This window comes from Mustelus asterias, chromosome 12, assembly GCF_964213995.1.
Source record: "Mustelus asterias chromosome 12, sMusAst1.hap1.1, whole genome shotgun sequence".
NCBI lineage: Eukaryota > Metazoa > Chordata > Chondrichthyes > Carcharhiniformes > Triakidae > Mustelus > Mustelus asterias.
This window is the reverse complement of record NC_135812.1, coordinates 30,125,045-30,197,133: the sequence shown is the minus strand read 5'-3', so window position 1 is coordinate 30,197,133 and position 72,089 is coordinate 30,125,045.

The window sequence follows — 72,089 nt, the reverse complement described above, 5'->3', positions numbered from 1 at the left end:
CCACTTTAAAAATAAATTCCCTCAGCGAGCAGAGGGGCAACTTGGCTTCGTCTTTACTGGAGTCTTCACGAGGCACAGATTGAGGTGTTCGTCTGCGCTACTGATCCCACTGGAGCAGTCAGCGATGTAGACAGGGTTGTTCTACAAGAATTCCCCTGGACCTGACATGCCTTCAAAGTTCTGGCACACATTTCAGGTGGGTCGTGATTGGAGTTCTACCCCCAAACTGCTACTCTTCCAGGATTTACGGCAAATGTGAAATTTGTGCAATTTCCGAGCCGATATACATTACACATGACAACACCGTAAAGACAGACTTTAATAGTTCATGATATTGATGATATTCTGCAATACATTTTTCATACCCACTACTTATAGCTCTGGAATACCAAAGGTCTGTGTTGCTCAAACTGCTCACTGTTTCCTAGCTTCTGAAGGACACATTGAAGATTAGACAGCAGTCTACCAGACTAATCTCCAAGGTCATTGAAATGCTTCTCCCCACCTCCTCACCTCCAATAATTCTTAGATATTTGGTATTTGGTATTCAATGTTAGCATTCATTTCTAGAGGGATTGAATACAAGAGCAGGGATGCACTGCTGATTCTATATAAGGCTCTGGTCAGACCCCATTTGGAATATTGTGTGCAGTTTTGCACCCCATACCTAAGGAAGGATATGCTGACCTTGGAGGAGGTCCAGAGGAGGTTCACAAGAATGATCCCAGAAATGAAGGGTTTGTCATCTGAGGAGCAGTTGAGGAGTCTGGGTCTATACTCGATGGAGTTTAGAAGGACGAGGGGGGATCTAATTGAAACTTACAGAATACTGAGCGGCCTAGATAGAATGGATGAGGAGAGGATGTTTCCACTAGTGCGAGAGGCTGGAAATTGAGGGTACAACTTTCCTAGGACAGATCTTTGTGTTCACGGATCTCATAGAAACTTACACAATTCTAATGGGGTTAGACAGAGTAGATTCAGAAAAAATGTTCCTAGTGGTGGGGGAGGCCAGAACTAGGGGGGTCATAGTTTGAGGTTAAGGGATAAACCTTTTAGAACAGAGGTGAGGAGAAATTTATTCACCCAGAGGGTGGTGAATGTGTGGAATTCGTTACCACAGAATGTAGTTGAGGTCGAAACATTGTCTGATTTCAAGAAATCAGATATAGCTCTTGGGGCTAAAGGGGTCAAGGGATTTAGGAGGAAGGGGGATCAGTATATTGAATTCGATGATCAGCCATGATCGAAGTGAATGGTGGAGCAGGCTCGAAGGGCTGAATGGCCAACTCCTGCTTTTAGTTTCTATGAGAAGGATAGTAATGATGGAGTTTATGTAGATCCATGATGGAGGACATTTGTCCAAGAGTATGCTCACTTCTATTCATCAACCTCCTAGAATCTGGAGGCTATGTGGGCTTCACATGCACGCCTGCCTCATCTGGCCTGTCCTATGGCCTCTTTCCCTGCAGCTCTAGCTTTCCAAACTCACTGCTCTCATCGCCTTCAATGTCATTGAGGAGATGTGCAGCTCCTCCGTGTCGGTAGATGGCAGCTCCTCTCCATTTTTGCATTGCCAGCTTCTGTAGCAAGTCACAATGATCCATGAGCTCTCTGGGGAATGAACTGCAGTGTCCTGCCAGACCTGGCCACGCATCGGAGTCTCACCTTTCAAATGCCTATGCTGTGCTGCACCAATATTCAGATAGCGACAGGAGCATCATTATACCTCTTTCAGATGCAGCTTGTGGCTGCCACACAAGCATCATCAGCCACATCCTTTGTACCCTTTGTCCATGAGAAGCCAACCCTGGATACCACGTTCTCCCTTGAAGATGTCCGGGATCCACCATCTACTCAGGAATGTGCCAATAACCCGGATGGAGCCTGCCATTTCCCATCTCGGGGCCACTGGCACAGTGAGATTTATAAACCCTCACACAATCCCCCTGCCTCCTGTTGTGAGACATTTGAAGGCCCCAACACTACTTTCTCCTCATCTATAGTTTGCAGATGCCTCCCTTAGTTTAAAAGTTTAAAAAGTTTATTTATTTATTAGTCACAGGTAGGCTTACATTCACACTGTAATGAAGTTACTGTGAAAATCCCCTAGTTGCCACACTCTGGTGCCTGTTCGGGTACATTGAGGAAGAATTTAGTATGGCCAATGCACCTAACCAGCACGTCTTTCAGACTGTAGGAGGAAACCCACGCAAACACGGGGAAAACGTGCAAACTCCATTGACCTCCCTGGACTAAGTGTGCCATGTATCTCCCATTGTCATGCTTGAGCCCCCTCCTGGACCGACACGGGTGATCCCTGTCCTGTGGGCAACATTCTGGGCACAACCGTGAATGGACTGAGTCAATAGAGTCTTGACATGATAAGCAATGTAAAATGAAGTGCTTCTTCAGTTTGCCAACCTCCCATTCTGGCCCCAAGTCTCAGATGTCACTCTTTTGGAAACTCTCTCCCTTCAGGTGCAGAGGACAATTTCTCCCCGCATCTCTCCAATCGTGTGTGAGTCCTACCTTCCTCATTCCTCTCCCCTTCTCCCTATCACCCTCCAGACCTTACCCTGCAGAGCTCCTTTACATGTCTCTGTCCAATTACTCTGTTCTGGAGTGCACGCCTTGCTCTATGGCAGACTCAAACCCAAATTGGGTGCAGAAAATCCCGGCTAAGGACAGTACAATGCTCCTACAGGACCATGAAAATGGGCAGAGTTGTTGGAGAGCATCCAACTTGTTAGTCGCTGGCATTGAAAAGAGGAACTCTTTAAAACATGATTGATGGCAGATTTGAGGCAATGGGAAAGCAATTCTATGTAATTGTGTGCCTTTGCAGCTGAACAACTGATCCTGTTTCTTTCCCTAATGAGCTCTTTGACTTCACAGCGTGTTGCTACATAATTTGCTTTTGCAGTAGCACTCAATCGCTCTGAAGGGCTTCCAAGTGCTGCTCTGATGGGTCTACTTGGGGGTTGAGGTAGCTCTCAGATAAAATTCCCAGTGACCACCCGGTCTGGTTCCCTAGTAGAAACTGGAGAGCTAGTCTGAAGGCTGAGAAACATAGAAAATGTACAACACAGAAGGAGGCCATTCAGTTCTCAATAGGCTGAATGGCCTTCTTCTGTGTTGTACATTTTCTATGTTTCTCAGCCTTCAGACTAGCTCTCCAGTTTCTCAGCCTTCAGACTAGCTGGGAAAGAATTATCCAGCCTTTTCCCCTGTAGTTCTGTAAGTTATAGGATCTCAAATGCATACCCAAGAATCTCTGAAATGTGACAAAGGTTTCTGTCTCGACCACCCTTTCAGTCAGTGAGGTATCGACACTCACCACTGTCTGGGTGACAAAGTGCTCCTCAAATCCTTTTGCTGATTACTCTGTGCCCCTTGATTATTGACCTCTCTGCAAAGGGAAATGTGCCTTTCCTATCCAATCTGTCTAGTCACTCATAATTTTATACAACTCACCTGTAATTTTCACATCCCCCTCTGTTCCAAACAAGCCCAGCCTATCCATCTTCCCTAAGAGCTAGAATTCTGTGTTCCTAGTAACATGCTTGTAAATTGCCTCTCCACCTTCTCTTGTGTGAACACATCCTTTTCTGTAATGTTGTGACCAAAACTGTATGCAGTATTCTAATTACGGCTTAATGAGTATTTTATACATTTCTAACATAGCCTCCCTGCCCTAATGTTCTCAGTCTCAGCTAATAAGGGAAAGTATCTCATATACCTTCTTGAACCACCTCAGCGACATGTCCTGCTACCTTCGGGGATCTGCAGGTGCTCTACACTTCTCAGTATCCTGCAGTCACGTATTTCCTTGCCTTATATGCCCTCCCTGGATGGATTACCTCAGTTCACTGGAGTAAATCCCATTTGCCACTTTTCTGTCCATCTCATCATACCATTGATGTCATTCCACATTCTACAACCTTGCTATCAACATGCGGTCAATTTTCAAAATCATCTACAAACCTCTTAATCACGCTCCCTACAAGATTAAGGTTCCTCCCATTCAGCTTCCATTAACCCTGAAAGCTAATGTCATAATGCGTAAGCTGCTACTGGGTTTAAATTCTCCGGTCTCGCTTGCCCTGCTGCCAGCGGGAGTGGATAATTTGGTGCTCAGCCAAATCTCCGTTCACAGTAGCGAGCCCGGATAATCTCAGCCGCGGGCGAGTTTGGAGAATTCCGGCCAAGGTATAAAGTTTGACAAATTACAGAGATTTGAACTTCCAGAATTTAAAATTCGGCAGTATTCCTAAGTGGTTTTCTTAAGCTTTGAGCGTGCCGATTAGCACCTATACACTTTAGATTTACAGGTGAGGTAAGATCCCGTGGGGAGAAAAGGTGCATTCAGCACCAGGCAAGTCAACAACTTGTTTGGATAACCTGATGGAATGTGGGCCACATGGATGATGAACAACTGTCTGGCAAAATCAGTTCTGCTTTTCCAGTCAAATCACCGGAACAGAACTCCATTTAGTCAATGCCCAGCAGCCTCAAGTTTCTACAAAGCAAAATACTGCAAATGCTGGAATCTGAAACAAAAACAGAAAATGCTGGAAAATCTCAGCAGGTCTGACAGCACCCTGGAGAGAGAATAGAGACAACGTTACGAGTCTGGATGACCCTCTGGCAGAGCTGAGAGCAAAGAGAATCAGCAGAGATTTATACTACGATTATGGTATAAATGGTATGGATCTCTGCTGATTCTCTTTACTCTCAGCTCTGATGAAGAGTCATCCAGACTCAAAACGTTGGCTCTATTCTCTCCCCACAGTTGCTGTCTGACCTGCTGAGATTTTCCAGCATTTTCTGTTTTAGCCTCAAGTTTCAGTTTGATTATGACTTCAGCCATAGAAGTAAAATGATTATTGGCCACATTAACAATTGCCATGGTTACCTGTGCAACTTTTATAAGCAGAATTTTCTACTTGCAGCTGAGTGCCAGATCATTGCATTAACAGGTACTGTACCTGTTTACTCCCAGCAGCAGTTGTAAGAGTGTGTGAAAATGATTAAATGCCTCATTAATATTGATGGATAATACATAGAGCAATTTGCCTCTTTAACTTTGATGTTTGTGAATAATAAACTCAGTCATGGGATATAAATTACACTTCACGGTTCCTTAACATGTATAACTCAGTCAGACTATTTTCAAGAAGGTATTAATGCTGAGGAGGGACAGGAGTCAAATGGACTAGTAATCCAGTGGGTGCAGGTGGATGCTCTCAGGACACGGGTTCAAATCCCACCAGGGCAGCTGGTGGAATTAAAATTAAAATTAATAAACCTGGAACCTGAGAGACTAGCCTCAGTAATGGTGACAATTAAACCATTGTCATAAAAACCCATTTGGTTCACTGATGTCCTAAGGAAACCTGCTGTTCTTACCAGGTTTGGCCTACATGTGACTTTAGACACACAACAAGTCTCTCAACTGCTCTCTAAAATGGCCGAACAAGCTACTCAGTTTAAGGACAATTAGGGATGGACAACAAATGCTGGTCTTGCCTGTGCCACCCATATCTCATGAAAGAATAAGGCCGGGATTCTCCCAAACAAAATCTAAGTTTCCAATGTGCAGGAAAATGGGAGTATTTCCCGTTGTTTTTTTTAGTGTACTTACCAGAATGAACCTCTGACACTCAGCATTGTGGAGTGCCTCAGCAGGATTCACTCAGAGTAGTTGGGGGGTGGGGGAGTGGGGGGGGGGGGGGGGAGGAGGGGTGTGGCCTGTTCCCGTCTGAGAGGCCGGTAGCATAGTGCTGAGCGGGCCACTGCGTATGCGCCAATCTGTCAGAGTGGAGCTCGGCGCATGCACATGCTTGCCAGCTTCCATTTCGCTGGTTTTCCCAATCGCTGGCCAGCTCCACAGCCCCCCCTGACCGCTACACTTCTGACCCCCCCACCTTCTGATTGCTGGCCTCCCTGACCTCCTCGGGGCCCTATACTCCCCCCCCCCCTCCTCGGCTAGCCCTGAACTTCCTCAGACAGTCCCGCCAACACCCCACTCCAATGACCAGCGTTGACCCCCTCCAGCAGCCCTGACCCCCCCACCTCGATGGCCAGCCCCGATCCACCCCCCCCCCCCCCCCCCCCCGCCCCACCATGACCAGCCCCGATCACCTCCTCCCTCTCTCTCCCAGTAATCCCACTTGCAGAGTGGCAGCAGATCCCCCTGGCACCGATCATCCCCACAATACGCCCCACCCCAGTAGTCCCTGCCCCAATAGGCCCACCCCTTTGGCACTGTCCCAATAGGCCCCACCCTCATGGCGCTGCCCAGTGCCCGGAGGGCAGTGCCAAAGTGCCTGGTGGGCAGTGCAAGTTTGCCTCTCAGGCAGTGCCAGGGTGCCAGGCTGGCACTGTCAGGCTGCCACTGCCCAAGGGGCACCTCTGTCACCCATGACCACCTAGGGGGGCCTCAATGGACTCTGTTCCCTCCAACGGGGTCAGGGCACCTGTTCTCCATTAGTGGGGAGCAATCATAACTGCCACTGGAGGGAAAAGATTTCTGAAGGAGGGCGGCAGGGTGGGGGGGGGGGGAGGGTGAGATGCTAGCAGGCCCAGGGAATATCATCCCAGGCCCACTAAATTCTCATTTCAATATGATGATCAGCTCCGCGCCGATTCCTGGCGTGAAGCTGATAACGCTCAGAAAAAGTGCCCGGGAGATTCGCGACTGGCGTAACCCACTCCAGGCCCCCCCACCGGTCTCTTCCAGCCTGCTGCACTGCTCCAGCAGCGCAGTGGGCTGGAAGAATCCCGGCCTAAATGTTTCAAAGTTGTCAACTGGATTTAAACTCGGCAGCTGTTGCTATGACTCCCTAATCTATCCCTCTTACATTTATCAAAAACGTTGAGAAATAATTGGCTTTGGAGTTGTCAATGAGTGTGACCCAATTTCAGGATTCCGCAGCACACATGAAGCAAGGAGTGTCTCTTTTGGTCCAAATCCAAAAATCAAATTTACAATTATTTAGTACAATTGATTGTTCAGTGATCAAATGCGTCAAACCTTCCCCAGCCCTTCAGGGGCTGATGGGTAGTGGTCGCATTCAGGATTGCCAGGGTTTAAATGACTGAAATTATATTGTATGTTGTGGCCATCCTTGAACTTTTAAAAATTCATTCATGTGCCAGCATTTGTTGCCCATCCCTAGTTGCCCGAGGGCAATTGAGAGTCAACCACACCACTGTGGCTCTGGATTCACATGTAAGCCAGACCAGATAAGGACAGCAGATTTCCTTCCCTGAAAGACATTAGTAAACCAGACGGATTTTTCCGACAATCGACAATGGTTTCACCTTTTTATTGTATTCAAATTTCACCATCTGCCAAGGTGGGATTTGAACCCGGGTCCCCAGAACATTAGCTGAATTTCTGGATTAATAGTTTAGTGATAATGCCATTAAGCCATCACCTCCCTGCACAGAAAGGACAGACAGAAGAAATGGAGACATCGTGTACCCAAGTCCCACTTCAAATTGTGCCCCTTTCTCCATTGTGCAATTTTTAGATAACAGCAGCAGGGGGTCATTCAAGATTCCAGCATTGGTTAAGATGCTCAAGTGAATCCAAATGAGGCATTTCAATTTAACACAGACCCTGTTCCAATTTACTGCGCGTGGGACTTTTCAATCTTCAGCAACCAAACAAAGTGAGTGAAGGTAGGGTGTGACATGAATCATAGAATTGGATCAGTAAAAGATATGGGACAGTTTCGCTCACTTGCATCAGTTTTTTAAGGTGTAAGCCTAGTCATCAGCCCTAATCTTCCTTTCAACAAGTGTCACCATCTTCAAGTGTGAACAACTTCCATTACCACATCAACAGAACAAGCACACAAAACAAAACGTGTCGGAAAGCACTATCTGTTGCCATTGTCAACTAGAAAAGGCTGTGCACTGACAGTGTGGACAATGTAAAGTCATGTTGATGCACGTACAAGTGTAAGGACTTCCCAGTGATGCAGCTGTTCAATATGGTAGTTAATGGAGTGTGGTGAACCATTGTTGGTTCCCACCAGGTAGTACTGAGCCAGGGTCTGGTCAGTACTATGAGTCTGTATATATGTTGCTGTTGGGGTTAGGGTTGGGCTGTTCTACATGTTACTGTTGGGGTTAGGGTTGGGCTGTTCTACCTGTAATATAGTTATTATGGTACATCCCAGTCGGGCTCCGCCTCCTGGGAGAGGTATGAAGGTCACTGCTCTGTCTGGGACCCTTCAGTCTGGGATCGTGTACTATATATGGTAGCTCTATTGTAGTAGTCAATAAAAGCCTTTATTTCCTCGAGCATCTCTAGCCTCGTGAGTTATATCGCGCATCAATTTTATTGACTACTAATTGAACTCTCGTCGTTGAAAAAAAAAGAAAACGATACAGAGAGCATGGAGCAAATGCTGAAACCCGAACGTCTTACGCTGGACCCACGTGCGGCAGGCACCTCCAACACCTTCGACCACTGGTTGAAATGTTTTCAGGACTACCTCGAAGCCTCCGCAGCGGTCACCACAGACGACGACAGACTCCGGGTCCTCCACGAAAGGGTAAGCGACGCTGTATATTTAGCGATCCGTGCGGCCACCAACTACAAAGGGGCCCTCGAGCTTCTTAAGAAGCGCTACATTAAACCGCCAAACGAGATGCATGCTCGATATCTATTAGCCACTCGACGACGGCAGCCCGGCGAAATGACGGAACAGTACGCGTGTGAGCTCCTACAGCAAGCCAGCGACTGTAACTGCAAAGCAGTGTCGGCAGGCCAGAACATGAACGACCTCGCTCGAGATGCATTTGTGGCGGGAATCGGATCGTCTTATATCCGACTTCGGCTGTTGGAGCAAGGTAATCTCGATCTCACTAAGTCTATAGAGCTAGCGGATACGCTAGAAACGGCCTCCAAAAGCCTGGCGATGTATCCCGACGACCACGTGGAGACAGCGTGGCTGGGGCAGTCACAGACCCCACTTCATCCGGCGGGACCGAAAAGCTGCGTGATGGCGTGCCCACCCTCAGGCCTGACGACGGCAGCAGCTCCGGGCGGCCCGCGGTGTTACTTCTGTGGGGGAGTGAAGCACACTCGGCAGCGATGTCCCGCTAAAGCGGTGTTGTGCTCCGCCTGCGGCAAGAAGGGGTATTATTCGAAGGTATGTCGATCCAAACTTACATCCAGGAACAGCAGTGCAGCGTGTGACTCCCCGGAGCCGGTTTCCTCGTCGTCGGCATCGTCAAGGGTTTCTTCCACGTGCGAGGCCAGGACGTCGCCATTCCAGACGACGGAGTCGCAAGAGACGCGCGACCACCAGGGGTCGCTGGTTTTGGCGCCATCGCCCACGTGCGACCTATGGGAGCAGCCATTTTTGTCAGCACCGACCGCGAATGACCAGCAGGGGTCACCATCATCCATCTCAGCTGCCTGCAGTGGCGCTCACGAACCAACGGTGGCGTCGATCATCCTGGACCAGGCAAAGCCTCACAGACTCAACAAGTCCATGATGGACATACAGGTAAACAAACGCACGATTTATTGTCTGTTTGACAGCGGGAGCACGGAGAGCTTTATTCACCCAGACGCCGTGAAGCGGTGTGGCCTCCAGATCCAGCCTGTCAAGCAGACAATTTCGATGGCGTCAAGATCCTGGTCTGTCACCGTGCTAGGGGTTGCGTGGTAAATCTAACGGTGCAGGGCACGGTTTACGAGAGCTTCAAGCTCCAGGTGTTACCGCACCTTTGTGCGCCAATACTCCTCGGACTAAATTTCATGGTCCACTTGAAGAGTGTAACCCTACAGTACGGTGGGCCACTCCCTCCGCTTTCAGTGGGAGAACAGCAGCCTCCAAATTGCCCAACGCGCTCCACCTGTAGCCTCTCGACGCTTAAGATTACCACACCCTCCTTATTCCAGAATCTCGTGCCAGGCTGCAAGCCCATCGCGACAAAGAGTAGGCGTTACAGCGTTGAGGATCGGATCTTCATTCGATCTGAGGTTCAGCGGCTCCTCAAGGAAGGGATCATACAACCTAGCGCTAGTCCTTGGAGAGCGCAGGTCGTGGTGGTCAAGAGTGGGAACAAACCCCGGATGGTCATTGACTATAGTCAGACCATTAACAGATACACGCAGCTGGATGCGTATCCCCTCCTGCGCATTTCTGACATGGTCAACCAGATTGCGCAGTACCGGGTGTTCTCCACCATCGACGTAAAGTCTGCCTACCACCAGCTCCCCATTCGCCCAGAGGACCGACAATGCACGGCTTTTGAGGCGGATGGTCGCTTGTACCATTTTCTAAGGGTTCCTTTTGGTGTCACCAATGGGATCTCGGTCTTCCAGCGTGCTATGGACCGAATGGTGGACCAGAACGGACTGCGGGCTACCTTCCCGTACCTGGATAACGTCACCATCTGCGGCCATGACCAGCAGGACCACGATACCAACCTTCTTAGATTCCTACGCACTGCATCTCGCCTGAATCTGACCTACAACAGGGAGAAGTGTGTATTTCGCACGCGCCGCCTAGCTATCCTCGGATACGTGGTGGAAAACGGGGTCATTGGCCCTGATCCAGACTGTATGCATCCCCTCCTCGAACTTCCCCTGCCCACTAGCGTAAAAGCACTGAGAAGACGCTTAGGCTTCTTCTCTTACTATGCACAGTGGGTTCCCAATTACGCGGACAAACCCCGTCCACTCATCAAGTCTACCTCTTTTCCCCTAGCAACAGAGGCTCGTTTGGCCTTTGAAAAACTAAAAGTCGACATCGCGAAAGCCATGATGCACGCTATCGATGAGTCCATCCCCTTCCAGGTGGAGAGCGATGCATCTGATTTCGCCCTGGCCGCCACACTTAACCAGGCGGGCAGGCCCGTCGCCTTTTTCTCTCGCACCCTCCAAGGCCCCGAAATTCGACATTCAGCGGTGGAAAAGGAGGCCCAGGCCATTGTGGAGGCCGTCCGGCATTGGCGCCATTACTTGGCGGGAAAACGGTTCACCCTGCTCACGGACCAGCGGTCCGTGGCGTTCATGTTCAATAACACGTTACGGGGCAAGATCGAGAATGATAAGATCTTGAGGTGGAGAATCGAACTCTCCACCTATAATTACGACATCATGTATCGTCCAGGGAAACTCAACGAGCCCTCGGATGCCCTGTCGCGTGGAACATGCGCCAGTATGCAGGAGAATCGATTGCAGGCTCTCCACAATGACCTCTGCCATCCAGGGGTCACTTGGCTCTCCCACTTCATAAAAGCCCGGAATCTACCCTACTCGGTGGAGGATGTCAGGTCCATAACTAGAAGCTGCCGGGTATGTGCGGAATGCAAACCGCACTTTTACCGACCTGACAGGGCACAACTCGTTAAGGCCACTCGTCCCTTCGAAAGACTGAGTGTGGATTTTAAGGGCCCCCTTCCCTCGACAGATCGGAATGTGTACTTCCTCAATGTGGTTGATGAGTACTCACGATTCCCTTTTGTCATTCCCTGTTCTGATACGACCGCTGCCACGGTTATCAAGGCATTTCGTGATCTTTTCACCCTGTTCGGTTACCCCTGTTACATCCACAGCGATAGGGGCTCGTCGTTCATGAGCGATGACTTGAGGCAATACCTGCTCTCATACGGGATTGCCTCTAGTAGAACCACGAGCTACAACCCTAGGGGTAACGGACAGGTGGAACGTGAGAATGCTACACTCTGGAAGGCTGTCTTACTGGTGTTGAAGTCTAAAGGTCTTCCAGTCTCCCGTTGGCAAGAAGTGCTCCCTGATGTGCTCCACTCCATACGCTCACTCCTGTGTACGGCAACCAACGCTACTCCCCATGAGAGACTGTTTTCATTCCCTCGGAAGTCTTCCTCTGGGACCTCATTACCGTCTTGGTTGACGTACTCAGGACCTGTCCTCCTGCGGCGACATGTTAGGACCCGCAAGTCCGACCCTTTGGTTGAACAGGTCCATCTCCTCCACGCCAACCCTCAGTATGCCTATGTGGCATACGCTGACGGGCGAGATGACACGGTCTCGATTCGAGACCTGGCGCCAGCAGGGGGCTTGGAAACCCCTGTCGCTCCCATACCTCCTGTTAGAGACCCCCCAACTATTGTTTCCCCTCCTGACACGGCGCGGGCAGCATCGGGACCATCACTTAACCCTTTTACTCCCGTGTACAGCTTGCCTGAGTCCAGGAGATGGTCGCCACTTCAAGGCGTGTCCGAGTTCAGCGGATTGTCACCACCTCGGGGTCAACCGGCCTGTGAGACATTGGAGGAGCCGTTGGACACTGCCTTGGGGAGAACGCCACCGCGAGTGCCTACACCGGTGTCATCGCCGGTGTTGAGGAGGTCACAACGACGGTGCAGTCCCCCTGACCGTCTGAACTTATAGACTGATGACCAATTGTTCTGTGTTTTTTTTGTACCCCGCCGGCCTTTGTCTTCAAAGGAGGGGTGAATGTGGTGAACCATTGTTGGTTCCCATCAGGTAGTACTGAGCCAGGGTCTGGCCAGTACTATGAGTCTGTATATATGTTACTGTTGGGGTTAGCGTTGGGCTGTTCTACATGTTACTGTTGGGGTTAGGGTTGGGCTGTTCTACGTGTAATATAGTTATTATGGTACATCCCAGTCGGGCTCCGCCTCCTGGGAGAGGTATAAAGGTCACTGCTCTGTCTGGGACCCTTCAGTCTGGGATCGTGTATTATATATGGTTGCTCTATTGTCGTAGTCAATAAAAGCCTTTATTTCCTCGAGCATCTCTAGCCTCGTGAGTTATATCGCGCATCATGGAGTAAATTAAGGTAACTTGAACTAAGTATCAGAGGGATAGATTGACAGATTGACATCTCCCCCCTTGCCCATGTCACCTTCTCATGCAATCACAAAAAGTGCAACATCTGCACCTTTATCTACTCCCTGCTCACCATCCAAGTGCCTAAACATTCTTTTCAGGCGAAGCAGCACTGCACATGCACCTCCTTGAATCTGGTCTATAGCAATCGCTGCTCCCAATGCATTCTACTCTACATCGGAGAGACCAAACACAGATTGGGTGGCCAATTTGCAGAACACTTTTGGTCCATCCTCAAACAGGACTCAGGCCTTTCAGTTGCTTGCCATTTCAACACACCATCCTGCTCTCCTGTCCACAAGTCTGTCCTTGGTCTGTTATAATGTTCCAGTGAAGCCCAACGCAAACTGGAGGAACACCTGATCTTCCGATTAGGCACTTTACAGCTTCCGGACTAAACATTGAGTTCAACAACTTCAGAGCATGAACTCTCTCCTCCACTTGCACTCCACTTCCATTTCTTTTATTTTATTTTTCATTTCTTCCATCGTTTCATTTTTCCACTTTTTAAAATCTTGCTTTCCATCTTTTTTCCCCCCACAATCTCCCCTCTCCTCATCCCACTATGGCCCCTGGTTCCTGTTTCAGGTTGCCCTTTCACACTCCACTTATCTTTGTCCTGCCATTTACACATTCTGATCTCTTAATGGCCGCTATCAGCACCCTTCTAAGCCATGATCATCGCCAGTTATATTCCCTTTGTCTTTCTGTTTATGACATCTTTATCAATTCTCCCCTCCTGTAACAGTATAAATCTCATCCTATTTCCTATTGTCTTCAGCTCTGACAAAGGGTCATCCAGACTCGAAACATTAGCTCTGTCCTCTCTCTCCACAGATGCTGTCAGACCTCCTGAATTTGTTTTTGTTTCAAATTCCAGAAACCACAGCAATTTATGCTTTTATGTTAGATTAACTTTTCAATTTTAACTGCACTGAAACACCAGAAAATGATTTTTGGGGTCCTTTGACAATCTATTAGAATAAATTGGCTTTTCAATTGAGAACGTAGCTTATAAATGTATGGATTCTCAGGAAGGGAACAGCTCTGGATCACCAAAGCTGCACCATGGTAAGATTTCTGCCAAATACCTACAGCTTGTACAAAAAGGAAAAATGAGTGTTGTAGCTAATACCAGGTAGAAAGTCTTCAATTATAGTATATTGGTCGTGATTCTGACCCTTTAAAAGGGGCGCTCAGATTTCTGAATCCCAGCTTTGCCAGCCAGTTTAGTTACCGCCCCCCCCCCCCCATCCCACCCCCCACTCCCACCCTCCACCCCCACCGCTGCAGCTGTCTGTGTGATCCTCGCCAGCACTTTGAAATTGGACAGAGTGCTGTTTTGATCAGGTGAGAAAAGGTACCCATGAAGCTGCCAAGTTTCACACAACTTTTTTCACCTGCTGTAGCCCTCTGTGCAATTTCTGGAAAATTCCGCTTATTATCTTTCAACTGGTGGTATCTAAAATGAAGGACACATTTTAGGGTCTGTTGAAGATATCTTTATTGTCCAATTCTGAGTTACACAGTGGTAAACTGCGTACTGTTATTCCGCATTTCTTCATTTTTTTGTTAGGATCCAGGTCAGAAACTCCAAGGTGTTTTGTGAAGTTAGCCTAAACCCTAAGTTTTTACATTTGAATTTGGCATGGGTGAGCAAAAGGTGTTTCACTCCAGGTATGATTCAAGTGACCCACTAGGAAGCTTTTGGCAAACAAAGTTTATTAAAGAACACAGTTAAACTATAATAAGAAAAATTAGCATAACTTTTACCAATTGAAAAAACACCATGATACTGCATATACCTTAACAGCTAACTGTAATGTTCCAAGTCAAACAATACCCACAAACATGCACCCCGTTCTAGGCTTGGCACAGAAAGCAGGTATATTCATGTGATGCTGGAGTTTGCAGGTTTGCAACACCTGCTGTGAATTGGTCCTTTAAAATGTTGGATCACAACTGACAGTTCTCAGCCCTGGAACTTCCATCTTGAGACCCAGAGATACTGCTTGCTTCTAGCTTCTGGCTACACCTCATAGATAGCAGAATTTTCACTCCAGAGAGAGAGAGTGAACACTCCTCTCAGTTTGCAGTCCAAACAGCTTCTAACCAAACTGCAACTAAAAAACCTTGTATTTCCCTGTGGGGAAAAAAAACTGTCCAAAGGCCTGTCAATCATTAATCACCCAACAATTCCAAAAGGGTCATAAAACTCCAGGACACTGCATTAGGCCCAGATTTTTAAAAAATAAACATTGCTTCAAGTATCCTGCTTCAGCAGCAATAAAAGATACCGGTACAGACAGTACAGCATCAAAATAAAAATAACCAGGTCTGCTTGAAAAAAACTGCAGAGAACATGATTAAAATACATCTCTTAAAGGCACAGTATCATCACACTTTCAAGACACAACACAGTTGAATGGAGAGGTCAATTAAAAATTAAGAAATTAGTTTGTTTTGAAGATTACACAAAGATTGATTCTTAATATCTGAATTTAGGTTAATTCTGTCACACTTGCTGTAAAAGTATAGAACAACCCATGACACATATCCCTGCCAATATGCTAACATAACTTAATTACTTTTCAGAATTGCTGACAAAGAAACATGCTGTCAAAATTTTTCAACTTGCATTCATCAGGACAGATTTGCAAATATGCCAATTATAAAGGCAACAACAATTTTTCACTGGATGAGAAGAGAGTGCTGGTAGTTGGCAAGCAGACTCTGCTTGGTAATAGCATTTCCATGGAGAATGCACCAGGGAACAGTTAACTACCAAGCTGTCAGTTTTGACTTGCCTGTTTGAAGTTAAACAAAAGTTTGGCAGTTAACTGTGGCTTGGGGCATTCTCCATGCCAGCTGGAGTTGGTGGTGTGCCCATGCATCCTGCTTCCCTTATTCCTGTGGGTGGTAGAGGTTGCAGCTTTGCAAGAAGCTATCAAGGAGCCTTGTTGAGTTGTGAGAGTGCACCTTGCAGATGGTAAACACGGTAGCAAAAGTGTGCTAGTGGTAGAGAGATTGAATGTTTAAGATGGTGAATGGAATGCTATTCAAGTGGGCTGTTTTGTCCTGGATGATTATTGTTGGAGCTGCACACATCCAGGCAAATTGGAAAGAATTCCATCACATTTCTGATGTGAAAAGGAAAATAAATACTTATGCCTAATTGGATGCAGAGGGAGCATGCACTTCACTTCACTTGCCCTTGCTTTATGTGCATATTACTTCAGGCATTTCAGTAGAGCAAAAAAACATGCGGATAGAAACCGGTGGAACATGTCAACCCTGTGTGTGGGCAACACTGCAAAGGAACCCACTATGGGGAGGTTGTCTTCAGTGGAACCATAAGATGCTGCCAGAGGGAAAGGCCGGAAAATCCCACCCATTTGTGACTAAGAATCCACAGCCCTCTGGTGTGAAGAATTCCAAAGAATTGTAACCCTTTGAGTTAAGACATTTCTCATAATTTCAGTCCTAAATGTCCAACACTTATCCTGTACCCTGACCCTATGTTCTATGCTCTGCTGTTAGGTGAACCAACCTCTCCTTATCTGTCTTGCCAAGCCGCTGCCTCAGAATTTTGAACATTACTTCTCATTCTTCTAAACTCCAGAGAATTTTAACCTCAGCCCATCCTCATGGGACAGCCCTCTCATCAATCTAGTTAACCTTCCTTCCATCCCTCCAATGCAAGTGTAACCTTCCTCATGAAAAGAGACAATAAGCGTACACTTATTCCAAGGGTGGTCTCAACAAAACCCTCTATAATTGCAGCTCATCCTGCAGATCCATTGCAACAAGGCGGACATGCCATTTGCTTTCTTAATTGCTTGCTGGTATCTGCACATTAACTTTCTGTGACTTGCTAACAAGGATACTCCAATCCTTCTGGATCACAACATTTCAATGATTTACCAATCTCTCAATTTTAAAAAACCTTCTGCTTATTTCCATTCTTCCGACCACAGTGGATTATTTCACACTTCCACCTGCCACCTTTTTGCCCTGCAACCCCTTAACTGATCTGTATGCATTTGCAGCCTCTTTACATTCTCCCCATAGTTCATTTTTGCAATTAGCTTTGTACCATCAACAAACTGGTATATCTTACACTCGGTCCATTCATCAAATTTATTGTTATAGATTGTTATGGGACTGATTCTTGTGGCATTCCACTATACAATGCAAGCCTGAAATGATCTGTGTAGTCCTTGTCTATTTTCTCTTTGTTAAACAATTCTGAATCTACAACAATTGTGAGGATGGGTGTTAACTGTTTTAAACATTTGGGGGGAATATTGTGTTGTTCTTTAAAGAAGAGAGAGAGAGTGTGTGGTTTAGTTAAACTAGAGGAAGGTTAATAGAGACAACTTGTCTGGAAGAGTTAAAAGATGAAAAGAATAAAGATATTAAATGCACATATTTATAATCAGAGGTCATGGTGAAGTAGATTTATCAGTAATTAGTATAGTTTTAGAAATTTGGATTAGGAGTTAAAACCATGGATTTGGTTTCTTAGCTGTCAACGTTCAAAAGGGAGCACGGAAACTTTACAAAGAACAAACAAAGAACAAAGAACAATACAGCACAGGAACAGGCCCTTCGGCCCTCCAAGCCCGCGCCGCTCCCCGGTCCAGGATTGAATCCTGAATCCAGGATCCCCGCCCAATTTTCCAGCCTATCTACATACTAATATCCTATCCACCGAGCTGTCCCTCACAGCTACGATGCTTTGTTCATCACAACCTATTAACTCACCCCCACCCCCCCATTCCAGACCATGTGATCTCCAGGGAGAGGCGAAAACCCAGAGTGAAAACCCCAGGGCCAATATGGGGAAAAAATCTGGGAAATTCCTCTCCGACCCCCTGAGGCGATCGAAACGAGTCCAGGAGATCACACTGGCCCTGATCGGAAAATGCTTCCCAACCCTATTCATTTCCACTTCCACGAACACCATCTGAATTCCCTGCCCCCGAGACAGGTTCCCAACTATCCGCAGTCTCGCTCTGTACTGGCACCAGCAAGATGATCATAGAATGAAGCCTTGAAACGAGAAACAAAGAACAATTAGCCCGCGCCGCTCCCTGGTCCAAACTAGACCACTCTTTTGTATCCCTCCATTCCCACTCCGTTCATATAGCTGTCTAGATAAGTCTTAAACATTCCCAGTGTGTCCGCCTCCACCACCTTGCCCGGCAACACATTCCAGGCCCCCACGACCCTCTGTGTAAAATATGTCCTTCTGATATCTGTGTTAAACCTCCCCCCCTTCACCTTGAACCTATGACCCCTCGTGAACGTCACCACCGACCCGGGGAAAAGCTTCCCACCGTTCACCCTATCTATGCCTTTCATTTTACAGTTTACAAAGATCTCATAATTAAACAAGGGAAGGTTATAAAAAGCAGTATTGTTTCTGAATTTTCTTGGAGTTCCACAGCAGAGTGGAAGTGAGTTTGAAGTGTCATGTGATATACCTTTACCTCAGTGACAGCAGTTTTACCTATTACTGGATCTTTCGAGTTAAAGATCTAAAAGGGAGTGCTGCCAAGTAGGTGTTTACATGTGCATTCTGACTGGGGAAAAAGTGTTATTATTGTTGCCAGTGTCAGGTAAACCATTGAAGGTAAGGTTTAATTAATCAAAAATGGACTGAGTGAGGTAAACTATATAATAAAGACCTCAGATAGAAGAAAATGACTTTCCTCTGATTAAACTGGACAATGAGGAAGTACTTAAGAATGTGATATTAGGTTACCTTCCAGAAACTGTCGAAGTGATTTACAAGGGCTGTTGTAATCACTCAAATCAATTTGTGGAAATGAGGCCAGATAAAACAGATCTAGCTTTGCATGATGTTGATAAGAAGGATTCAGTTTCAACACCCATATAGATCAAATTCAGTGAAGTTTGCTCAAGTGCAGAAAGAAATTGGATTTAGGCTTCAGCACAACATCATAGAACCCAGTCACAATAATTGGAGTTCACCCATTGTAATGGTGCCAAAACTGGATGGACCACAGTTATTGATCGCAGCAAAGTGAATGCAATACCGAAGATGGATTAATATGCTATTCCACAATTCAAGGATGGTACCGAGTAAAGTGGGACAGTCAGCACTTATCACAGAATGGACTTGCTTTGAGGATATTGGCAAGCACCCATGTTGGAAAGGGCAAAAGGATTATCAGCTCGGATGTAATGAGAAATAATTCCCTTTGGTATGAAAAATGCACCAGTAATATTTCAGAGACTAACCAAGTGATTGAAGGACTGAGCAATTTGTGCCGCTTATATTGATGACTTAGTCAAAACTTGGGTGGAATATTTATAACGTTTAAAGTCATGTAAGGGTTAATTCTGCAATTGGTGCTTCCATTTGTGGCAATGACAGAAAGCACACCTTGTGAAATCACAGGCACACAATATATCAATTAAAAGGAGCGGACGAATAATTATGGGCTGTGCAAATTATCCATTTATTGCAACATACTCTTTGCTGCCTCTGAGCACCATTTTCCACTGGTGGCAGATCAGGGAATCATCCTTGTAGTTTCTACATAAAGAGGAAGGTCTTTTTTACCATTCACTGGGCTTAAAACAACTCTTGCTACCTTGTCACGGATTAGCATTGATGATTGTACAGTCAAACACAGATAAGCACATAATTGTGCCAAACATAATTCTAATCCAAAGATATCATAATAATGCACCAAGCTACCTCCTACTGCATAGAATTCGAAACATAAAATGTTTCCAAATGATCAGACGCTTGATGTTTAATGCATTATCCAGCCGACCCCTTGCAAATGTCATCCAGACATACGACAGAAGCATCAGTGAAACATGTATTTTTGTTAAGTGGTTTTAGTTCTTTCAGTTTAGACTAAATGGCTGACTAAATGATTAAATGTGATATGGTGTAAAAATCTGTCAACTGGCTATTTTTATCTGCACTTAATAAAAATCCTGAAGGTTGTAATGTGCACTTGTCAGGAACAGCCACACAATGGATTCTTTGGGCACTGATTTCAGCTATTAAAGAACCCGATCCTAAACAGAAAACTACAACATGGTAGGTTGAATCTCCGCACATCTTTGGACTGTGGGAGCAAACCGGAGCATCCGGAGGAAATGCACGCAGACACGGGGAGAATGTGCAAACTCCACACTGAGAGTGACCCAAGCTGGGAATTGAACCCGTGTCGCTGGCGCTGTGAGGTAACAGTGCTAACTACTGTGCCACTGTGCCGCTGTTCCTTCGCAGTCGCTGGGTCAAAATTGTGGAATTCCCTCCCTAACGGCATTGAGGGTCAACCCACAGCACGTGGACTGCAGTTTTGAAAAAAGGCAGCTCACCACCACCTTCTCAAGGGTAACTCGCGATGGGCAATCAATGCTGGCAAGCCAGCGATGCCCGTGCCCCACGATTGAATTTTTAAAAAATGGCCTGAACTATTTGCCATGAAATAACTATCAACTGACTTCCTATAAGGAACATATACTGTAAAATAGATTGGTGTTTTGCCTGTCCCAGCACAAGTCACCCATGCCCCAAATAATTGCCTGTGGATCAGTCTTTCTCATGACCAATGTAAAGATTTTCATCAAATCAACTTTTACTATTAGCCCATTTTAGTTCAATAACCTAGTTTATGTTTTCCAGTTAGATGTGTCAAATTTTCTTTTTAATTCTGATTAACTGTAATTTTCAAGCCTCTGAAAGCTTTGCAGTCTTATTCTATCATCTGAATAAATTTATTTTGAAATGACCTGGCTTTCTGCTATCAGGAAACTGCAGAGTGGACCATTATTTCTTCAGCTACTTTTACTTGGGGAATAATATTGATGAATATTTAAAGGATTCGAAGACCTTCCGCATTGTCCACAAGGCCAGTAAATGTCAGGAGATAAATTGCTGCCTACGAACAATCTGTCTTGCAGGACAGCCTGGAAATAGATTTTACCATGGTCTATCCATGTTCTACAGGAAGATAACAAATGCTTTATTTGATAATAAATCAAATATGTGAACCAACAGGGGGATGGATAGTTTATTTGAAATCCTTTAAATCAGGGCCCAGAGAAACCATTTTCCGACTACGTCTGACAAGTTGTACATTGTGGCCAACATTATTTCATATAGTTTCACAACTGTTCTTGTTGCTGATGCATCATCAATCGAGCAAAGACTAGTTTGTATGCAAGAACAAATAGGCTTTTATTAGCAAAAGACTTGGAGCACACCCCTGCTGATGAACTGGTCCAGACTGAGGCAGGGGGGGGAGGAGTCTCGGGTAGGGCCAGCAGGGATGTGTCCAGGCATGTCACATATACAGGTAATAAGCTAACAGTGGTTTACCACATTTGCGACTAAAAAGAACCGCAAAAGGGATTCAACTTTAATATTGGGCGGGGGATTCTACAGGAATAAGCAACAATCTACTCATAGATCGTTCTAATCACTTGCAGTTTATGTTTGCATGACCGCTTAGCATTTGGCTTCAGGAACGGTTTAGCACAGGAATATCATGTAGAAGTTTTAACACGGTGACCTGAATTTACGGAAAATTCCCAGCTTCCCACACAACTGATCCCGGGAAAAAGTTTTCTGGTAGGTCAGATTTTCTTTCCAGGATGGCTGGGTTTTGTGGGATTCGGGCACTGTGGAATTAAGTAGGAGGCCAGTGGGTGTGGAGGCCTGCCTTGGAGCTCTGGCACTGTGCCAAGGTTAACAAAATTCCTGACAGACCCCTCCATCTTCCGTACACTCCCCACATTCCATCCATGCCAATTCATGCCACCTTATACCTTCACCCACCTCCAATGGTCAGTCACACCTACAATGCCAATCTATGTCCCATATTCATCCCCCAGAGCCCTTTATACCCTCCATGCAAACCCATGTCCCTGTACCTGGCCCTTTGTAGCCCCTATCCAAACTTAGTGTAACTCATGCCAACCATGCCCCACCACCTTCCCTTTGCCTTATACCCTCCATGCCAACTCACCTAGCATCCACTGTGGGTGACATCTGGACACATGCTGAGATTAAATGAAATAAAGTGCTAAGTGTTCATTGCGTACTTTATTTTAAAAAAATCTCTCATTATAAAACTCTCTTTATATTTACATTCATTCAACTATATCCCATATAAAAACAAACATTTCATTCAAGTTCTTAATCCCTTATCAAAACTAATATTGGAATTGATAGTCCTACTTCAAAGAGTCTATAGCTTCTTGTAGCTGTCAATCAAGCTGGTACCCCACTGTGATAATGGAAGGTTGAGAAATCCATCCCTCCATTGTGTTGTGTGCCACTATCACCGTGCTAAATGGGACAGACTTCGAACAGACCTAACAACTCAAGTCTGAGCATCCATGAGGCTCTGTGGGCCATCGGCAGCAGCAGACATGTACTAAAGCATAATCAGTAACCTCATGACTCAGCATATCCCGCACTCTACCATGATCATCAAGCCAGGTGGTCAACCTGGTTCAGTGAACAGTGCAGGAAGGCATGCCAGGACCAACACCAGGCATACCTAAAAATGTGTTGACAATGATGCTACAACGCAAGACACCTGCATGCCAAACAGTAGAAGCAGCATGTAATGGACAGAGCTAGACAATTCCATGACCAATGGATCAGATCAAAGTTCTGCAGTCCTGCTACTTCAAGCCATGAATGGTGATGGACAATTTAATAACCCATTGGAAGAGGAGGCTCCAAAAACATCCCCATCCTCAATGATGGAGGAGCCCAGCGGAATCTGTGGAAAAGATAAGGCTGAAGTATTTGCTCAGAAGAGTGGAGTGGATGATCCATCTCAATCCCCAGCATCGCAGACATCAGTCTTCAGCCAATTTGACTCACTCCACATGATATCAAGAAACAGCTGAAGGCACTGGACACTGCAAAGGCTATGAACCTTGACAGTATTCCAGCAATAGTCCTGAAGACTTGTGCTCCAGAACTTGCTGCGCCCCTGGCCAAGCTGTTCCAGCACAGCTACAATACTGGCATCCACCCGGCAATGTGGTAAATCACCCAGTTACTTCCTGCACACACGAAACAGGACAAATCCAACCTGGCCAATTGCCATCCCATCAGTCTACAGCCTATCAGCAAAGTGATGGGAGGGGTCATTGACAGTGTCAGCAAGGAGCACTTACTCAACAAAACATGCTCATGAACGCTTAGTTTGAGTTCTACAGCTTTGGTTCAAACATGGACAAAACAGCTGAATGCCAGAGGTGATTGCCCTTGACATCAAGGCAGCATTTGACTGAATATGGCACCAAGAAGCCCTAGAAAAACTGGAGTCAACAGGAATTGGAGGAAAACTCTTCATTTATTCGTGTCACAAGTAGGCTTATATTAACACTGCAATGAAGTTACTGTGAAAATCCCCTAGTCGCCACACTCTGACACCTGTTCAGGTACACTGTGGGAGAATTACCATGGTCAATTCACCTAACCAGCACGTCTTTCAGAATGTGGAGCACCCAGAGGAAACCCAAGCAGACACAGGGAGAATATCCAAATTCCACATACACTGTGACCCAAGCTGGGAATCGAACCCGGGTCCCTGGAGCAGTGAGGTAGCAGTGCTAACCACTGTGCCACCATGCCACCCATGTTACTTTACTGTACTATACTTTACTAGTTGGAGTCATACCTGGCACAAAGGAAGATATTTGTGGTGGCACGATGTCGCTGCAGGAGATCATCAGGGTAATGTCCTAGGCCCGACCATTTTCAGCTGCTTTATCTCGGTAAACTGCTTCCTGATAATAGGGCCATTTACAACTGATCTTATCTGTACGTCTGCTAATCTTGTTACTGGAAAAAGGACCTATTTCATTCGCCCCCATGAATGTGGACTGCCGGCAGATTCTCCCTTGTAGCGAGATAGATTACATCCCATCATTCCCAATGTTAATTCTGCGTCTTATTGTTGCTAAGCAAATCCACGACAACTGAAGCTACTGATTTCTACAATACTTTAACATTTTAAAAAATCCCCAAAGAATCAGAGCAGGTCTCAACTGTTGAGGTAAAAACAGAAGAGCTCCTGCTCTTGCTGGCCCACAAGCAGTGCTGCAAAAGATAGTGGATCTGGCCCTTCTTGCTTCCTTTCACCTGCTGGATTTCCTGAAGCCATGTGGTCCATTCTGGATTGGGAAGGTTTCCCACAACTCATGCGTTTCTTTTTTTCTAAAATGTTGCCGGCCTTTTTGGTGGCAGTCACTTGCAAAGCCGCAGTTGTACCAGCAAACGCTGAGAACCAGCGCTAGCTCTGTTCAGGGAAGCCTAATTTCCCTGCAAATCCCTCAAACATACCTCAGGGCGCTAAATAACATTTGGAAGTGGCCTTCTGCTGAATAGGCAGCCTGTATGAAGCATCCAGAAATTCAGCTGCATGTGCCCTTAAATACGTATTCCTTCATTATTTATACAATTGTGCTGATAATTTGGAAGACCTCTGAAACTTGGTAGAGATCCACTTGCAATTGAAAATCTGTCATTAAAATTGCTTTTTTTGTGTGTTGCAACCCATAGCATAGCAACCATGTGTCACTGATGGTAACCATGTTAGTTCCTTACTGCTCTTGACTACAGAAATTCCGGTGGGAACACTTAATGTTGGAAGAGATGGCCAGATGAACAACTGTGGTATTGTTCCAATTGCTTTCCTAACATGTTAATCGCATTTCATCAACTGCGAATAACCTCAGACAAGTGTCATTACAGTTTGGCGTAATGCTTCTCAAATTGTTCACATGCCTCTCTTTGCTCTCTTAAAAGAAACGTTACTAAACCAAATGCCTTATGTTTCCATGAGGCTTCAGTCATGTTTATGCCTCCTAGTCAGGAACATAACTTTATGATGAATACTATCGCTAGGCAGGGTGTCATCAAAAAAATAAAATGAGACTTGAATGAACAATATGCTGCAGCAGAATTGTCCTCTGGTAATGATCTGTCAGTGTAGCAAAGCAATGATAGACAATACGAGACCAAAAGCACTTAACTCTGCCCTCAAGTGTAAATCTATGATTCATGCTATCTATGACAGCTAAGTAGTAGCAAAAAGAGTACATTATCTCTCAAAGGAAAAGTCATCTAGCTAGATTGACTAGTGGGAATAATGTTGAGCAGGAAGTATATTGATGTTTTGTTGTGTGAACATCCCGGTTATATTTCTTTTTATTCAAACACAGGATGTGGATTTTGCCAGCAAGGACATCATTCATTGCCCATCCCTAATTGCCCTTGGGAAAGTAATGGTCAGCTGCCTTCTTGAACTGCTGCAATTCATGCGATGTTGGATTTGACCAATTGGCTGTGAAGGACAGACTGTTGGTCTTTCTGGTGTTCAGGGCAAGTCCCATTCTTTTGTAGGCCTCAGTGGATACATCAACTATCTGTTTTTCTTCAGAGTAACTCGAGCATTGTCAGCGTAATGTAGTTCTCTTCCGGAAGTGGTTGCTGTCTTGGGTGTGGCCTTCTGCTGTTTGAATTTGAAGAGTTTGCCATCAGTGCAATAATTTATTACCACAATATTAAGCAAAATACCGCGGATGCTGGAATCTGAAACAAGGGGCTGGATTTTCTGGCCACGTGTGCCCGAAGACCAGAAATTCCCAAATTCCCGTCTGAGGTCAACAGGCCTTTCAATGGCCCTCTGAATTTTCTGTCCCTCCTGCTTTGATTCCCGTGGTGGTTGGGATGGGAAATTTCTGGCCAAGAACAGGGAATACTGGAAAATCTCAGCAGGTCTGGCAGCATCTGTGGAGAGAGAATAGAGCCAATGTTTCGAGTCTGTCAGCACTTTTATCACGCTTGTTTGGTGCCTGTTTTAACAGTGAAAGGGTCTGTGATAGAGCCATTCATATCACTAGGCAACCATATCACTTTGCACATTCCATAGGGCAGTTCAATTCACTGAGTCAAAACCCTTTGTGAGACCGAAGAAAGCCATGTTCTAGAGATGTTCTGCTCTCTAAACCTATCCTGAAGTTGGCATGCTGTGAAGATCATACTGTTGTTCCTCTGGTGGGTCAGAAGCCACACTGGGATTCTGGAAGGACCTCATCTGCAATTGGGGAGGGAAGTAACAAGTAACCTCACCAGGACTTCCAACAGTTGAGAGCAAGCCTATGCCCCTGTAGTTTCTACAGTTCAACTTGTCATCTTTCTTGAAGATTGTCATCATCTTGGCATCTCTCACTTGGAATTTCTTCATTCTGCTCGAGCTTCATGAATAGGGCAAGTATCTGAGAGATCAGCATGACTCCTCCATGTTTCAGCACTTCTGCAGGAACATTATCAGAACCTGAATCTCAAAGCTCCCTCTCATGATGGTCTGCTCTGTTCGCATCACCACATGAGAAACCGATGCCCAAAATGGCAATCCCTCATCAAAAATGGTGCCAAGATCTTCCAGTCAACAAGGACAGCCACCAAGTGAGAATGGTAAGAGAGCTGTCCTTGTCCTTCCATGCAGAAGGAGTCACGTGTTTAGAAGATGCTGCCAAAGTAACCTTGGTGCGTTGTTGCATTGTATCTTGAAGATGGTACACATTGTTCTCACTGTGTGCCAATGGTGGAGGGAGTGAATGTTTAAGATAGTGGATGGGGTGGTAATCAAGTGTGTTCATGTGACCTGAATGATGTTGGAGCTGCACTAATCCAGTCAACTGGAGAGTATTCTAGCACTTTGCTCCGAGACTTGTATCAGCTGCTTGAAACAACAATCCAGCACCACTTCCATCAGGTGACAACTGATCTCCTCACTGTGGGAGAGCCTCAAAGACTAGGATTGAGCTGAAAAGCCATCTGCAAACCCTTAGCCAACATCAATATCCCACTTATACACAGCCTCCACAAGGAAGAATCATCATCGTATGAGGGATTTCTCTTAATAGACCCATGTGGTGAAGGTCCTCCCATAGTCCTGTTGGGGGGGGAGTTCTAGGATTTTGAACCAGCGATAATAAAGGGAAAGTGATATATTTCCAGGTCAGGATGCCGTGCGAATGGAGGGCAATGTGCAGGTGACAGCATTCCCATGCATCTGTTGTCCTTGTCTTTCGATGCAGAAGAGACGTGTTTGGAAGAAGCTGCCAAAGAAGCCTTGGCAAGTTGCTGCATTGTACCTTGTAGATGGTACACATTGGAGTCACTGTGTGCCAGTGGTGGAGGGAGTAAATGTTTAAGGTGATGGAAGGGGTGGTGATCAAATGGGCTGATGTGATCTGAGTGATGTTGGGCTTCTCTAATTGTGGCGATGCACTGATGCAAACAAGCATTCCATCACTTTGCTTTAAGCCTTGTAAAAACTTTTTATTCATTCATGGGATGTGGTGGTCACGAGCTAGGCCAGCATTTATTGCCCATCTCTAATTGCCCTTGTTTGGGGGGCATTTAAGAGTCAACCACATTGCTGTGGGCCTGGAGTCACATGTAGGTTAGACCAGGTAAGGAAGGCGGATTTCCCTTCCTCAAGGACATTAGTGAACCAGATGGGTTCTTGCAACAATCGACAATGGTTACCATTGGATTTTTAAATTCCAGACTTTTTTCATATTGACTTCAAATTTCACCATCTGCAGTGGTGGGCAAACATACGTCCCCAGAGAATTACCTTGGGTCGCTGCATTACTAGTCCAGTGACAATATCATTGCGCCACCACCTTCCCTAAAGATGATGGAACAGCTTTGGGGAGTCAGGAGGTGAGTCAGTAGTTGCAAAATGCCTCACCTCTGATGTGTTCTTGTAGCCACAGCATTTATACATCATAAGAGTGACTGTAAATGCACAGTTACAGACAGTGGGAATTACGCACTGTTATGTGGTAACAGTTAGTCAGATGTGAAAACTCTCTGATTTTCTGTTCCCCTCTGTGCTCAGTAGAAGGGCCAAATAATCCAAGACTGGACAAATATTTGAAAGGCCTGAACAATGGACTTCACCTCTTCCCAGTAACATGAAATTATTGAAATTTAAACTGCATTTATCTTGGTGCATTTTAGTTCCATTTCAGAAAGCAAGGCCTGGCATGGACCACTTCCCAATGATGATACAACTCAATCCAGCTCAATCATCCTGGCAACAGCTTCTGGATGCTGTTATTCATGGGTCAGGAATTCTGTGGCTGCTCCAAAGTATTGAATTTAGTCATTTCAACCCAGAGAACTGGCTTAATAATGGCAGGGCCCTGGGATCCAAATTAAAATAGGCTCAAGGGGGATGTGTGGCCTACTCCTCCTCCTATTTCTTATGTTCTCAACACATGCCAGCTAAGAACTAGGAACGACAGGGCATTCCTGGCATTCAGAGTGGTTCTGGCATGATTGAATAATTAAAATTTTAAAAGGCTTCATATATAATTGATCACAGGGCAAAAGATTAACTCTGAACAGGGCAAAAGATTAACTCTGAACAATGCGAGTCAATTTCTAAGCCATCAACTTTTGCTGAGAGCCCATTTAGAAGCTAATTAAAATACTTGAGCCAGCATTCCAGTGGTTAGTACTTTCCAGTGATGGGTGGCAGAACATCTGTACTCACGACAGCAGAAGCACTTTAGGTGAATGGTCCATACCCAGGCTGCAGTACATCCAGCAAGTGTGCCGTCATTGGATATGAATGGCCTGAAAAGCACACTGCTGTACACGACTGGGGTTGGATTCATACTTGCTGCATTGCAGCCTGGCTTACGGTCTCCGGATAGACATAGAAGGCATGTTAAAAGAAATCTTCACAGGCCCACTCCGTCTTTGTCTGGTGCATAGACTCCAAGCCATGTTTCTCACTGCTGCTGGCTTCTGTGGCCAGGAGCTGCATTTTCCCCCTGAGGTGTATTCCCTCTCGCAGGCAGCAATCTCACGAGAGATCAGCCCAATCTATTTAAATAGCTCTGACCCCCCACAAGAGCCTGACCAGGTCAGATGCTGCAAGCAGATGAAAGTCGCTTTGATGGTGTCACTGCAACTTTTATGCAATAAGCCTGTCAGCCAAACTGTTCAAGGAACTTTTGCCCCAATGAGTGCCTCCACAGAGCGGCACGGTGGCACAGTGGTTAGCGCTGCGGTCTCACAGCACCAGGGTTCAATTCCAGCCTTGGGTTTAATGTTTATTTATTAATCACAAGTAGGCTTACATTAACACTGCAATGAAGTTACTATGAAAATCCCCCAGTCGCCACACTCCAGTGCCTGTTCAGGTACACTGAGGAAAAATTTAGCATGGCCAATGCACCTAACCAGCACAAGTTTTGGACCGTAGGAGGAAACTGGAGCACCCAGAAGAAACCCATGCAGACACAGAGAGAATGTGCAGACTCCGTGCAGACAGTGCCCCAAGCCAGGAATCGAACCCGGGTCCCTGGTGCTGAGGCAGCAGTGCTAACCACTGTGCCACTGTGGTGACTGTCTGTGTGGAGTTTGCACATTCTCCCCGTGTCTGCGTGGGTTTCCTCCGGGTGCTCTGGTTTCCTCCCACAGTCCAAAGATGTGCAGGTTAGGCAGATTGGTTGTGTTAAATTGCCCCTTCATGTCAAGGGACTAGCTAGGGTAAATGCATGGGGTTATGGGGATAGGGCTTGGGTGGGATTGTGCTTGATGCAGACTTGATGGGCCGAATGGCGTCCTTCTGAACTGTAGAATTTGAAGATTCTATGATTCAATGAGTAAAGCAAGAGAATGTCAATGAAAAGCAGACAATCCAGGAAATTGGGAATAAGGAAAGAAATGAGAATACAGATTTCCGAGAAGAAGAAAAGATGCAAGAACAAAGATTTTGGTCAGTTACTTTAGGACCTAATGGCTTTAAAAATGAGTTCAAACTTGATACTGATGCTGGTGTTTACAGTACTGGAAGACCATCTCGAATGGCTCAAAGCAGCAGGCACCCAGCCATCAAGAATTAAATTGCAAGTGCAAGTGGTACAGATCTTCAAGTGAAAGGCCAGATAACTGCCACCTTTAGTTACAAAGGGCGAGGCATTACTAAGACCCTCTTGCACAATCAAAGCACGCCTCTATTGTACAGAAGTGCATGTATACAATTGGATCTTCTGATAAACGTAGACAAAGTCCTACAACAGAACAGGCAGATACCATTCAAAGCAGAATTTCCAAAGTTGGACAAAGATCCGACAGATTTTACTTTAGTAGCAGCTGGTGAGGTTTATTGAGCAGTGAGTCATTCTTTATTACGGAAGCACCATCCACAGGCCCCAGTTCTTTATGCAGGAAGGAATGGAAAGTGAAGGCACTGAAGAAGGTGCAAGAGGAGCTTCGAGACCAAGGTTGGCTCTTTCCTGACAAAGGTTAGGAGAAAGAGGATATTGTAGCAACAGGTGATCCATTAGAGGATGAGGTCCTAGCGATCGTTACGCTCTTCGAACCTACTGATAAAGCATATGAATTCTTTTTTGTTTTGAGGAGTCAACTGTGCTTGCTGCTGAAGAGCCAAACTTATATATTTGTCTCACTGGACCCACCAATGAGACACATTACATATCACTGACTGACCACAGTGAGATACGCAGAACAAAATGCTTGGTTCCAAGTTAGATCAAACTGTTAGAGTGAAGATAAAGCCTATTAGTTTGTGTGAAAATAAGTCAATGGCCACATTTCCATCTCATCAGCAAGTCATCCCACCACTAAACTCAGCCTTCAGTATAGAAGTAGAAGCCAAAGCTACAGAGCTTTCACAGCTGAAGAATTCTATACAGGAATTTCATCTCTATTCAGTCCAAGAGATTCATTCTATTGTTGCAAATGATGCTGTCTTATCTTCTTATGCTGACACTGTCATCCCATTGCCTGCAGTAGAGCAGCCTCATGCTAAAGCAAGTAAGGCAATGTTATCACGACCTACAGAAAGTGCTAGCAGTATACTAAGTGTAGTAGGGAAATCATATTGTCTTCATATCCTGCTTTGTCCACAGGATTTTCATCATTCTCCTTCTCATCTTCCAGATTTATTCAAATCTCAGAACTGAGAACTTTTTCATCTTCAATGTATCAGGGAATAATACAGTTCTCTGTCTAAACTGAAGATACTTCATCTTCTTAGGCCTTTCTCCAGTGTGCTATGAGAGCAGAAGATTCCAGAGAGAATGCTAATTTTGTCCTCTTTCTGTTCAAGAGAATGATAGTCCATGCCTTGAAGTCTTCTGTCTTGAGTCAGACTTTCATTGAAAAGACTTCACGGTCTACACAGTTCAGCCAATGTAGAGATCCCAGTCTAGTTACCAGCAGTCACGGAAAGCTGCCATCCCACTCCTCCAATGAGTTTGTCTTCCAATTTCTAGCGAGACATTGGAAGCTGGATTTTCTTACAGGCGGATTTTTTGATTGAACGAACCAAACCTCGGGCGGCCAAAGAGAGTAATTCACAAGTGACAACTCAAAAACAGCGTGATTCAAACAAAAAAAGAGAAACAAGTCAGGATTTTGATTTAAATCTTGTAGCAATACTTTCTTTCGTGTTCGTATATAGCCTTAAGTAAAGAACAAGTCCAAATTCAGTGGCATTTATCTACAGCATTCTCCAGCAGAGCCGAGAACACCGTGGGAGATTGAAGCAATTTGTAAATGACTTTTTATTTATTCATTCAAGGGATGTGGACTTCACTGGTGAGGCCAACATTTATTGCCTATCCCTAACTGAACTTGAGAAGGTAGTGGTGAGCTGACATCTTAAACCACCGCAGTCCATGTGGTGTAGGTACACCCACTATGCTAATAGAGTGAGAGTTTCAGAGTTGGGGAGGAAGTTTCAGGAAAACTTGGAGTGGTGGGTGTGATAAGGGTAAGAGTTGGATAGAATCTGTAACAGTACAGAAGGTTGGCAGAAGTTTGAAAATGTAACATAAAGAGATCAAGAAAACAGTTTAAGATTGTTATTAAAATATTTCAGATTTACTGGGGTAGGGGGGCAGATAATGGATTAATAGTGATGATAATGAGACAGTGATATGTACCCTGATATATAGAAGTCATGTGCAAGAGACTAAGAGAAGATGAAATAGCCTGTACAAGAGCGAGATGTATTTACCTAGGCTTAGAATGCACTATAGTGTAAACAAAAGAGATCTTGAAGAAATCTACCAGACTCAGACCTAAGAAACGCATGAGCTGTGGGAAACCTTCCCAATCCAGAATGGACCAAATGGGCGGCACAGTAGCACAGTGGTTAGCACTGCTGCTTCACAGCTTCAGGGACCTGGGTTCGATTCCCGGCTTGGGTCACTGTCTGTGTGGAGTTTGCACATTCTCCTCGTGTCTGCGTGGGTTTCCTCCGCGTGCTCCGGTTTCCTCCCACAGTCCAAAGATGTGCAGGTTATGTTGATTGGCCATGCTAAAATTGCCCCTTAGTGTCCTGAGATGCGTAGGTTAGAGGGATTAGCGGGTAAATATGTAGGGATATGGGGGTAGGACCTGGGTGAGATTGTGGTCGGTGCAGACTCGATGGGCCAGATGGCCTCTTTCTGCACTGTAGGGTTTCTATGATGGTTATCTGAAGAGAGATCCAAATCATAGTTAAAGTGGAAACCAAACCACAAATCACTTACTTCAACTTGAATGCAGACAAGAGGCATATCCTCAACCAACATATATTTACAGTATCTTCTGGATGTTTGGCAGTTTTATGCATATTTTGTGAAAGATATAACTGTGATTTCCTTAATTGCAGTTGAACATCAATAGGTACCAGGGGTATACCTTAGAAAGCATGTTTCCAGTTCAGCAGTCTTTGCAAACCATTGTACTACAGTATGAACAGGCATGGTTTCCACGAGTCCCCGTGAGGGTGGCACGGTATCTCAGTGGTTAGAACGGCTGCCTCACAGTGCCAGAGATTCGATGATTGACTCTGCCTAATTACACTATATAAAATAAGATGGCACGGTAGCACAGTGGTTAGCACTGCTGCCTCACAGCACCAGGGACCTGGGTTCAATTCCGGCCTTGGGTGACTGTCCATGTGGAGTTTGCACATTCTCCCCGTGTCTGTGTGAGTTTCCTCTGGGTGCTCCTGTTTCCTTCCACAGTCCAAAGTTGTGCAGGTTAGGTGGATTGGCCATGCTATAATTGCCTCTTGGTGTTCGGGGGATTAGCAGGGCAAATATGTGGGGTTATAGGGATGTGGCCTAGGCGGGACTGTTGTCGATGCAAGCTCGATGGGCCGAATAGCCTCCTTCTGTACTGTAGAGATTCTATGATTCTACTTTCTATGCTCAGTAAGAACACAATGCAATATTTTGATTCTTTCAGAGGATGTGGGCATCACTAGCTAGGCCAACATTTGTTGCCCATTCTTAACTGCTCTTGAGTAGCTGGTGGTGAGTAGTTACATTGAATCGCTGTAATCCATGCAGTGTAGGTTAGGATGACCAATCTCTTGGTGTTGGGGGAAAATTAAGGGATACCTTAATATGGGACAGCCATTAGAACAAGAGGGGTTGCTGGCAAACCTGTGAGAGCTGGTGGCGTGATGCAACCAGGAGCAATGCAAGTGTGCGCATGAAGGTCAGATATATGAAAAAAAACCCATCTCAGGAGCATACTAACTGGGGCACATGACAAATGCCTCAATTACGGGACAATGCTGTAAAATCCGGGATGATAGTTCGCCCTGATGATGCTACACCCACAGTGCTGTTAGGGAGGGAGATTCAGGATTTTGACCCAGCATCAATGAAGGAACTGTGATACAGCTTCAAGCCAGGATGACGGGGGAGAATATTTCAGGTAATGGTGTTCCAGTTCATCTGCTATCGCGGTTCTTCTAAGTGATAGAGGTCACGGGTTTGAGATGTACAGTTGAAGGAGCCTTGTTGAGTTGGTGCGGTGCATCTTGCGGGTAGTGGCGATGCACATGGCTGCCACTGTGCATCGACAACGGAGAGAGTGAATGTTTAATGTGATGGCTGGAGTGCCAATCAAGAGGACCGCTTTGTCCTGGATGATGTCAAGCTTCTTGAGTGTTGTTGGAGCTTCACTCATCCAGGCAAATGGAGACATTATTCCATCGCACATCAGTCCTCCAGCTATATCTGTTGGCTGTCTGCAGTCGAGGAGCTGACAGAAATGAAAGTCTAACAACATCAGGTTAAAGTCCAACAGGTTTATTTGGTCGCAAAAGACACTAGCTTTCGGAACAGGCTGTCCCTTCGCAGGTGGGTGGGAGTTATGATCACAAACAGGGCACAAAGACACAAACTCAATTTACATGAATAATGATTGGAATGTGAGTCTTTACAACTAATCAAGTCTTAAAGGTACAGACAATGTGAGTGGAGGGAGCATTAAGAACAGGTTAAAGAGATGTGTATTGTCATAGAAATCATAGAAACCCTACAGTGCAGAAGGAGGCCATTCGGCCCATCGAGTCTGCACCGACCACAATCCCACTCAGGCCCTACCCCTGCATATTTACCCGCTAATCCCTCTAACCTACACATCTCAGGACTCTAAGGGGCAATTTTTAACCTGGCCAATCAACCTAACCCGCACATCTTTGGACTGTGGGAGGAAACCGGAGCACCCGGAGGAAACCCACGCAGACACGAGGAGAATGTGCAAACTCCACACAGACAGTGACCCAAGCCGGGAATCGAACCCAGGTCCCTGGAGCTGTGAAACAGCAGTGCTAACCACTGTGCTACCGTGCCGCCCGGGACAGGACAGCTAGTGAGATTTTGCACATCCAGGCAGGTTGTGGCGGTTACAGATAGTGCGACATGAACCCAATATCCCGGTTGAGGCCGTCCTCATGTGTGCGGAACCTGGCTATCGGTCTCTGCTCAGCGACTCTGCGCTGTCGTGTGTCAGTGAAGGCTGCCTTGGAGAACGCTTACCCGGAGATCAAAGGCTGAATGCCCGTGACCGCTGAAGTGCTCCCCCACAGGAAGAGAACAGTCTTGCCTGGTGATTGTCGAGCGGTGTTCATTCATCCGTTGTCGAACTGGCAGAGTGGGGTTTTCCAAGGTTTGTGTGTATGTTGCTCTCCATGAAAAAAACATTGCGAGTAGAAGCAGAGAACACTGTTGCATGATGCAAATGGCTCACCTGCTTCGACTACCGCTGTTTTTGACGCCTCTTTAATTAGAGTAAACAACTGTCAGCGGTAATGCCATCAGACTGGCAGAACAATATTATTCAATCCTATTAAATGAACAAAAGGAATAAACGCTTGTAATTAACACCATTAATGACCACGGAAAACTTAGTGGAACAGCTAATCTATGAGCAAATTAACCTTTTATTGTGGGTGAATAGCTGTGGAAATGTAATTTAAAATAGGCTGTCACCATGGAATTTCTAAGTGTTTTAAACTCATTCCCCTGAACAGCCTGCAAAATATATGAAAGAATACATGTCTTGCAGCTAATAAATCCTTGCTCTGATTTATTAAAGATGAATGGAAATTAGATATAGATTGCTTGGTGTATTTGAACAGTAAAACTGGAAATTCAATACCAATATAATAGGTACATTTATAATCTTTGTATTCATAGTTTAAAACACACAGTTAATGAAATCAGATTCAGATCTAATCACGGCAGTCAAAATCACATTGATCCATTCAGCAAGATAGAAATAAGCCTTGTTCTTGAGGCACTAATATTAGCAGCATTCTAATGGCAGGTGTCCTGCACCCATGCCAGTTGATGGTACTTTTCCAGTGCTTTGAGGTGCCTCCTGTAGGTTGTCTACATCTCTGAGGCAAGATCCTCTAAATACGATGGCAAGAAAAGTGGTTCAAAAGTAGCGTTCTCTCCGAAGCCAACACGTCCAGCACTGAGGCACAAATCACTCCAAAATAGCTTTGCGAGGCAATACATTTTGTCTGTGTGCCCCAGACTGCCAAAGCAAGCCAAGCAGCTGCATTGTCTGGAATTTAGTCACAGCAAGAGATTCGCAGCAGGTGGGAAACTGAGCCACATTAGGGATGTGCTCAAAGCATCCCTGAGGAGATAAAACATCCACGCTGAAAGATAGGAGTTCTGGTTTGCGACTGACTAAAATAGAGGAGGTTGGCACCAAACACATCAAAGCACTTTGTTGGAGAGACACACAGAGGCAGAGCCAAGGCATCGAAGACAGCGCACAAACTTCCAAGCACTTCATCTGCCTCACCCTCCAAGCACCACCTGTGGCAGAATCTGCAGATAACAAATTGGACTCAGCAGCCATCGCACAACCCAGTGAAAGCAAGTCACCCTTGCTCCTGAGGGTCTACCTAAGAAGAAGAACAGCAGTCAGGTCAACCAGCTCCAATTTAGCATATTGTTCACAGAATCATAATTTAGAATGAAAATACGGGGAATGTACAACAGGTATAAAAGTGGAAAGAAAGTATAATAATTTGGATAGAGAGCCTTTACAATGAAGAATGGCACTGTAAAGATGCACTTTCACAAATGTCCTTAGTGAAAACAAAGATACTTATTAAAAAGAATTGTACAGCAGCCTCATGGTTGTGTCCAACTCTCAAAATGTCTCTGTCTAGGAGTCTTTCTCACCATGGGGTGATTCCACACTCTGAGTTCCAATTAGTCACACAGGCCATATTAAGAGACAGGCTGATCAAATTCAAAAGATTGGCCGTGAATTTTATGATTATGACCCACCGGGTTGGTTAGGATGGCTGGGTCACGGATAATTTGTTTGGGTCTTTAAGGCCTTCCTGTTACTACTACTACTGCTACTGGGGATAGGATTGCTTGGTTGCTTGTGCAAATGCATTTTTAATTGGGTCATGGATATACCTATTTAATTAGTTGTCATGATATGACAAAAGGAGGGAATGTGAAGTTGTACGAACTAAGGAATAGCATGATGGGAAAATTGGTTAGCTATTTGGAACAATATAAGCAAGGCTGACTCCGCATAACTTAAGGCTGTATGAGTACATAAAACAAGATAAGGTCAGGGATGAAGGAGTCACTGACCTTTTTCTGTTCCATCAAAGGACAAGATAAGGGTATGAATGATGAGACAAAAAAGTTCTAGGAGGTCAGCAGGTTATGACATGATTAATGACATTGCTTATGATTCTATTACTAATCAAATTCCTGAATATGCTCTGGTCACGCAAACTGATAATGATTATGTATAAATATTGAACTGATTCTTTGTGTAATTGCGGACTTGAGGAGGAATTAGCAAGTTGTACCAACTGCTCTCTGAACTCAAGTCTTCAGCCAAAACTGCATGCAGTCTTTCGTAAATAAAGACAAAGTTATTTAGTCGAAACAAATTTTGTTGAGTCTTTCTATCACAGTCAAGAAGCAGGAAAGTTTCCACTTCAACAACTTCACCTCAAAAATTTCCATCCATTTAGAGTGTGAATCAATCACAAGCTGAAACACTGTGCTCAGGAATAGACTAACATAATCAATATGGACTCGTGCCATGGCCGGCCAAGCCATTGCCAAAGGTGCAGTGGGGGCTGCAGTTTTTGTTGCAGTTGACACTGTTGACAATGCTTGACTAGCTTCACGATATCAGAATCAATACCAGGCCACCGCTTATAACTCCTGTCATGCATTTTCATCTTAGAGATGCCAGGATGAGCGTTGTGTAGTTCAGTTAGGAGCAGCTCTTTGCCTGGTACAGGAACGACTACTTTTGCTCCACAGAGTATGATGCCATCCTGAAAACTCAATTCATTCTTGCGGGTAACTAATTGTTTCATTTCCTTGGAAACTGGCTCATTTCCCCATCCTGTCAGTATTTTGTCCGTCGCTTTAGATAGAAGTAGATCTCGATTGGTCCGGGTTCCTTATCTGCTTCACTGAGACTGGCAAGATGTCTAAACAATTTAATGCCATGATGATTTCTTGTGATCCTGGAGTACATGTGCTAATGGGCAGGTGGCTAACAAACATCTGCGTTTCCTATATATGTTCCAGGTCGGTGATTGAAAGTATATTCATAGGCAGAGAGAATTAACATCCATTATTGAATTCTTACCGAAGTGATTGGTGGGATAGCTTTGTTTTCTTTGAAGATACGCAAGAGAGATTTGTGGTCATAAACAATTGTAAAGTGTCTATCCCGTAAGTACTGGTGGAATTTCTTGATGCCAAAGACTGTTGATAGTCCTGTCTTCTCCATTTGTGACTAGCCCTTTTTGGCCTCTGTCAGGCTTCTTGGCACACACTCTATTGGCCTTTCAGAGCCGTCATCAGAGGTCAATGTCACAGGTCAATATCAGTTTTTTAGATGGGTTGAAGTGTACTAACAGGTTTGAAGAATTAAACTCTGTTGAAAGTTTCCTCCTGGGAAGCCTTCCAAGCCCACCAATGGTGTTTTTTAGCAGAATATGCAAGGGGGCCGATAAGTTTGATAAATATAAATCCATAGTAGTTTACCATCCCCAAAAACAATTTGAGTTCAGTTGTGGTTGTAGGGCAGGCATCTCCTTTATCACCTTGACCAATAATGGACGTTAATTCTCTTTGTCTTCCACAGGGTGTACTCCATGTGCATCCAAATTACCTAGAGCATTTACAGTAGTAGAGTTGATCTTGCCTGTTTTAGGTTAAACAGAGAGAGAATTCCAGGATCACTGGTGCTAGACTTTTCCACATTGTATACTCGTAACATCTTGATTGATTATTCGGTGATCTTGACTTAGCTCTGCACTCCTTTATCAAATGTGGTCTTTTGTGACAATAAAAATACTTGGTGTCCTTAAATCGGCATGATTCAGGAGTGTGGCTACCCCCACAACAGTAACATTCCACTTTAAGCATTACTGAATGATTGCCTATTCTGTACCTTTTTTTGTTGTGGCTTAAATTGTTTCCCACTTCACGGTTGCTTCAGTGGTTTTGGCAACACAGCTGGCTGCAGATTCTTTCCCTAACCGGTGAATGGCACTATTTTGGGTACTCTGCAGCTCTTATACGCCTTTTTCAGTTCTTTCCAAGGCCAGTGCTATCTCCATTGCTCAGTTAAAATCTATGTTGACCACTGTAAGCAATCTATGTTGAAAGCAACATTGTTCATGCCAGAGACTAACCTATCCCATAAGATGTCATTTAGGGTGGCTCCAAAATCAAATTACTCTGATAATTGCTTCCGTTTAGCAAAGTAAGTCACAATCGATTTGTCTGTGGCTTTCGCCTTTGAATTAAATTCGAACCTTTGGAGTTTGACTGATGGTTGAGGTTGTAACTGAGCCTTCACTAAATCTACAAGCTCACAAAATGATTTGGAGTTGGGCATGCGTGGGGTGGTAATATTGTGTTAACGATATAGGTCTGAGTTCAACAGACACTTAGGAGAATTGCTTTGCCTTTCACCTCCTCCCCTGTTTTGTTTGCTTGGAAACAATACCCAAGGTGCTTAATGTATTGTATCCCAGTCCTCCGTGGAGGAATCAAAAGGGTCTATTCACCCAGACAGAGGCATTCTGATGAATGCTTTTGTTTCAAACTTTGATTAAAACAGGATATTCAGAGGTATCGGGACAGAGGCAGTGTCAGGATAATTTATCCTCATCTCCAGATGTAAAGATGCACTTTCACATGCTTCATTAGCGAACACAGAAGGTATTTATTAATAAGAATTGTACAGCAGCATTGTGGCTGTAGCTAGCTCCTAAAATGTCTCTGGCTAGGAGCCTCTCTTCACCATGGGGTGATTCCACACTCTGAATCCCACATCATACAGGCCATGTGACCCTTACTCTGCTGTGTTACCCTTAAAGGCACAATCACCACTGGCATCGATATATAGTTATCTTTTCTCTTTGCAGATGCTGAGAGCTCTGATGATCTCTCACTTAAACAAAAACATGCAGGTCTTGTAAAACACGTGGCGAGAGTAATAAGGTTAATATTCCGGTCGACAGCCGTTTGTTAGAACTGGAAGAATTTAAGATGTAACAATTTTTAAGTAATTTCCAGCCTTTTCTGTTTTTTTCTTCCAGATTTACAGCATCAGCAGAATTTCAATATTTGTCTCCTAATGTATCTGTAGCTTCTCTGAAGATAACTCTTTTATTGCTGATTCCTTCAAAGTAACCCAACTCTTAAACTGTGATAGAGTGGCAAAACCTCTATGGTTAACCTTAACATAGTAAGAAGTCTGACAACACCCTTAACATAACCAATAGAAGCCCAGAACTGCAGCAATAGTAACTGCACCCTCACAAACATTAACCAGCAATTGCATTTATTCAACCCAGGAAATGACTTCTATTGTAGAGATATTGGTAACAGCTCCCTCTGGATTGCTGGAGGCGTCAGGCACGTTTGCTCTGAACCTGTCCGGCATTGACCTTTCGCTTCCCCAGATCAACACCCCAGGATTACTTCAGTGGATGCTTTGATCTCTCAGAGTAATGCTCGAGATTTACTCTTACAGCTACTGTTGGCCTCTGAAGACACCACCCACCTGCTGGGATAATCGCCCCAGGTACTGTTCTTCATTCACACTGACTCCACACTTAGAGGCTATCTCCTTCCTTTTGACGTGGCGTTTAATTTTTAAGAGTGACATTGCTGCACAAAGTATGTAAAAGCCGCTGGCAGGAGTTCAGATTCCATGTGCTTCTCTCCCGAGGGAAAAGAAAGATGTTTGTGAAGGTAAATATTGGCTTTGTTCAACAAATTTCGAAGATCCTGTAATGAACAAGCACTAGAAATAAAAATATTGGCATTAAACATTTTAAAATGAATAACCAATAACTTAGTGTAGTCCATACTAGTACAGAATTTCATTCATTTAATTTAGCTCTTATATTAACTGAGGATCTATTCTTTTTAAGTACAATCTTGTTATTTATTTGTCGAATATGTGAGCCCACATTTGCAGGATTTTTCTGTGATTTGTAAAGAAATAAGGAAAGAGCTGGCATTATGCAATGTTTTTCATGATCTTAAGATGTCCCAGAGCACTCTCCAGACAATTACAAATACCTTTAAAACATAATCATTGTTATAATGTGGGAAACATAGCAACTATTTTGTGCACATTGAGTTCTCACAAAGGAATTTTGAGATGCTTTACCAGAAAGTAATCTGTTTTAGCAACATCAAATGAAGGATGAATATTGGCCAAGACAGAGTAATCTCCCCATGTCTTCTTTGAAATAGTGTCATGGGAGCTTTGACCACCATCTTTTAAAGTTCCTAAAGTTACAAAGCCAACATGCAGAATGGACAGTGCAAGTCCTTAATCCATCTACTTGTTTGCCCCAAGAACCAATTCAAATTGAATCCAATTCATGGTCCCCCACAAGGGAGACATACAAGATCCAAATTGACAAGAAAAGGCCCATCTTGGGCTTGATCTTAGCCAAAAGACCGAGAAGTGACCTCCACCTGCAAGGCCAGACAGCGATGTAGTTTAATATCTCATCCAATAGACGGCGCCTCTGACAGTGCAGGACTCCCTCAGCATTGTAATAGGTTTTTAAAAATTCAATCATGGGACATGGGCGTCCTTGAGATGGTGGTGGTGAGCTGCCTTCTTGAAACGCAGTGTCCAAGTCCTGTGGGTTGACTCACAATATCTTAGGGAGGGAATTCCAGGATTTTGACCTGGCGACTGCAATGGAACGGCAGTAGATTTCCCAGTCAGGATGGTGAGTGGTTTGGAGGGGAACTTGCAGTTTGTGGTGTTCCCATGTATCTGCTGCCCTTGTTCCTCTAGATGGAAGTGGTCGTGGATTTGGAAGGTGCTATCTTAGGATCTTTAGTGAATTTCTGCAGTGCATCTTGTAGATAGTACACATTGCTGCGACTGAGCATTGGTGGTGAAGGGAGTGGATGTTTGTGGATGTGGCGCCAATCAAGCTGGCTGCTTTGTCCTGGATGGTGTCAAGCTTCTTGAGCATTATTGGAGCTGCACTCATCCAGGCAAGTGGGGGGTATTCCATCACACCCCTAACTTGTGCCTTGTCGATGGTGGACAACTTTGGGGAGTCAGGAGGTGAATTACTCTCCGCAGTATTCCTAGCCTCTAACCTGCTGTTGTAGCCACTGTGTTTATGTGGTGAGTCCAGTTGAGCTTCTGGTCAATGGTATTCCCAAGAATGTTGACAGTGGGGATTCAGTGATGATGACACTATTGAATGTCAAGGAGCGTGGTAAGATTGTCTCTTATTGTTGATGGTCATTGCCTGGCATTTGTGTGACACGAATGTTACTTGCCACTTGTCAGCCCAAGCCTGGATATTGTCCAGATCTTGTTGCATTTGATCATGGACTGCTTCAGTACCTGAGGAGCCTTGAATAACCCTAACCCTAACCCTAACCCCTAACCCCTAACCCTAACCCTAACCCTCGAATGTGCAATCATCAGTGAACATCCTCACTTCTGACCTCATGACAGAGGGAAATAGCAAGTAACACTTGTGCCACACAAAGGCCAGGCAATGACCATCAGCAATATGACCACTGCCCCTTGACGTTCAATGGTGTTCACTGGTTGGAGTCATGTGTAGCAGAAAGGAAGATGGTTGCTGTTGTTGGAGGTCAGTCATCATAGTCCCAGGATATCACTGCACGAGTTCCTCAGGACAGCGTCTGAGGCCCAACCATTTTCAACTGCTTCATCAATGGCCTTTTCTACATCCTAAGATGTTTGTTGATGACTGCACAATGTTCATTACAATTTGTGACTCCTCAGCTACAGAAGCAGTCCACGTTCAAAGGCAGCAGGAACTATCCAGGCTTGGGCTGACAAGTGGCAATTAACAGTTGCATCACACAAGTGTCAGGCAATGGCCATCTCCTTTAAGAGAGAACCTAACAGTTGTCCCTGGAATACCATTGACCAGAAGCTCAACTGGACTCACCACATAAACACAGTGGCTACAACAGCAGGTTAGAGGCTAGGAATACTGCGGAGAGTAATTCACCTCCTGACTCCCCAAAGCTTATCCACCATCGACAAGGCACAAGTTAGGGGTGTGATGGAATACTCCCCACTTGCCTGGATGAGTTACCATTGCTGAATCTTCTACGATCAATATTATGGGGATTACTATTGACCAGAAATTGTGCTGGGCTTGTTACATAAATACTGTGGCTATAAGAGCAGGTCAGAGGTTTGGAATCCTGCAGCGAGAAACTCACCTCCTGACTCCCCAAAGCCTGTCCACCATCTACAAAGCAAGAGTCAGGAGTGTGATGAAATACTCTCTACTTGCCTGGATGGGTGCAGCTCCAACAACACTCAAGAAGCTTGACACCATCCAGGACAAAGCAGCCTGCTTGATTGGCACCACAACCACCACTGATGTGCAGTGGCAGCAGTGAGGATGCACTGCCAGAAATCACCAAGCTTCATTCGATAGCACTTTCCAAACCCACTACTGGCACCATCTAGAAGGACAAGCGCAGCAGACACATGGGAACACCACCACCTTGAAGTCCCCTCCTAAGGCACTGAGCATCCTGACTTGGAAATATATCACTGTTCCTTCAAAGTTGCTGGGTCAAAATCCTGGAACTCCCTTCCTAACTGCACTGTGGGTGCACCTACTTCACAAGGACTGTACCGGTTCCAGAAGGCAGCTCACCACCACCTTTTCATCGGCAATTGGTGATTGGCAAGAAATGCTGTGCTAGCCAGTGATGCCCATATCCTGTGACTGAATAAAAGTGTCAGTTTGTGTGTGATGTTAGATGTGAAGGATATTGATTTTTACCTGTGAGCCAGTATTCATGCTAGAGAAATCAAAAGTATTGCTATAAATGGAAGAAACTTCTGCTGCCCCTTTTTATCCATCTTGCGCGCTTACTCACATCTACTATTGCGTTCGATATGGACAATGAGAGACATTGTGGCTTTTTTTTTGCTGCAGTGACAATGTTACGCAGCTACATGGCATTATTGACATGTTGGCTGGGTGAGATGGAATATATATCACCTTGCCAGTGATGCGCTATCAATAAGGCGAAAGACTACCGATATGCCAATACAAGTGTAGGCTTTTATTCACAACAGAATCAGGAGCAGATCCCAACAAATAACCGACCTGGACTGAACAAGGGGGAGGAGACAGCCACCTTTATACTAGGTGCTGAGGGGAGGACCCAAACTGGAAGGGGATGTGTCCAGGTATGACAAGCACACACAACGGTGGTCCATATAGGACAAAGGCACAACTGAGGTCCACCACATTCACCCCTTCCTTTTAAAAAAACAACACGGGGGTGAAGCGGAAACAATATTACAAGTCCAGACGAACCGGTGGCTTGATCCGCCGTCGCGATCGTCGTAGTGCAGGTCGCAGAGTCGTCCGAGCAGGGAGCGATGTCGGCCCAGGCTCCGTACAGTGAGCGTCGAGAGAAGGCGCTGGGTGGTGTGAAGCGGACCGATCTGTCGTCCCGTTCAGTCGTCAGGTACTGCGTGGCGACGGCTCCGGCGACTCAAGCGAGCTGTACATAGGGGTGAGAGGAGTGAGCAGTGGCCCTGGTGGTGTATGGGGAACAGTGGGAACCGGAGCTGGGGGGTGGGGGGCCGCCACGGGCTCAGGGCGCACTACATTGGGGACAGGGACTGAGGGAGGAAGAGGCGTAGCAGTCTCCGAATGGACGACACCAGGGACCGTGGGGCGGAAGGACGTGGTGACCTCCGGGGCACCCGCGGGTGCCAAGTCACGGATAGAAACCGTGTCCTCCCGCCCATCAGGGTGCGCTACGTAAGCATATTGGGGATTAGCGTGGAGCAGATGGACCTCCTCGACCAAGGGATCTGCCTTATGGGTCCGGACATGCTTCCGAAGCAGGACGGGTCCCGGGGACATCAGCCAATCCGGGAGCGAAGTACCCGAGGAGGACTTCCTGGGAAACGAAAACATCCGCTCGTGAGGGGTCGTATTGGTCGCTGTGCACAAGAGTGACCTAATCGAATGTAATGCGTCCGGAAGGACGTCTTGCCAACGGCTGACTGGAAGGCCCCTAGACCGTAACGCTAATAAAACGGCCTTCCAGACGGTTGCGTTCTCCCGCTCTACTTGACCATTGCCCCTGGGGTTATAGCTAGTGGTGCGGCTGGAGGCAACGCCTTTGGCGAGCAGGTACTGCCTCAGCTCGTCACTCATGAAAGAGGACCCACGGTCGCTATGAATATAGGCTGGGAAGCCGAACAGGGTGAAGAGCTTGTTCAGGGTCCGAATCACTGTAGCCGTGGTCATGTCCGAGCAGGGGAAGGCAAAAGGGAAACGTGAGTATTCGTCAATGATATTCAGGAAATAAACATTGCGGTTAGAGGAGGGGAGGGGGCCTTTAAAATCAACGCTAAGGCGCTCGAACGCACGAGTGGCCTTTACAAGGTGCGCCCTACCTGGCCGGTAGAACTGCGGTTTGCACTCAGCGCAGACCCTGCATTGCCTGGTAATCGTCCGGACTTCCTCAAGGGAGAAGGGCAGGTTACGGGACTTGACAAAATGGAAAAATCTGGTGACACCCGGGTGACAGAGGTCGTTATGGAGGGACTGTAGCTGGTCTAGTTGGGTACTGGCACATGATCCACGGGACAGGGCGTCTGGGGGCTCATTGAGCTTCCCGGGCCGGTACATGATGTCATATCTGTAGGTGGAGAGCTCAATACTCCACCGCAAGATCTTGTCATTCTTAATCTTGCCCTTTTGCCCGGTGTTAAACAGGAAGGCAACTGACCGCTGGTCCGTAATTAAGGTGAATCGTTGGCCCGCGAGATAATGGCGCCAGTGCCGGACGGCTTCCACGATGGCCTGGGCCTCCTTCTCGACCGAGGAGTGTCGAATCTCAGGGCCTTGTAAGATCCGGGAAAAGAAGGCCACCGGACGGCCCCTCTGGTTAAGGGTGGCAGGTAGGGCAAAGTCAGACGCATCACTTTCCACTTGGAATGGGATGGATTCGTCCACAGCGTGCATCGCGGCCTTTGCGATGTCCGCTTTGATGTCATCGAAGGCCCGACGGGCCTCCTCCGCCAGGGGAAAAGAGGTCGATTTTAGGAGCGGACGGGCTTTATCTGCGTAACGGGGAACCCACTGGGCATAATAGGAGAAGAAGCCCAGGCATCTCCTCAGTGCTTTGAGGGTAGTAGGGAGGGGAAGCTGCATAAGGGGACGCATACGGGCTGGGTCGGGGCCAAGGACACCATTTTCTATCACGTACCCAAGGATGGCGAGGCGGCGTGTCCGGAAAACACACTTTGCCTCATTATATGTGAGGTTCAGTAGGTTGGCATCATGATCCTGCAGGTCATGGCCGCAGATGGTGACGTTATTCAGATACGGGAAAGTGGCCCGTAGTCCGTGCTGGTCCACCATTTGATCCATGGCCCGTTGGAAGACTGAGACCCCATTGGTGACACCAAAGGGGACTCGGAGGAACTGGTAGAGGCGGCCATCCGCCTCAAAGGCAGTATATGGGTGATCCTCCGAGCGGATAGGGAGCTGGAGGTAAGCCGATTTCAAATCGATCGTCGAAAAAACCCTATAGTGCGCGATGCGGTTGACTATGTCCGCGATACGGGGAAGAGGATACGCATCTAGTTGGGTATACCTATTTATGGTCTGGCTGTAGTCAATCACCATGCGGTGTTTCTCCCCCGATTTAACTACGACCACTTGCGCCCTCCAGGGGCTGGTGCTGGCCTGGATAATCCCTTCCCGGAGCAGCCGTTGTACCTCGGACTGAATGAAGGCCCGGTCCTCCGCACTATAGCGCCTACTCTTGGTGGCTATAGGCCTACAATCCGGGTGAGGTTATCAAATAACGGGGGGGGGGGGGTGATCTTGAGGGTCGAGAGACTGCAGGTGGTGCGCGAGGGGCGCTGCAGTGACGGCGCCTTGCAGACAGAGAGCGGGGGATAAGGGCCATCATACTGCAGGGTGACGCTCCTATGATGGCTGAGGAAATCTAACCCCAGCAGTACAGCTGCGCAGAGTCGCGGCAGCACGAGGAGCCGAAAACGCTCGTAGACTGTGCCCTGTACCGTCAGCGTCACCAAGCAGCACCCGAGGACCTCCACCGAGTGGGAATTCGAGGCCATGGAGATGGTCTGGCTCCAGGGTCGCACGGGAAGGGCATATTGACGCACTGTGCGAGGGTGTATAAAACTTTCTGTGCTCCCACAGTCAAACAGGCAGTTTTCTGCATAACCATTTACCTTGATCTCCATTATGGACTTGGAGAGTTGATGTGGCTGCGACTGGTCCAAGCAAATCGAGGCCACTGTTGAATTAAAGAAGAATCCATCTTCGTCGCCGTCTGATGACGTCACGGATGAAGCTTCCTGCTCAGCTCGCCTTGATGCCAGTCTCAAATATGGCGACTCCCGCACTTCTGGTGACCGCATCAAAGATGGCGATTCCCGCACTTCCGGTGACCGCATCAAAGATGGCGATTCGCGCACAGCCGCCGCCTGCATCAAAGATGGCTGCGCCCTCGGAGCACACATGGCTCCACGAGTCTTCGGAAGCGGCTTTGCTCGGCAGACTTTAACAAAGTGGCCTAGCTTACCGCATCCGGAGCAAATCACGTCCTTTGCCGGGCAGTGACGCCGAGGGTGCTTAGGGAGGCCACAAAAGTAACATTTGGGCCCTGCTGGAGCAGCCGTCGCAGTGGAGCCGTCGGTGGAACGGGATCCAAGGTAAGACCCGAGATTATGGGAGGCTGCTTCTAACGTTTCAGCCATCGTGGCCGTTTTCCGGAGGTCTAGGTCATCTTGTTCCAGCAGACGCTGCTGGATGTATGTAGACTCAATGCCCGCAACGTAGGCGTCGCGGATCAGATCCTCCATGTTCTGAGCTGCTGAAACAGCCTTACAGTCGCATGCTCGGGCGAGGACTCGCAGGGCGCGCAGAAATTGGGCGCACGATTCTCCTGGCTGCCGCTTGCGGGTAGTTAGGAGGTGTCTGGCGTAAACCACGTTAGGGCTCTTTCGGAACTGCCCTTTTAGGAGTTCAATAGCGTCCGCGTAAGTAGCAGCGTCCCGGAAGATTCCATAGACAGTTTCGCTTACCCGGGCGCGGAGCACGTGGAGTTTAGCAGCGTCGGTGTCGATGGCCGTAGCGGTGTCGACGAATGCTTCGAAGCAGTCCAACCAATGATCAAATTTATCAGAGGCTCCAACCTCTTGAGGGTCTAATGCTAACTTGTCGGGTTTTAGAAACTGCTCCATACTAGTAACTGTTGTGAATAAAATTGATGCGCTATCAATAAGGCGAAAGACTACCGATATGCCAATATAAGTGTAGGCTTTTATTCACAACAGAATCAGGACCAGATCCCAACAAATAACCGACCTGGACTGAACAAGGGGGAGGAGACAGCCACCTTTATACTAGGTGCTGAGGGGAGGACCCAAACTGGAAGGGGGTGTGTCCAGGTATGACAAGCACACACAACGGTGGTCCATATAGGACAAAGGCACAACTGAGGTCCACCACAGCCAGGTTAACTTCCAAGCATTCATTCAGTACATCCACTTTGTTACTGCACACACCAATTAACAGATGCACTTCCTCATTGTGTCTTTCACATCTATAAATATCCACCTTCATGTAATACATTCTTTGTCTTTGTTTAATGTTACTAACCTTTTGCTGTTTGCATTTCCTTTGGGCACTCTAATGGGCCATTCAACTGATGCAACAAATTGAAGGTGCACTGCATCCGCTACTGGGCTTGATATTTTTCTGGTCCAAGATAACTGCATGGCCCAAAGCATTCCCAGTGCAGCTTTACTCTTCGCATGGCCTTACACTGTGATAAGTGACAAAGGTAAAGGAAAGCTGCATCCATCAAAGGACTCTGGGTCCTGCTCTGCAGCAATGGGATGGTCCCAAGGCTTGAAGAGCATTCTGGACAAGTCTCACAATCACTTTGCTGCGAACCTTCAGGTTGCCTCCTATTTCCACAGACATTTCAGTGCTTGGAAATTCCCGGTACAAGACTCACTCCTCTCCATGGTTAGACTAAAGGGAAATTGAGGTGGAAGACTGGGATTGGCCTTCTTTACTTTATAATTTAGACATTTGTTTTGTTACGAAAAAACATTGTTAACCTGCAGTGACAAGAGTCACTGAGCTACTGGCGGTTAATACCTCCTCCAGATCTAAGCCCATGTGGAGAAGCCCCATAAATACCAGGTAAGCATATTGGGGATACTGATGGGACAACAAATCTTTGCCTGCTTTCCTCTTTATTATCACATCTGAGTATTCTCTAGCTGCACCAAGGTGGAAAATCTGCCCTGAAAAGGTTAACAGATTAGTAACCCATCCACACGTTCCTATCATGTGTAACAATACTGTTGGTTTGTTTTGAAAAAATGTCTTGCTCCTTTGGTAGGACCTGTGGTTTTGTGAGTTAGCATATAGCCATGTATACATCACTGTTCACATTCATGTTTCCAGACAATTATGGACCAATGTTCCAAACATTGGTCCATAACTTCTGAGTTCCAGGGCATTGTAACTTGTGGCACATCAAAGATGCACTGTCGGATGCAGAGTCATACATAGATTATAGATCATAGAATCCTACAGTGCAGTACAATCCTTGGCCCATCGAGTCTGCACTGACCACAATCCCACCCAGGTCTTTTTCCCATAACCCCATGCATTTGCCCTAGCTAGTCCCCCTCACACGAAGGGGCAATTTAGCATGGCCAATCCACCTAACCTACGCATCTTTGGACTCTGGGAGGAAACCAGAGCACCTGGAGGAAACCCACGCAGACACGGGGAGAATGTGCAAACTCCACACAGACAGTCACCCAAGCTGGGAATCGAACTTGGGTCCCTGGCTCTGTGAGGCAGCAGTGCTAACCACTGTGCCACCGTGCTGCCCAAAATACCTGGAACATTAAAAAAAAATTCCAACAGCAATCAATAATGATCAGGAATCCATAATTCAGTAAAAAGAAAATCTGCATTCATGCATCAGCTAAGACAGAAAGGCCCCAATATTATCAGGAGGCTGGGAGGGGATGGGAAAGAGTATCAGCCAGAAGTGAACCTGGCAAGGCTGACGATGGGGTACCCTCACCAATCTGGCCATGATCGGCAATGGTGGCTTCTGCCTGCAATCAGTGGACAATTTGGCCAATTTGTTGTGTAATTCCGACTGAACGATATAAAGTGAAAGATGCTTTTTTTATAGAGAGCTCTGGCAGTGCAACTTGCCATCCTGTTTTCTTCCTGGCGACTCCCATAAATCAGAAAAATGTATTAGCATCGCAACCCCTATCCTTCCTGTGCACCGCAGGTTAACAATGTTGCCTCAAAAAAAAGGAATTACACCTAACATTGTGTGACATAACATAACAAGCCTGACTTGGTGCTAGATTTCAATTGGCATTTCAATAAAGCGCTTGGTTGAGAGGATCGCGTGCACTCTGCGCCTTGAGGAGATGGAACATAGGAGAATGGGAAATTACAAGAGAGAGGAGTTTTATTGCTGAAGTGAACAAGAAATGAGCTGAAAATTACGAGGTAATGGGATCCCGGCAGGAGGCCTGCAGTGGCTGGCCATCTCCAGACTCCTAGACTAACTGAGGAAGCTGTCGCTTACACTACAAGTATGACAATACTCCAACAGCCGAGGCGATGGTGGAAGCAGCTTACTATTTGCTTTCAAAGCTGCAGCAGTGGCCCCCTCAGTGATATGGTGGTAATGAGGGGTTGCCGATTACAAGCAATAAGTAGACGCTGCGGCAGGGATATGGTTGGAATATTACAAAGTAAATGGCTGCGCAGAGAGATACTATAAATCTAGTGGCAGTGAAATGAGGATGATTAGGAAAGGGAGTAGGCGGTGAAGAGGGCAATAGTCTAACTGAAACTGAATTTACACAGTGCAAGGCTCTAATTATGCTATAATGACCAGTTTGACAGCAGGAGGCTAATGTAATTATTACTTCCTCTTAAGTCTCACTGTATTATTTACAACTTTACATGTTAGGATTCCACTTTAATTTGAAATCACAAATGCTATTTAATTTTCTCCCAAATGTAAGATTTTAATAGAAAAACACCAGTAAATCAATCAAGCTGTCTTCGTAACACTCCAGACTGTGTACCATCCATGCATCAACAGGATTCACTGGAATTTCAGGATGAATTGATGCCCAAAAATCACTCCCACAGTTCAAAAATGTGTGGGTTAGGTGGATTGGCCATGCTAAAATGGGGTCTGGGTGGGACTGTGATTGGTGCAGACTTGATGGGCCAAATGGCCTCCTTCTAGAACATAGAAACATAGAAAAACTACAGCACAAAAACAAGTTGTGCCGAACATATCCCTACCTTTTAGACCTACCTATAACCCTCCAAGCTATTAAGTCCCATGTACTCATCCAGGAGTCTCTTAAAAGACCCTATTGAGTTTGCCTCCACCACCACTGATGGCAGCCGATTCCACTCGCCCACCACCCTCTGTGTGAAAAACTTCCCCCTAACATTTCCCCTGTACCTACCCCCCAGCACCTTAAACCTGTGTCCTCTCGTAGCAGCCATTTCCACCCTGGGAAAAAGCCTTTGAGATTCCACCCGATCTATGCCTCTCAACATCTTATATACCTCTATCAGGTCTCCTCTCATCCTACGTCTCTCCAAGGAGAAAAGACCGAGCTCCCTCAGCCTATTCTCATAAGGCATGCCACTCAATCCAGGCAACATCGTTGTAAATCTCCTCTGCACCCTTTCAATCTTTTCCACATCCTTCCTGTAATGAGGCGACCTGAGCACAGTACTCCAAGTGGGGTCTGACGGAGGTCTTATATAGCTGCATCATTATCCCTGGACTCCTAAACTCAATCCCTCGATTGATAAAGGCCAGCACACCATACGCCTTCTTAACCACTGCACTGTAAGAATTCTATGACTTCTCTCTCACTGTTCTCTCTCAGTAGCTGCTCTTGATATTGGAAGATGTGAACACCATTTTTGATGGCTGATCCCTGTTTTGGTCAAGATTGGACATCTGCTTTCCATGTGTTGATTTAATGGAGCACACCTTTGTTGGAACTTGGAGATTGCCTTTGAAATGTTCCTCCTGGCCCCTGTGTGAATAGGTTCCCTGGTGTAACTCTCAGTTGAGCATTCTGATGACATGTCCCATCCATCTCAGTTGATGTCAGATTCTCATGGCTTCTAAACTTGGGACGTCTGTCGCTTGGATGAGGCTCATGTTTGTTCTTTCCATGCTCTTACTTAATTTGCAAAGTGCTTCGAAGATAATGTTGATGATGTTACTGTCGTGCCTTGATATGGTGTATATAAGTTGTCTTAACTTCAGCACCATAGAGAAGGGGGGAAGAACCACGGTCCCATAGATTCTGGCTGGAATGTTACAGCCCTTAACACCGGAGTGATTTCCCCATCTCGCTACAGTGAACAGAGATTTGGCTGGTCACCAAATTCTCTAACCTCACTGCAGCGAAAGCGTGCCGTAAATAGCAGGTAAGATTGCACCCTTTGAGTTTAGTGTTGAGTCTGATATCAAGATTCTCGAAAATGCATTTATAAACTTATTTTTAAACTAGTTGACCATAGATTGAGATTACACAGTACATTCAGTAGTATACCTCTTGTGAGGATATGCTGTGTGGAATATTAATTTGTAATTTCATCAGCTGGTTATATATATGCCAGGACGGCATGGTGGCACAGTGGTTAGCACTGCTGTCTCACAGCGCCAAGGACCCAGGTTCAGTTCCCAGCTTGGGTCACTGTCTGAGTGGAGTTTGCACATTCTCCCTGTGACTGCGTGCGTTTCCTCCGGGTGCTACGGTCTCCTCCCACAGTCCAAAGATGTGTGGGTTAGATGGATTAACCATGCTACATTGCTCCTTGGTGTCAGGGGGACTAGCTAGGGTAAATGCATGGGGCTGTGGGGATAGAGGCTGGGTGGGATTGTGGTCGGTGCAGATTCAATGGGCCAAATGATCTCCTTCTGCACTGTAGGATTCTATGATATATGTGTATGTATGTGGCCTTTAAAAAAAATAATATACATGTTTGCCAAACAAAGGACTGAAGTAACTGTTAAATAGCACTTGTGAAATCACATTCCATTCCATAGAGACACAGGGCGGAATCTTACGAGATTGATTCTAAGGTCGAGATTCTCCCAAAAAAATTCTAAGTGTCGAATTCGCGAGAAAACTGGTGTAAATCACGCTGATTTGTTCAGTGCGACTTCAGACAAGAATCTCCCACACTCTGTAATACAGAGGTCACAATCAGGGATATCATTAAAAGCTCGGGGATGGGGCCTATTCACGCCAGAGGCTGACGGTTCCAGGACTCTTTGCATGTGCAGTGGCCCCAATCTGTCAGTCTGCAGTTTGCTGGCCAGTGCTGCCCCCGAATGCCCCCACAGCCCGATCGTGGCACCCCGTCTGTTCATGAGCCAGCCCCGAGGCCCCCCGTCCTAGACCACCCGATCTCCAGCCCCCTCCACAGCAGTGATGATCATCCCCACCCACCCCCGGCAGAACCCCTACCCGCATCCCTGGCAGACCCCCTCCCCGGGAGGCAGACCCCTCCCCCCAGCAGATCCCCCTGGCTGACCATCCCTCACAACCTGTCCCGATCGCTGGCCTCCCTTCTACCCCATCAATCACAATGGCAGAGTGGCAGTAGGACCCCCCCAACCCCACCAATCACCCCCTAGACCCTGCCCCCAGCAGGCCCCCATAGGCCCTGCCCTCTAGGCCCCACCCGCTTGGCCTGCCTCATGCTTGATGGGCAGTGCCAAGGTGTTCCTTTGGGCAGTGCCAGGGGGCACAGGCTGGGGCACTACCAGGGTGTCCATGTCCAGGGGGTACCAACCCTCACCGCCCAACTCCCTGGGGGGGCATGATTGCCCCCCCCCCTTCACTCCAGCGGGATCGTCCCGCTAGTTCTCTGAAAGTGGGGAGCTACTCTGACGGGGTGGGAGAGGCTAGCAGCCTCGGAGACTTCAGTCCCGGGCCCACTAATCAGATTTAAATCACTTTAAAAGTAGATTTAAATCACTTACCTGGTGTTTCGGCCTGTTTCTAGCGCGGCTCAGACAATGCTGGACATCTGGCACTGGGAGATGCGCATGCAGCAGGAATGCATACATGAATCCCGCAAATCAGCGGACATGTGATTCTCCCAGCCCACCGCACTAAAGAATTAGCACAGCGGCATGGCAGAATCGCCGCCGCCGCCCCCCCCCCTCACCCTGCAAGTGTCCAGTTAGCGTGAAAATCGGAAAGTTCCTGATTTGTTTTTTGGGCGAGATTTCACGCTCCATCTTATGCACTTTGTCGTTGAAAATATGGGCTAGACTGTTTCCTGCTGCTGCAGGTAGTGGGCTGGGCTTAATTCACCAGCCAGTCTGTAGAGGGAGCTACTGCACATGTACAATTTCAGCAGCAGGTGTCTGACAGACAGACAGAGGGAGCTTGGTTGGTTGCAACAAGGTTAATTTAAAAATAAAGAAACCCTCCCTTTGCTGATACGTTTACCCAGTCCCAAATATTTAAGTTTCAAAAGGAGCCAATTTAGCCAGGCTTCCTTGAGTTAAACAAAGCATGAGTTAATTACTTAACTATCACAAGAAAATGATAAAACACATGCACAGGCATTCATGCAGATTAGAAATGAAAATTGAATCCAAAGTAAGTAAAAAAGAAGTAGACAAATCAGTTCTTGACTTGTCCATGGAGTGGATGATGAAATGTTGCAACTGTTGTGATGCGCGACAATCAAGCACGTGGAACCAAGGCTTCGATATTGAAGGCTTTTATTGTGTAACAATGGAACTACTAACACGAATACACCAGTTCAGACTGAAGGGGTCCTGCCGGAGCAGAGGGTCTTATACCTCGCCACCGGAGGCGGGGCCCCACTGGGATGTGCCATGATAACACTTATAACAGGTAAACACCCTAACCCAACAACATTGTACAACCCCCACAGTAACAACACCCTAGCCCAACAGTAACATAATAACAACCCCCAGTGGTAACCAACGATGGTTCACCACATTCACCCCTCCTTTAAAAACAAAAGGCGGCGGGGTGCAAGAAAAAAAACAGGTCATATATACAGAATTCACAAGTCCAGACGGTCTGGAGGACCGCACCGACGCTGTGATCTCCTCAACACTGGTTGCGAAACCGGAGCAGGTGCTTGCGGTGGCGTTCTCTCCAAAACAACGTCCGGCTGTCCCCTCAAGGACTCCTGGGCCGGTTGGCCCTGGTGAGGCGATGGTGCAGGGGATCCTGGAACCGTCGGTGGTGGCGCCGATCTCCGAGTCTCAGGCAAGCTGTACTTGGGAGTAGAACTGTTATGCACTGGTCCCGGTGCTGACCGCGCCACGTCTGGGGAAGCAATGAGGAGTAGTGGATTCGTGACTGGGGGAATAGGAGCGACAGGAGTTGCTACGTCCCCTGCGGGCGCCAGGTCTCTAATGGAGACAGTGTCCTCTCGCCCGTCAGGATATGCCACATAGGCATACTGAGGGTTGGCGTGGAGGAGTTGGACCGGTTCGACCAAGGGGTCGGACCTGCGAGCCCTCACATGTCGCCGCAGAAGGACGGGTCCTGGGTACGTCAACCAGGCTGGCAATGAGATCCCCGAGGACGACTTCCGAGGGAATGAGAACATCCTCTCGTGGGGAGTAGCATTGGTTGCCGTACACAGGAGGGAGCGGATAGAATGGAGCGCATTTGGAAGGACCTCCTGCCAACGGGAGACTGGAAGGCCCCTGGATTTCAGTGCCAGTAGGACAGCCTTCCAGACTGTAGCATTCTCCCTTTCCACCTGTCCGTTACCCCTAGGGTTGTAGCTCGTGGTTCTACTAGAGGCAATCCCGAATGAGAGCAGGAATTGCCTCAAGTCGTTGCTCATGAACGACGAGCCCCTGTCGCTATGAATGTAGCAGGGGTACCCGAACAGGGTAAAAAGCTCACTGAATGCCTTGATGACGGTGGCAGTCGACGTGTCCGCACAGGGGACAACAAACGGGAACCGGGAGTACTCGTCTATTATGTTGAGGAAATAGACGTTCCGGTCCGTTGAGGGAAGGGGGCCCTTAAAATCCACACTCAGCCTCTCAAAAGGGCGAGTGGCCTTGACCAATTGTGCCCGGTCTGGTCGATAAAAGTGTGGTTTGCATTCTGCGCAAATCCGACAGCTTCTCGTCACTGACCTGACATCCTCCACCGAGTAGGGCAGGTTGCGGGCTTTGACGAAATGGTAGAGTCTGGTGACTCCAGGATGACACAGATCATTGTGGAGGGCCTTCAAGCGGTCCTCCTGCATGATGGCGCATGTTCCGCGCGAGAGGGCATCCGAGGGCTCATTGAGCTTCCCTGGACGATACATAATATCGTAATTATAGGTGGAGAGCTCAATTCTCCACCGCAAGATCTTATCGTTCTTGATCTTGCCCCTCTGCGTGTTGCTGAACATAAACGCCACGGATCGTTGATCCGTGATCAGGGTGAATCGCTTCCCCGCCAGGTAATGGCGCCAGTGTCTGACTGCCTCCACAATGGCCTGAGCCCCCTTCTCCACCGCTGAGTGCCGAATTTCGGGGCCTTGAAGGGTGCGGGAAAAGAACGCGACGGGCCTGCCTGCCTGGTTTAGTGTGGCGGCTAGGGCGAAATCAGATGCATCACTCTCCACCTGGAAAGGGATGGATTCATCCACCGCGTGCATCGTGGCTTTCGAGATGTCGCTTTTCAAAGCCTTGAAGGCCAATTGGGCCTCCGGCGTAAGTGGGAAGGTCGTGGACTTGATGAGCGGGCGAGCTTTGTCCGCGTAGTTGGGGACCCACTGCGCATAGTACGAAAAGAACCCGAGGCATCTCCTCAGTGCTTTCGTGTTAGCGGGCAAGGGAAGTTCAGTAAGGGGGCGCATACGGTCTGGATCAGGGCCAATGACCCCGTTTTCCACCACGTATCCGAGGATGGCTAACCTGCGCGTACGGAATACACACTTCTCCCTGTTATAGGTCAGATTCAGGCGAGATGCAGTGCGCAGAAAGTGTTGGAGATTCGTGTCGTGGTCCTGCTGGTCATGGCCGCAGATGGTGACGTTATCCAGGTACGGGAAGGTAGCCCGCAACCCGTTCTGGTCCACCATTCGGTCCATAGCACGCTGGAAGACCGAGACCCCATTGGTGACACCAAATGGAACCCTGAGGAATTGGTATAGACGACCATCCGCCTCAAAAGCCGTGTATTGTCGGTCCTCTGGGCGGATGGGGAGTTGATGGTAGGCGGACTTAAGGTCTATGGTAGAGAACACTCGGTACTGCGCAATCTGATTGACCATATCAGAAATGCGGGGGAGAGGATACGCATCCAGCTGCGTATAACGATTAATGGTCTGACTATAGTCGATGACCATCCGAGGTTTGTTCCCGCTTTTGACTACCACGACCTGCGCTCTCCACGGACTAGCACTGGCCTGTATGATCCCTTCCTTGAGGAGCCGCTGAACCTCAGATCTAATAAAGATCCGGTCCTCAGCGCTGTAACGCCTACTTTTAGTAGCGATGGGCTTGCAACCTGGTACCAGATTCTTAAAGAGGGATGGTGTAGTGATTTTCAGAGTGGAAAGATTGCATGCGGGGCGCTTTGGGCAATTTGGAGGCTGCGGCTGATTCCCTACTGCCAGTGAAGGGAGTGGCCCACCGTACTGTAGGATCACACTCTTCATGTGGACCATAGAATTTAGTCCGAGGAGAATTGGCGCACAAAGGTGAGGTAACACAAGGAGCCTGTATTGCTCGTAAATTGTGCCCTGTACCTCTAGAGTAACCATACATCGTCCTTGGATCGGTACAGACCTGGACCGTGATGCCATGGAAATTGTCTGCTTGGCAGGGAGACCCGGAGTCCACACCTTTTAGCAGTTTCAGGGTGTATGAAACTTTCGGTGCTCCCACTGTCAAACAGACAATTCACAGTTCGACCATTTACCTTTATATCCATCATGGAATTCTCAAGCCTGTGGTGCTTAGTCTGGTCCAGGGAGATCGACGCCACCGTTGGCCCCTGGGCGTCACTGCATGCCGCCGATGTTGATGCTGAGGACCCCTGCTGGTCGCTCCTAGTCGTCGTGGACCATGATGGCCGCCCCTATGAATCGCACGTGGGCGAGGGCGCCAAACGCAGCGACTCCTGGTGGTCTTCCTCCTCCTCCGTCAGCCACGATGGCGCCGTTCTGGGCTCGCACGTGGTCGGACCTCGTGGGTACTGCGACGCCGAAGGAGATTGTCTCCGTTCTGGAGGGTTACAAGCTGCACTGCCGTTTTTAGACTTCGACCTGCAGACTTTACCGTAGTGGCCTTTTTTACCGCACTGGTGCAGATAGCCGTTCTTGCCGGACACTGTTGCCGTGGATGCTTGGCCCCACCACAAAAATAGCATCGCTGGCCACCTGGAGCTGCCGCCGTCGTCGGATCGATCTGGGAGCGCGGGTTAGCGGGGTGAGGAGGGAGCTGAGCTTGCTCCTGCCACGTTGACTGCACGTGGTCCTCGAGGTACAGCGCCAAGCTTTTCGACGCCGCTTCCAGCATCTCAGCCATCTCCATTGCTTGGGTCAAGTCGAGGTTCCCCTTTTCCAGCAATTTAAGCCTGATGTACGAGGACCCTACCCCTGCTACGAACGCATCTCGGGCGAGGTCGTACATATATTGTTCGGCTGATACGTCTTTACAATCGCAACCCCTGGCAAGCTGCAGGAGCTCATTGGCATAGTCCTCCATGGTTTCGCCCGACTGCCGACGTCGTGTAGCGAGGAGGTAACGAGCGTGTATCTCGTTGGGTGGTTTCGTGTATCATTTCTTCAGGAGCTCGACGGCCCTCGGGTAAGTGGGAGCCGCACGAATCGCGAGATAAATCGTGTCGCTTACCCTTGCGTGGAGGACTTGGAGTTTGTCACTGTCTGTAGTGATAGCTACAGAGGCTGCCAGGTAGTCTTCGAAACACTTCCACCAGTAGTCGAAGGTGTTAGCGGCACCGACCGCACGTGGGTCCAGCGCCAGACGATCTGGTTTTAAGATCTGTTCCATACTCTTTTTTTTGTACAGCTGAGAGTTTTCTGTTACACAATAAAATTGATGCGCGACAATCAAGCACGTGGAACCAAGGCTTCGATATTGAAGGCTTTTATTGTGTAACAATGGAACTACTAACACGAATACACCAGTTCAGACTGAAGGGGTCCTGCCGGAGCAGAGGGTCTTATACCTCGCCACCGGAGGCGGGGCCCCACTGGGATGTGCCATGATAACACTTATAACAGGTAAACACCCTAACCCAACAACATTGTACAACCCCCACAGTAACAACACCCTAGCCCAACAGTAACATAATAACAACCCCCAGTGGTAACCAACGATGGTTCACCACATGTTGTGATTCATGATTCCGGTAGTGCTGACTTCAGTCGGTCAATAGTCAGTTTCGAGATCCTAGTGTTCTTCAGCTTTGCTGAGAAGCTGCCGTGTTTCCTTTTCAGCTGTAGCTTTCCTGACTAGGCTTGCTTAGCAATCGGAGAGAGAGAGAGATACCTGCAAAAGTTGGTTTTGTGACCCACACACTCTGCCAACCTCAGCACTAGTCCACCCAGTCCAAGGTTTGCAGATGGCTTTTATCCCAGTTTTTGTAAATTCCTGGAAGGTGAAATCCACAAACCGATCTGCGACAGGATCATTCTTGCTGAGATGATAATTAGGTCCCGTTATCTCCACAAGAGATGGCCATTAGTTTCTGTATGGCTTGGTTTTCAGCTTGAGGTGTGTACCCTTGTCTGGAAACTGGATGTGGTTCCATTGTCTCTCTCTCTTAATATCGCCCATCTGCAATTCAGCCAGTGACTAACTTTACATCCTTAGTCATCTTTGGCTTGTATGTCCATTTTCTTAAAAAACCCACAGGTCTTAATTAAATTTTGGTATTCTGGATGCAATTCAATGTTTTTCCTCTATCATTGTGACACCATAACAGGATGAACCATAGCAATTAAGTTCCCAGGACTTTAAAAGTGGGGTAAAGTCAACAAACATTATTGGGAAGCCCTTTTGGATGCATTGAAAGGCCATCTCACTGGTATTGAGCTCCTCTCCAAATGAAGTTCTCCACCAGTCAGAAATTTCACACTGATTACTGGATATAAGTGGTGTGCACCTGGCGAGCTTGATTCCTGCCCTGACTTTGATGTGAGTAGATGATGTTTTGGCCTTCTTAGGGACCACTCACAAATCTCAGCCACTTGACTCACATCAAGTGTCAGTAGGCCTGGCTGCAAGAAGGGTGGACATTGGAGGCAAGCTAAGGGTGGAAGGGTGGAGTAGAGACTGGACCCGGTACACCGGGTAAGTGGAGTTGGGTAGAGTGGAGCCTGGATACGGGAGACAGGCTAAGGGTGGAGGAAAGGGAGGCTATCCAGGGAAGGAAGTCTGCCTGTCTGGGGAAAAGAGGGTGGCTTTCCAGGGAAGGAAGACAGACTGTCCAGGGTAGGGAGGGAGGCAGTGAAAGAATGAAAGGGAGCAAGGATGTGGGTTGGAAGTAAAGGCCTTGCTTGTTGGGCCTCAGGGTCCCTGGATAGCCTCCCTCTCCTCCATCCTTTGTGGGTCTCCTGTGTCCAACCTCCACTCCATTCTTCCAACCTCAACTTGCCTCCTGTGTTGGGTGTGGGGGAGGGGGGTGGGGGTTTCCATTCAGGGTTGATGGTGGAGGGATGGTCCCAGAGGGAGGGATCAGTGCTGTCTGCGGTGGGGTTCTGAGCATTAAAACAAATGGCATGAAGTGGAGCGAACAATCAAAGTGAGAAAAAGGAGAGGGATGTGATAGAGTGGGACCCACACACATACACATCGCCCATATACTCCGAAATTACAGATACAGATATATTATAATAAGGCTGCACCAAATTTCAAAGAAATAAAGCTCATTTTCTATCCTGTAAGATCTGATGCAGAGCTCTGAAAGAAATCCTGATTGATTGGGCCATTTATGACAGTGTAATGCACACATGCTTGCTGTGAGCTGTCATGGATCACTGGGATCTATTGTTGTGTGACTGAGTTCCCAGCAGTATCAGAAGCTGGATAGGTTCAGGAGCACCGACTCAGTAAATGGATCATATCGCTGACCCCACATGGTTCCTCATGCACAATTGATTCTTGATCAAACTGTGTGCTTTTCCATTAAAAAAATAATAATATACATCAGATGTAAGCACATTGGATTGCAGCTGTGTCACCTACAAGAGTCATCAGAACAGTAATAATACAGTAAGACTTTCCCAGCACTTCAATCCCCTCGATGTCACATATAACTACATGTTCCAGACAAGTTGACACCAGTCAGCTCTTATTTGTTTCAGTCACTTTTTTTTTCTTGGACAGACAGGGTCACGGTTCTGCCCTTATTTCATCATCAAGTTAGATAAAAGAAAAGAAGGCACAAAACTACGAGTGCCAAAGTAATTAGCCTATTGATCCCATCAAAACGTTTGGGTATTGCCTGCATAACATTACTGGAATTCATATTGTAATGTATTTATTGTATTCATGAAATCTCCAAGGGAATTATTATGTCTGCACTGCAGGAATTAAGGAAAAAAGACCCAAAAGTTTAATTCTAAAATTCAGTTCCGATTAGGTGTTGTTGCCATCGACCAATTCTTCTCTCAAAGAAAGAATGAAAGGCTTGCATTTATGATGATTGGAAACTTCAAAGCACTTTACAGTCAGTTTTGTACTGTACAATACAGTACTTTTGAAAGGTAGTCAAGGTTGCAATGGAGGAAACACAGTAGCCAATTTATACACAGCAAGCTCCCAGAAGCAACAAATTGATTGACCGGACAATCTGTTTTTGTGGTGTTGATCGAGGGGTACATACTGTCCAGAATAGTAGCCCCCCACCCCCTTCTTTAAAATCTTTTATGTCCAGCTGACACACTTCATCCAAAAGACAGCGCCTCCAACAGTGCAGCACTCTCTCAGCACTACAGGGGAGTGCCAATATTTGTGCTCAAGCCCTAGAGTTGGACTTTGAACCCAAAAGCTTCTCATTCGGAAGAGAGAGTGTCACAAACTGAGAGACAATTGGCACAATCTTAAGCTGCATGTCCAGAACTAGACGGATATCCATATCCTTGTAGACATCTCAGTATTTAGATTGATTTATTAATATGTACAACATACAATAATTGCAATCAACCCAGAAACTGCTTAAAGACATTATTAGAATCCATGCACTATGATTAATTGGGACATTCTGTTGCTAAAGGAAATTACCAAACAATTTTATTCAGGACATATATTAATATTTTCCTGTAACAGAAGTAAATAATGTCACCTGATGCGCATAATGAAAAGAATTATTTTATTGCTATTTGTAGGTTTGTAAAGTTTTTTCTATTTACAGTTTGTAGCGAAATTGATTTGGTGATATAGCAATCAAGTTGGCAATGAGCACTTCTACAATCAGTAATATAGTTATTGTATTTTATAAGCCTCAGGAAAGAAATGATTGATGAGACTTGTTTTTCAGTGCTCCTGACTCACACCAGAAGTAATGTCAGCACAGTGCGACATTTCCCAAAGCAAAATGAGTCAGCAGTTGTGACCCCCAAGGCCTTTGCTTCTCCTCTGCCATCAACATTGCACTTTTTAACATGTCATTTGATTCATCTGGTGCCACCTATTAAAGTTCACCAACTGAATCATCAATTAGGGCACCCTCCCTCGTCCCAATCTATCTGCTTTCTTCCTGTAGTCCTGCACGTTTTTAATCATCGAGAGATTATGTAATTTTCCTCTGAAGGCCTTGATTTGAATTTGCCTCCACTGCGTTCACAGGCAAAGCATTCCAGATCCAAACTGCTCACTACGTAAAAGACTTATTCCTCATGTCGTCATTGCTTCTTTTGCCAAACATCTTAAATCAGTACCTTCTGGTTCTCAATCCTTCTGCCGACCTACTCTGTCCAGACCACTCATGATTTTTAACACCTCTGAACCTTTTCTCCAAGGAGAACAAGCCCAACCTCTCCGATATATCCATGTAACTAAAGTTCTTCACCTCTGAAACCATTCTTGTGAATCTTTTCTGCACCATCTCTAATGCCGTCACATCCTTCTTCAAGTGAGGTGTCCAGAATTGGACGCAATACTCCAGTTGAGACTGAACAGTGCTTTATACAGATTTCTCATAACTTCCTTGCTGTTGTACTCTATCCCTTTATTTATAAAGCTCGGGATTCTGATGAAGCTCAGACGAAGGGTCATCCAGACTTAAAACGTTGACTCTATTCTCTCTCCACAGACGCTGTCAGACCTAGAATCATAGAATCTTAGAATCCCTACAGTGCAGAAGGAGGCCATTCGGCTCATCGAGCCTGCACCGACAACAATCCCACCCTTGGTCCTATCCCTATAACTGCACGCATTAACTCGCTAGTCCCCGTGACACTGAGGGGCCATTTTAACGTGGCCAATCAACTAACCCGCACATCTTTGGAGAGCTGCTGAGTTTCTCCAGGATTTTCTGTTTATGTTTCAGATTCCGGCATATGGAATATTTTGCATTTATCTCAGGATTCTATATGTCTTATTAATCACTTTCTCGACCTGCTCTGTCACTTTGAACAAGTTGTCCTCAAAAACCCTCTGCTTCTCCACCCCTTTAAAATTGAGCCCTTTCATTTATATCGCCTCACCTCATTCTCCTACCAAAATGAGTCACTTCACATTTCTCTGCATCAAATTTGATCTGCTGCTTACATCTCTGCCTAATCTACCAGCCTAATCCTCAGAGTTCCCAATACTACCAAGTTTGGTGTTTGAGAATTTTTAAATTGTGCTCTTCACACCGAGGTCTAGGTCATTAATCTTGTTCAAGAAAAGCTGGGATCCTAACATAGACCCCTGGGGAAACCCACCATAAACCTGCTTCCAGTAGAAAAAAAAACAACTGTTCTCCTCGTGTCTGCGTGGGTTTCCTCCGGGTGCTCCGGTTTCCTCCCACAGTCCAAAGATGTGCAGGTTAGGTTGATTGGCCAGGTTAAAAATTGCCCCTTAGAGTCCTGAGATGCGTAGGTTAGCCGGATTAGAGGCTAAATATGTGGGGGTAGGGCCTGGGTGGGATTGTGGTCGGTGCAGACTCGATGGGCCGAATGGCCTCCTTCTGCACTGTAGGGTTTCTATGATTCTATGATTCTATGATCACTATTCTCTGTTTCCTGTCACTCAGTCACTTTTGTATCCGTTCTACGGCTACTGCTCCTTTTATCTCATGAGCTCCAAATTTTCTGACAAGCTTGTTATGTGGCACTTTATCAAATACCTTTTGGAACTCCACGTGCACCACATCAACTGCCTTACCCTCATCAACCCTCTTGGTTACCTCACCAAAAGTAAGTCAAGCAAGTTAGTTAAATATGATTTGCCCTTAACAAATCTGTGCTGGCTTTCCTTAATTAATCCATCTTGACACGAGTGAATGAAATTTATCCCAAATTATCATTTCTAAAAGCTTTCCCATCACCAAAGTTAAACTCACCGGCCTATAGTTGCTGGGTTTTTCCTTACGCCATGTTTTGAACAAAGGTGTACACTTGTATCTCCAGTGCTCTGGCACCATCATATGTCTAAGGTGGATTGGAAGATTATAATCAGTGCCTCAACAATTTCCTCCCTTAATTTCCACAGTATGCTTTGATGCATCTCCTCTGGTCTGAGTCTTAACAACTTCATCTCAACTCTATTTTTTACAAATCAAATTTTAGTCTATCAATTGTCCCAACGACTTCCTCTTTCATGGTGACCTGGACAGCATTGTCTTTTTTGGGAAGGACAAATACAAAGTACGCAGAGTACAACTCTCAGGCCCCCACTGTGGTGTGTTTCTCAGTGGCAAAATGTGATCTGCCATTGGCTGGTGGTGGGATCTTCTGGTCCCACTGCTGACAGTGGGATTTCCCATTGAATCCGCCCCTTGTTGCCGGGAAATCTGCAGCCGGGCAATGCACTGCCGGTGAGATCGGAAAATCCCGCAGTGAGAAGAACAGGAAAATCCCCCCTTCTCTTAGTCCCTGAGCCATTTCTCTCTGCTTTCATGGCTACATTCCATTTTACTGTCCATTATCAGACCTGCTCCTTCTTTCACAACCTTTTCAGTGTTAAATGCCTATAGTATATTTGTGAGTTCACTTTTACATTAGCTGCCAGTCTCCTCTCATACTTTCTCTTAGTTTCCCTTATTTGTTTGTTTTTACACTTTTGCTCTGAACCTACTATGTTAAGCCTGACTCTCAATTGTGTTATCACCTGCCATCTGTCATTAGTACCTTTATTCTGCTTCACCTTACTCTTTTTCTCTTTGTCACCCAGGGAGCTCTGGATTCATTTTCCTTTAGCTTTCCCACATTTCCCCCACTCCACCCCCATGGGCATGTGCCTTGACTGTACTCAAACTATCTCCTCTTAAAAGACAGCCATTGTTCTATTCCAGTTTTCCTGCCAATCTTTGATTCCAATTCATTTGGCCCAGATATTAAATGGTTCGAAGCAGGCTTGAGGGGCTGAATTGCCTACTTCTGCTCCTTGTTCTTAGAGTCTCATGATATGTTCTCATATTACCTACATAGGGCAGCACGGTGGCACAGTGGTTAGCACTGTTGCCTCACAGCACCAGAGACCTGGGTTCAATTCCAGCTTTGGATGACTGGTCTTTGTGGAGCTTGCACGTTCTCCCTGTGATGACGTGGGTTTCCTCCAAGTGCTCTGACTTCCTCCCACACTCCAAAGATGTGCAGGTTAGGTTTACTGGCCATGCTTAGTGTCAGGGGGATTTGCAATTTAAATACATGGGGTTAGGGGAATATGGCCTGTGTGGGATCGTTGTCAGTGTAAGCTCGATGGGCTAAATGGCCTCCTTTTGGACTGTAGGGATTCTATGGTTCTATGATCTTTCTGAGTTTATGCTCCCCACCCCCACCCCCCATTAATTACGAATACTCTGGACTGCTCCTTGACCTTGTCTATTACCAGCTTAAACCTTATGATATAATGACCATTGTCACTTGATTCACATGACTCACCTCATTCTCCAGAATCAGATCTAACAATGTCTCTTCCCTTGTTGGACTGGAAACACATTGAAGTAGGAAATTATCCTGAACACATTCTCGAAACTCTTTGTCATTGTTTATTTTGCATGGATATACACGTAATTGAATGGAGGAGTCATTTCAGAATGTTACACTGTTTTATAATGCTTCCCACACGTGTGATGCATGCTGTTTCTATTATGAGGCCTGTGTAATCTTTCTTGGTTAGTATGTTGCTCAATCTGATTTACTTCCAGTCACCTTTCTTCTTAACAGAGGCTTGTTTTCTGCCAGTCTCCCTCATTTGTCTTTCTGATACTGATTTTATACATGTCTTTATTGTAGAGAAAAGAATTAACTCCAATAGTAACTACTGAGCATGTGTGTAAGAAGTTGTGCTAAGAATCTTAGAGAGGAGCTCCAATTATGTCTTGGCCTTACTTAACCTTCGTAAATAATTAGTATGTAAATAAATGTGCTTTCAACAAAAGTCATGATGTGGACGAAAAGTCATGACGAAGGAGCAGCGCTCTGAAAGCTAATGGCGTTTGCTACCAAATAAACCTGTTGGACTTTAACCTGGTGTTGTTAAAACTCTTACTGTCTTTCAACAAAAGACCATTGTCTCCAGCAGAAAGAAGGTAAAGAATTCCAAGATACTGGTGCAGTTCTGGTTGCCACACTACCAGAAGGACATGAAGCCTTGGAAAGAGTGCAAAGAAGGTTCACCAGCATGTTGTCTGGTTTTCAGGGTGTTGACTATGAGGAGAGGTTGAATAAACTAGGATTGTTTTCACTGGAAAGACGGAGGCTGAGGGGAGACCTGATAGAAGTCTACAAAATTATGAGAGGCATAGACAAGGTGGATAGTCAGAGGCTTTTTCCCAGGGTGGAAGTGTCAATTACAAGGGGATACAGGTTCAAGGTGAGAGGGGGAAAGTTTAAGGGAGATGTGTGGGGAGGTTTTTCACGTAGAGAGTGGTGGGTGCCTGGAACGTGCTGACAGAGGAGGTGGAAGCAGGCACATTAGCAACATTTAAGGGGCATCTGGATGAGTACATGAATAGGGAGGGAAGAGAGGGATACGGACCGAGTAAGGGCAGAAGGTTTTTTTTTGGTTTGATCGGCATGGGCCTGGAGGACCGAAGGGCCTGTTCCTGTGATGTACTTTTCTTTGTTCTTTGTTCCTCGTACTTTTTAAAACCATGATAACAGGTGGTGGCAGCAGTGGCTACACTCACAGAGAAACAGTAGAAAATGACAGGGAAAGCTTCAAGTGAAACTCAGGGACAGTGCAGCCCAATGAGTGAAGGACTTCACAACGAACCCAAGAACCAGACCAGAGACAAGAAGCAATGAGTGAGGTCAGCCCAGCGACTGGCAGCATGGGCACAGACAACCTTGAATCAGGGTGAGAAATGGTTACTACTTTGCCCCTACCCGAATCATTTGAAAATATAAAGAGCTCCAGACAGGCTGAACAATGGCAAAATTGGCGAAGACATTTTACCCGGCACCCCACAACTCTGGTCTTGAGAGTAAAGAGAGCAAAGATCAAATTAGTTCATTAATTAATTCAATTCAGTGCTATCTGATGGCATTTTGTGATTGAATAAAGTGACGCTGCAACTATCCTCTTTTCAACTCCAAGGAACACAGCAGAATATTGTTGATCTTTCACTTCTCTTTGTGGACTGGTGGGGCGAACATGCAGACTCCACACAGACAGTAACCCAAGCCGGGAATCGAACCCACGTCCCTGGTGCTGTGAGGCAGCAGTGCTAACCATGCTGTGAGGCAGCGGTGTTAACAAGGGGTCAACAATTTGTGGGAAGAGTGAACTTGGGGGGAGATGCAGATCCAAAGGTTAACTCTAATAATAGCTAGTAAGGATATAAGGGAGAGTGTCACAATAATGTCACTTACCGAGAGAAGATGACTGAGAAGCAACTTAGAGAGTAGCTCCAGCTATGCCTTCATGTTACCTTGTAAATTGTTGCTAGGTAAATAAATGTGTTTTCAACAAAAAACCATTTCCTCCAGCAAGATATCTTCTCGAGTAGGAAGCTAATGATTCCCAAGATAAAACCATCATACAAGGGGTGGCACGGTGGCACAGTGGGTAACACTGCTGCCTCACAGCGCCAGGGACCTGGGTTCAATTCCAGCCTTGGGTAACTGAACGGAGTTTGCATGTTCTCCCTGTGCCAGTGTGGGTTTCCTCTGGATGCTCCTGTTTCCTCCCACAGTCCAAAGAGCACGGTGGCACAGTGGTTAGCACAGCTGCCTCACAGCGCCAGGGGCCCGGATTTGATTCCCGGCTTGGGTCACTGTCTGTGGAGGTTGCATGTTCTCCTCGTGTCTGCATGGGTTTCCTCCGGGTGCTCCGGTTTTCTCCCACAATCCAAAGAAAGATGTGCTGCCTACGTGCATTGGTCATGCTAAATTCTCCCTCAGTGTGCCTGAACAGTCACCGGAGTGTGGAGACAAGGGGATTTTCACAATGACTTCATTGCAGTGTCGATGTAAGTCTACTTGTGACAAATAAATAAACTTTAACTTTAAGATGTGCGTTGACTGGCCATGCTAAATTGTCCCTTAGTGTCAGGGAGATTGGCAGCGTAAATACATGGAGTTATGCGGGCAACATGTCCAAATGACCCTTAGTTTATTGGAGCAGAGATATGCTGCACCATTTTGTTAACTCAAATCCACTCAATGTTCTATGTATCCCAGTAAGATATTGAATAGAAGAAGCAACAAATTTTAAAACGCAGCAAGTGCATGCAGTCACAGAAAATTTCAAAATGCAAGATTCCCAGCCAGAAAAATTCTAATGATTGAGGAAGATATTCAGATAGTAAAAAGGGCATGGCAGAAATTGTGATCATTTTGGTTTAAAAAAATGTATTATTCTATTATTGGGGGATTCTTGAAGAAAGTTTGATTTTTAGGTGATTAACTTGTTAAACAAACATATCTCCAGCAGGTTCGAATCTCTCTGAGCATTTTAGATCGATCAGAAGTTTTTTACTGCTGTTTAAAGTCATTTTTATGGTTCTGGTATTTTTGGCACAGTTTCCAGCTTGTCACATACAGAAAGAAAGGAAGAATAAATGTGATGGAAAAACCTTATGAAGCTTCATATTTCCAAGTCTATTGAAGTGACAGCTTAATGTTCAAGTGTCGAACACTTGTTCGAGTGCAGATGCCCAGTGTGATGCAACGATAGACACTAATTTGCTCATTTGGAAACCTCCGGAAGATAATTAGGAAAGAATTATTGTCAAGTTTAATGGAAAAGCAGGGGCATATATGTGGATCGCGGACAAGGTTTGGATGCAATGCCCTCCATGGTTGAATAATCTGCTAGCATTTGCTATATTTTTTATTTCATTTTACAGGATATGGACGCTGAGCCCAGCATGTTGCCCATCCCTCACTGCCCTCCATTTCAGAGGGCATTTGAGAGTCAACCATTTGAGAGTGGGTCTGGAGTCACATATAGCCAGACCAGATCAGGATGGCAGATTTCCTTCTCTAAAGGACATTAGTGAACCAGATGGGTCAATCGACAATGGTTTCAGGGTCAACATTAGACTTCTGATTCCAGAGATTTACTGAATTGAAATTTCACCATCTGTCATGGTGGAATTCGAACCCAGGCCCCCAGAGCATTTGCCTGGGTTTCTGGATTCTAATCTAATGACAATTCCACTACGCCACCACTTCCTGCCTTATTGAGGTTCACAAAGAGGGCAGGGAGAAACCTTGAAGGAGAACCCTGATCTTGTCTGCTTTAAAATGGAGATAATTCAGGGACAGTGGGGTTTACTCAGCGTGGCTTTGTCAAGGGCAGATCGTGCCTTACGAGCCTGGTGGAGTTCTTCGAAAATGTGACTAAACACATTGACGAAGGGAAAGCGGTAGATGTGGTTTATATGGATTTTAGCAAGGCGTTCGATAAGGTCCCCCATGCAAGGCTTCGAGAAAAAGTGAGAGGGCATGGGATCCAAGGGGCTGCTGCCCTGTGGATCCAGAACTGGCTTGCCCAAAAGAGGCAGAGAGTGGGTATAGATGGGTCTTTTTCTAAATGGAGGTCGGTCACCAGTGGTGTGCCCCAGGGATCTGTTCTGGGACCCTTGCTGTTTGTCATTTTCATAAATGACCTGGATGAGGAAGCGGAGGGATGGGTTGGTAAGTTTGCCGATGACATGAAGGTTGGTGGGGTTGTGGATAGTCTGGAGGAATGTCAGAAGTTACAGAGGGACATAGATAGGATGCAAGACTGGGCGGAGAAGTGGCAGATGGACTTCAACCCAGATAAATGCGTCGTGGTCCATTTTGGTAGGTCAAATGGGATGAAGGAGTACAATATAAAGGGAAAGACTCTTATTACTGTAGAGGATCAGAAGGACCTTGGGGTCCGGGTCCATAGGACTCTAAAATCGGCCCCGCAGGTGAAGGAGGTGTTTGAGAAGGCGTATGGTGTGCTGGCCTTTATCAATCGAGGGATTGAGTTTAGGAGTCCGGGGATAATGATGCAGCTATATAAGACCCTCGTCAGACCCCACTTGAAGTACTGTGCTCAGTTCTGGTCGCCTCACTATAGGAAGGATGTGGAAAAGATTGAAAGGGTGCAGAGGAGATTTACAAGGATGTTGCCTGGATTGAGTGGCATGCCTTATGAGGATAGGCTGAGGGAGCTCGGTCTTTTCTCCTTGGAGAGACGAAGGATGAGAGGAGACCTAATAGAGGTGTATAAGATGTTGAGAGGCATAGATCGGGTGGACTCTCAGAGGCTTTTTCCCAGGGTGGAAATGTGTGCTACGAGAGGACACAGGTTTAAGGTGCTGGGGGGTAGGTACAGGGGAGATGTTAGGGATAAGTTTTTCACACAGAGGGTGGTGGGCGAGTGGAATCGGCTGCCGTCAGTGGTGGTGGAGACAAACTCAATAGGGTCTTTTAAGAGACTCCTGGGTGAGTACATGGAGCTTAATAGGATGGAGGGTTATAGGTAGGTCTCGAAGGTAGGGATGTGTTCGGCACAACTTGTGGGCTGAAGGGCCTGTTTGTACTGTAGTTTTTCTATGTTTCTATGTTTCTATGTCAAATTCATGGGCCCTCCAAACCATAGACAATTCTTGTGGAAATTGAGGGCTGGTTTAAATAGATGCTTGGGCCACATTATCTGAACTGCTACAACCTGCCAACCAGCTCACAGGCAAATCCTGAGTGAGGCAATCAGGTAATGAGTGTGAGGGAAGGGGATGAGCACAGGCCAGCAGGAGCAGAGGCTGAAGGTGTGCTTGTCTTCCACATGAAGTTAGGTGAAGTCGACAGTGGTCCCAGTTAAGGCACAGCTTCTGACGAAATTGACTTTGCAACAGGGTTTGGAAATGGGTGCAGGAATTTCAATTTGAAATTAAAATAAGAGTGTTGCACATTTCAGGTAGCCGGCATCTTCACCAAAGAGTAAGCTTTGTTAAGTTTAGAATGTTTAATGCTGGTAAAGCGGTGGGGTCATTGTGGAACTTAGGCTCCATAATATTCTCTGCTCACTAACTTCAGTAAAATAAGTAAACATGAATTTAAAGCCAAGGCAGCATGGTGGCACAGTGGTTAGCACTGTTGCCTCACAGTGCCAGGGACCCGGGTTCAATTCCAGCCTTGGGTGACTGCGTGCAGTTTGCACATTCTCCCCGTGTCTGTGTGGGCTTCCTCCGGATGCTCTGGTTTACTCCCACAGTCCAAAGATGTGTGGATGAGGTTGATTGGCCATGCTGAATTGACCCTAGTATCAGGGGGATCAGCGTGTGGGGTTATGGGAATAGGGCCTGGGTGGGCCGAATGGCCTCCTTCTGCACTGTAGGGATTCTATGATTCCTGTTTCGCACATTCATTCTTTTTTGCTAAACTTATGAATGGAGGAAAATATTAACCTAACACCCATTGTCTAACATAGCAGTTGCCCGCAGTGTTGGTTGTTGCCAATGAATTCCCAATTTCAAGCCGGGAGGTCAGCCTTTAGGATGCCTCAAATTGCAAAAAAATCAGGAAAATTTTCTGTGTACATGATGCAGCTACATCCTTCC